At 39.3% G+C, this 58,459-nt stretch overlaps 1 protein-coding gene across 1 annotated transcript; it reads right to left on the bottom strand.

Annotated features, from left to right (window-relative positions):
* Positions 1 to 27,380: 27,380 nt before the first annotated feature.
* On the bottom strand, positions 27,381 to 55,777 carry MMP2 (matrix metallopeptidase 2). The gene is made up of 12 exons (XM_054389534.1): positions 55,611 to 55,777; positions 54,105 to 54,253; positions 51,842 to 51,970; positions 50,092 to 50,265; positions 44,861 to 45,034; positions 43,149 to 43,322; positions 41,835 to 41,990; positions 40,140 to 40,263; positions 34,423 to 34,559; positions 32,620 to 32,779; positions 29,094 to 29,203; positions 27,381 to 27,855 (listed from the first exon to the last, which is right to left on the bottom strand). Exons 1-12 carry the CDS (start codon positions 55,760 to 55,762, stop codon positions 27,752 to 27,754), a joined length of 1,743 nt encoding a protein of 580 aa, XP_054245509.1. The 5' UTR covers positions 55,763 to 55,777; the 3' UTR covers positions 27,381 to 27,751.
* Between the last annotated feature and the right edge of the window lie 2,682 nt (positions 55,778 to 58,459).

Here is a 58,459-nt window from a genome sequence, read left to right as displayed (position 1 = left end):
GCTTCAAGTTGTACCAGCAGAGGTTTAGGCTGGATATTAGGAACACTTTCTTCCTGGAAAGGGTGGTCAAGCTCTGGAACAGGCTGCCCTGGAGGGATTTAAAGCTGTGTAGATGTGGTACTGTAGGACATGGTTTAGTGGTTACCTGGTAGTGCTGGGTTAACAGTTGAACTTGACAATCTTTAAGGTCTCTTCCAACCTAAATAATTCTATGATTCTTCCCACCTGCCTGCCCCGTAAAGAGAGGCCAAGAGCTGCCCTTGCAGGGACAGCTATTACCCCAGAGCTGCTGCAGGCCAGGCACTGGGCAGTTCAGGCTGAGGAGTACTGCACACCATTCCGCTCCATTTGCTGCTGGTCTTTTGCATTTAAATGCTTCTAGTTTCAACCCAAAAGGAAATTTCAGTCTGGCCTTGAACCTTGCATTAGGTTCTCATGGAAACCCACTACAACAGTGGGTGTGAGCCTCCAGTCTCTGCACAGAGAGCACTGGTCTAATGCTACTGGCTCCTGGCCTCTGACATGACATTGGTTCACATGCTTTGTTTTATGTCACATAGTTCAGTTCCCAGTTTGATGTGACTGCTTCCACAAAGGTATCATCAGAATTAATAAAACTTAATTGTTATAAAATTATTATTTGTAGTTTGCAGCCACAGGTGCTTAAGGAGTAACCATAATGATATAGTTGGTCTAAGTGAAGTCTGTGTATAATGGAAGCTTGAGCAGTATACGATTTGCCTTGTCTGGTTTCCAGGCTCTCCCTATGATTGCCAGTTCTTGCAAACAGCACTGAGAGCTGTGTACAAATCAGATGAGCACAACTCCCACAGAAAATAAGGCTGGGGAAAAAAAAAGAGGAGAAAGATTAATTCTATCTCCATCACTGTAAAGGGATACTTCAACATATTTTCTTACCACAATGTTTTTCATAAAGCTGTAGTACTTTCAAAGTATTTCCAGTATGTTTCTATTCTCTAAAATGTGGAGTAGGCAAAAGCATGTACTGCAGAATATCGAATACTCCAAACTTTAAAAAAAAATCTTCTGTCAGAAATTCCCAGCTGAACCAGAAGCTAAAAACCCGTTGCCCTTTTTAGCATTTCCCTATTTAATTCTTCCGACTAGGGCTGTTTGTCTTACTTTTATAAACTACACTCACAAAGGCATTTTTTGATAGAGAAATTGAAAACCTGCTTTGTGTTTGACTTGCTCCCTGCTTGCATTTGCTATAAGTCCGCCATCTGGTGGCCACAGCCGGGTAGTGCTACTGCCTGGGAAGGTTCAGGAAACATTTGGTAACCGAGAAACCCAGAAGCGATTCCTTAAAGACTAACCGCAAAACTTCTCCATGCAAATACTATCCTAATTTTCCGCTTTTCGTCTGTGATATTAGATGTGAACTACTTGTGTGAAATGGGTGTGAGACTAGAAATAGATTCTTAATGTATTCCCATTGTCAGTTTAACTCTTTTTCATTTCTTTCTTTCTCCAGGTATGAACTGGTCTGTTGTGCAGACTATGTCAGCTCCAGCAGCATGCAAAGGAGGAATTAGAGTGGCCCTGTGCTGTTTCAAGATCTCTACCGATAAAGGACAAATTAAATGGCTGACCTTGGTAAAAAACCCCATCTGGTTCTAGAAGGTAACTGAAGCAAGCATTGCTTAAAAGTCTTTAGAACTAATATCTTTCTAGCATTGAATAAAAGTGACATCCATATGAATGTTCAGTGGTCTAGATAACACATTGTGTAAGTCATTAGGGCTCCAGCAATCAATTTAGTTCTGCTGAGAATCTAGATCTGCACATCCCTCTGTAGAATTTATCATTTAAGCATGACTTCAAACAATAAAAGCAGTTCTGGACTGTTCGTTTCACAGTGCTGAGGTACTTGTGGCCTGGAGGATGTGCTAGGTGGCATGGACATATCCATCTGAGCAGGCACACATGTCTGCATGCACACACACACAAATCCAGGCACACTTTCTCTTTGATTCTAAGACTTGCAGAGAGAGGTATATCCTCGATTTTTTGTTTGGTGTTAAATACAACTGAAACACCCCAAAGCTGATCTTGCTCTTGGATATTCCTAGATGTTTCCTCTTACAGAAATTACTTTCTCTGCCTCTTTCCCTTTCCCCCTAAATGTTAGATGTTCTGTGCTAGTGTTACATCCCTTATACTGGTGCGTATAAGGTTCACACACTGCTTGATTGGTAAGTTTCCAAATGATTCACTCCACTTGAGAGTTGTTTCTAGATGTTTTTATGAGAGGGAGGTTGCTGTCCCCAGTCTCCCTATTAGAATCCAACCTGTAGGAATATGTCCTAGGATGCTGCACCAGAGAGAGGAACCACAAGGTAAGAGTTCCCTGGAGCTGCTTCTGATGAATTCCTTTCTTGTTGCACTACTTAATGGACAGAAGGCAAGCAAAATCAGAAGGAAGAGCCTAGTCGCTTCAGTTGGCAAGTCCCACCTGATTTGACCTCCACAAAGTAAGACACTTCTGTAGATGCTTAGTTTGCCTGTTGTTAGTCCCAGAGGAGTAAGTAGGACTTGTGTTAGATTTTGGTACTAGGCAGGCAGATAGATTGCTGAGCTAGCTCTTTAACAAATTGGGGGAAAAATAGCATTGGTCTTGCTGATGCTGAGTGAAAATAAAGGTAGTGTTATCTCAGGGAATCCACTGGGTATGTCCCCTTGGAGAATCCTCCTGTTAAAGTTCCTCACCTGAGCTGGCTGTGGAACGGGACAACTTGACAAGAATTTCTTTTCTGTTTCTCTGGGTAAGGAAGGCTCTAGACTGATGATAGGGGATCTCCAGCTCCCAGTGGTCTCAAACTGGCACCCTTCCTGATTATTGAATTCACTTGAAAACAAACAAAAAAGTAGATTTACAAGAAAAAGAGAGGCTCCAGTGAATTGTGTGAGAATGAGATATAAAATTAACTGTTTTCTTTTTCCTTTGAACTGAACCCAGGAGCCTCAGCAAAGTTTACCCTATTTAAAGCATTAATTAGGGAGCTGACTGTACATAAAGATAAAACAGAACTCTTAAAGAAGTCTCAAGGGACTCAAAAAAACCCAGTTTTGTCTACATGAGGCAAAAGAATTTTAATTAGAAGCAAGTGAATTGAAGTGAACTGATATGAGCAACAGAAAGAGAATTTATCCCACAATGTATTCAGGGAACATAATTGAATGTTCATTAGCTAAGAGTTATATACTGACTGTTAATGAGCAGAAATGAATATGTATTATTTCTTATTAGGCTGGAAATATATGGAACTAATTGCATTTAAATATAGTAGCTATAAAGCTGTGTTTATTAAGTACCACTACTAAGAACAGGAAAGACATAGGTGAATTTGTATTCTTTACTGCAGTATTGTTTAAATGTTTATTATGCTAAGTGGTATTAATACATTTCTTTTCCTGGAATGGTTATTATGTTGTGTTAGTAGAACTTGGTGATGCTTTCATTTGAATGAGATTTATGCTTTATTTATTATAAATTAGGGAAGGGAGCATAACCAAGACAGAAACTCTTGGATTACTGTAAGGCAGTGTTTTCATGCTTCTCTTAATGAGAATCCTCTGTTATTCATGATCAAATGGCACTTGGCTTCTTGATACTATGCCTTGATAATCCCAGGAGAGTGTTCTGCTAAAGTTTCTTTGTTGGAGAGGTACAGGAGAAAGCCATTTTGTTATTAGATGTGGTGCTAGAAGAACAAAATGAACACAATATTAACATGGTGGATGTGCTGTGTATCGATCCAGGAGGGACCTGTGCCTGCCTGGGAAGCCCTACAGTTACGTGATGGTCAGAGCTTTGGTACAGCAAAGGGATACAAAGATGATTAGGGAACTAGAACATCTGTCTTATGAAGAAAGGCTGAGGGACTAGGGTTTTTTTAGCCTAGAGAAGACTGAAGGGGATCTTACCAATGCTTACCAATACTTAAAGGGTGGGTGTCTGGAGAATGGTGCCAGCCTTTTTTTCCAGAGGTGCCTAGCAATAGGACAAGACACAATGGGCACAAATTTGAACATAGGAAGTTCCAGCTAAACATGAGGAGGAACTTCACTAGTATGAAAGCGATGGAGTGCTGGTACAGACTGCCCAGAAAGGTGGTAGTGTCTCCATCTCTGGAGTAATTCAGAGTTTGCCTGGACACTGTACTGTGCAGCCCTTTTTAGATGAACCTACTCTGGCTCGGGGCAGGGGTGGATTGGACTAGATCTGATCTTCAGAGGTCCCTTCCAACCCTGTAAGTCTCTGATTCTGTAATTCTAAGAGGAAGATGGTAGTGGATAGTGGACACTTCATCCTGAAGGGCCATAGAGAAGCATGTGGGAGTAAGAAATCACAGAACTGTTTAGACGGGAAAGGTTCTTTTAAGACAATTTATCCCAGCGCCCTGCCAAGTTAGTAAGGGCTGCATGAAGATGGGCAGAGCAGAGAGAAGGGATGATGTAGCTGGATGGAGGCTTGGGGCAAGGTGTGAAATGGTGTCCAACAGCTGGTGCTGACCTTTACTTTCATCTTTGGAGTTTTGTGAGATAAGGGATGCTGTCTTTGAACATTTTATAGCTTTTGCCATGATTTCAGTGTTCTCTTGAGAAAGGAGAGGTACAGCAGAGGAAGAGGAAAAAGGAGCAAAGCCATGATACTCTAAGCAGGAAAGAAAAGTGCCAAGGAGGAAGATCCTTATAAATAGCTCAGTAGAGGTCTGATGGCTTCCCAGTGCTGAGTTAACCTGTTGTCTTGTAGAGCAGCTGTGGAGTGCCAGACCAAGGCACACCTAGTCTGGACTCTGGAAACTTCACTGGGGTCTGCAAACAAAGCTGGACTTAGACTCATGAGTATTCATTACAGCTGAAAGGGCATGTCTTCTCCTGTATGGCAAAAATAGATGTTTTCAGCCTTGTGCTTCCTTTAAAGTAGAAGGATGTTTTAGGACTGCAGACAGGGAGAGTTAGCACACTTTGGAGCTGATCTCTGCCATTTGACCTTAGTGTTGTAGGCAGGGGTTGTGGGAAGGTAGATCGTTGCTTTCTTGATTAAATGGAAAAGAATTTCTTGTTTGGTCTGATTTGCATTTGTATTATTTTAATTATTTTCATTTCATAATTTAGTTTTTTCTGATTAAATTCTTATAGATTATTACAGTAACCAGTGGTTATGCCTTTAGTAATCCAAAATTATGTTTATTAATTGCACAGATATGTTTTTACTACAGGATTATGCAGTAGCAGGAGCAAGTTCTCCACTTTTCTGAAAGATTGCAACTTTTTTTCGTGTTCACAAGAGGGCGATAAATCCCCAGTCATCTCTATCCAGTTTCTATTAAGTCATTAGTATGTTACTGAAAAATACCATCAAAAGCAGCTTACTGTCAGATAACTCATATATATATATATATATATATATACACACACACAGAGGTCTGTACAAAATATTGAGATTAATTCTATTTTATGGGAAGTGTAGGCTAGGCTTTGTTCATCTCATGCCACTGTAGGTCCTATTGTCAGTAGAAACTAAATGTGGAAAAGTTATAGTATTTTCCCCACTACAAGTGCAAGTGTTTTCTCCACGGTAGACTTCTAAGTATTAAATTTAGGTGAATGTCAAGTGTTTCAAATAATGCAATTTTCAGCACAATTTCAGGAGAATTTTGCATAGGCTAAGGATTGTTGTTGGTGTTAATTTCTTCCTCATAGTGTTTCTTTCGTAATCAGAATTTTCTATTTCTTAACTTTAATCCTTTGCTTTAATTAAAGTATCTCTTGAACGTCCCCTTTAAATGAAATGCTATTGTATCTAAACACAAGCACCACAACTTTAAGCCCTTTTGTGGTGATAATGTCAGTATGGCAAGCTGCCAGTGGCACTGTGATTCTTCTATTTGCGTAGATGATTTTATAACTACACTATTGCATTTAAAAATATTTATGTTTATTCACTTTCACATCCATTGTCTTTCTTAAGTAGTTTCTGTTTTATGTAGTGTAGTAAGAATAATTTCAGGAGTCTGACATAGAATAAGGTATACGGGAAAGAAGAAACAACTGGTTCAGTATACTAAATTGTTTTATGTCTCTGTTGATGTTACCTGAGTTCATTCCAGCTTCTGTGTTTGAAGGTGCTGGATTCTTTCTAGCTCTGAAGTTCCATGACCCAGCCCATGCAATTTTTAAGCTGTCAGTGCTAGAACAAATTCTTAATAATTTAGGGTATAGCATGGCCTCTGAGGAATGTTTTCAGTCTGTGTCTTAATATGAAAAATAAATAAATGCCCAGAGTCTTTAGCAACACACTGAGGCATTTGTTCAAGGGGTTAGTACAGTGTCCAACTGAGTTTAAGAGCCTCAAATGATGTGACTTCAAATATATCTCTTAAATAATAAGACAAGTCCATGACCCTTAAGGCTCTTTCTACAATCTGAATGGAGTTCTGGGGCTGTCTCAAATAGCTGAGGGAAAATCACCTTTATATTGTCTTTCCAGAACTTCATCAGTCTTTGGCTGCAGACACTCAGTCTTGCATGGCCCCTTGCCCAGCCTTCGATTACCCCAGGCCAATGGTAGGAGAGAGCTGCCAGAAAGCAGGGCTACCCTTGCCTTCTTTATTTTGATATGATCTTGCCTTTAACAACCTTCACAATTCACCTCCACCTCTCCTCACCAGTGTTTTCTGCAGGGGCTGCACCAGTGCCAGGGCAGATTTTTTCCTAAGAGTAGCACCGATTCTCCTGTGCTACTGTTAACTCTAATATGAACAGGAGCATGACTGGGCAACAGGCAGAGCAGGGGGGCAGATGCAGATTGGAGGTTTTTGAAGAAAAGCTTTACCTTGCTTACTGTGCTGAAGTGAAATTGATTCTGCCCTATTCCCTTCCTAGTCACCAGACAAGGTCTATGGCCTTTTAACTTTTTTCTCAATCCTAAAGCTGAATGGTTTTAATGGGTGTCTTGCCACAGTCAGTAATTCCAGGGTTAGTAGCTCTACTTTAAATACAAGCTTCTTTACAGAGATTCTCTTGGTACAGTCAGACATTTGGCTATTTTAAGACCAAAATTATATAACAAAAACATGTGACTCTGTCTGGTTTGCCATCAGCTTTACTCTGGACAGCAGCAGAGTTCTGTGTGCTTCACTAAGGTCTCCTAACTTATTTGGCAAATGCAGCTCCAGTTCTGCGCTGCATCCAAGGGTATGAAAGTCTTAATTGGGCAAATTTAATTGTAAATGTAATAGGTCTCATGGTAGTTTATAACTCATGTGTTTCCAGCTAAGGCAAACAAACCCTTCTTACCACAAATATGTACCCTCCAAAACTCCATCCATATGTCAGAAAGATATTTGAGTCATAGTTTTGTCATATTATTTAACGTTTTGAGTACACCGCAATGGTAGGAGAGCAAGTATGCAGACAGGCCAGTTCTTTTTATATGTTGAGAGCAAAAACACAAGAGCAAGTGAGGCTCTTCCAACCAACTCGATGTGATGTACCTTATGTGTCTCAGGAAAGACGCTGGTAACTATAATTAAGGGAGAAAGGAATGCATGCAGTAAACCCTTTTTATCTAGCAGCCGTCGGAAGATGTCCTCTAACTTTGAGTAATTTTTGTGAAATCTACATCCTGCAGTGGTTAGGATGAGAATCAAGACCTTGCTTATAGCAGTGGAAAGCTGAAGTGGTTACACTCACTGAACAAAAATAGTGTGAAGGCAAAGACACAGTATGGGTTGTGTAAAAACAACAAAGTCCATTTTGCCTTGTGTGTCGATGTAAGTCTGGCCACACCTTGAGTGCTGTGTGCAGTTTTGGGGCCCTTACCACAAGAAGGACACTGAGATTGCTTGGAGCATGTCTAGCAAAGTGCAGTGAAGCTGGTGAAGGGTCTGGAGAACAGGTCTTCCAAGGAGTGAATGAGGGAACTGAGGTTGTTTAGTCTGGAGAAAAGGAGGCTAAGGGGAGACTTTCTCACTCTCTACAACTACCTGAAAGGAAGTTGCAGCGAGGTGGATGTTGGTCTCTTCTCCCTAGTAACAAGTGATATGATGAGAGGAAATGGCTGCAAGTTGCACCAGGGGAAGTTTAGATTGGACATTAAAAGAATCTTCTTCACTGAAAAGGTTCTCAAACAATGCAATAAGTTCCCCAGGGAGGTGATTGAATCTCCAGCCTTGGAGGTGTTTAAAAGACAGACACAGGGTGCTGAGGGACATGGTCTAACACTAGATTTGGTAGAGTTAAATAATGGTTGGATTGTGATTCTGTTCTATGATTCTGTGACCAGAGATTGCCTATTCTATAGTGTTAAGAGTTAACTGCTTTGCTCAAACAAATTTCTGGATGCCTCTTTCACTGCTAACACTGAAGCCATCCTAATGCCATTAATAAGACAGGTGTGGCTGCAAGATCTTAAAGAGAGCAGCAAGATTCAGGTGTGTGAACTCAATTAACACTAATGGAATACACCCTTAACTACATCTTCTTTTCAAATGCTGCAGATTTGTTGCTGATGGTGACAAAACTGCCTAATTTAAAGCAAGCCCAAGTGCTCGTGCTGTTTGGCAGTCAGGATCCAGTCAGTGTCTCTTCTATACAGCTATGTACATGTAAGGTTAATATGACATAGGAACCAGCTTAGAATTTGTTGGGAAGCACATAGCAGGTGAGTGTTGGATTACAGGTTAAAAGAAATATTTTTAAGACAAAAAGGGCAGAAAGAGTGGAAAGAATGACAATCTTGCAAACAAGAAGTGACTGCTAAAGAAAATGCTTCACATAACATGGTTTTCAGGGACCTGCTGCTTGTTGTGCATTAAGAATAAATATTCTGCTTTTTTCTGCTGACTGTAACCAAAATTGGTAGAAGGCAGGGGAGACTCTGAGGAAAAAGCATGCATGTAATAGGGAAATTTCAGATGTGATTAAGGTGCTCTGCACAACTCCTCCTTTTGAAGAAGGTTTGAGTCTGGAAATGCTCTGTAGGATTAGAAACACTGCCTATATTCTACCCAGAAGGCTTGGAGAAGTGTTTGGATACTGGTATGTGAAGGAGGGTCCACAGGCTAGGATTGGGCCCTGAACAGTAAACCAGTGACTTCTTTTCCTTTGTGGAATCAGATCACAGATGTGGATGTTAAAAAAGGATTATGAAGCTGTAGCTCAGCTCTCATGAAGAGCAATGGTGATTAGTTACAGAGACTTGTGAGCTTACTTCTTCCCAGAAGCAGAGGGGCATGGACCCGCAGGGGCTGGGTGTTGGAATTTCACCCATGCTTCGCTGGGCATATGACAGCAACTCTGTGCTGGTTTTCCAGTCTGTAGTGCGATGTGGTTATGTTACTGAAAGGATTGGAAGGCATAATCAATTGTAAAATGCACTGAAACAGAAAGTGCTATCTCAGTGCAAAGTGGTTTTATCTACTGCTGCACACCCAAAGGATTTAATTTTGAGGTGGGGACACATTTCTTATTGCCTGTGATTTGTACTGAAACAATTGGAAATAATAAAGCTCTGGTTTAGTGGTGTTGGAACCTTGTTCTTATTGAGGTCAATGGCAATTCTGTCACTGATTTCAGCAAGAAGGGATCAGGAAGCGTGTGGTAAATACAAAAGCTTCCAAAACCAAGGATCTGGGATTTTTGAAAGGCTAAATTATGTGCTGCCAGTTCTCACCCCAGTATCCAATGGTTCAGTATAGCCACTTTATGTCAACTAATTACTGAGGGATTTATTAACTTGAAATTTTAAGGAAGCTTCTAGCTTCATTGCTGTCTACAAACATGTGGAATGAAGGACATTTGATACTGGCAGAAAGTAAACATGAGATCAAGTATGTTAATTGAATAAAAGAAGGTAATTTGAAAAGATGTGTGCCATTAAAATGGATCCTATGATCCATGAAGGAAGTTACAAATAAATACAGTGTACCGCTCATGTGGAAATGGAAAAGTGATGTATATGGGGAGAAACCAGTAAAAAGAAAGAAGGATTGAAAAAAGTCCACAGAAGCAAACCAAAACAGACCTTGTGGAGATTTACTCCAACATAAATCTGGTTTAAAATATATTGATATTTGGGAGATACCTCTGACAGTTGTGAAGTCCAGCAAGAAACATGGCTTTTGCTCTGATTTCAGAGTGTATAGATCTGCTAACGATTTATATATCAAAGCAGTCACCAAATGGGCTGGAGAGGCAGAGCAACTAATCATTTCCAGAAACTGCCATTATCAGGATGCGAAAGTAACATTAATCTTAGTGTTGCTACAAAATTGCATATTAATGTCTGTAATTTAAATAAAATCTGATTTCGATTTTGGTATGAGGGCTTAGAACTCCTTGGAATTGGTCTTGGAAATCTGTGCTCTAGTCATGTCAACTGGAAGCTTTTGACATAACACATGACAGAAGTCTGGAAAGTTTTCTAAACTCCATGTGCTGTCTTGTTAAATCACAGTGCAGTGTTTCATCTGACCATTGAAAACTCCTATAGTAAGTAGAGCTAACAGATAGGTGCACAGGTGACTTTCTTATTAAAAATTGGGATATCCCTAGTTTATTTCTGATGTTTTTCTAAAGGATTTGTGCTTCCAGATGATTTTATGCCTTTGCATTCATTTCTTGTTTTGGAAAGGAAGTTCTTTTAATAATGTTTAGCATCAACCTCTCCCACCCCTGCAATTTGCTGCTCTGGTAAAAGTGCTGTTCCTCTGCAAAAGCTCATAACACGCTATATGAAATGTCAAGAATGATAAAGCAAAACAAAGAACCTCTGAAAGAAAATGTGCTGCCATGAATATGTGAAATCTACTGAACCACTGCTTTATTATACTTAAATTTCAATAAACACTTTTCTTGAGAGCTTGTGTTTCAGTAGTCAGGGAAATGTGTTTTTTATGTAAATAGCAGTGTTTGCCTTTTCTTCAAAAAGTATATTCTCACCATAGTGCTAAATCCTACAAGCAAACAAAACCACACTTTAGGCCACGAGATGTGGAATAAAAATCTCTGAAACCTCCCTCAGTGCTTGTTGGATTGCCATTTGTGGCCATAGAACAAGAATGCCTTGGAGAACTGATGTTCACAGTGTTTATATATATATGTTCAAGTTTCAAAACTGAGAATCAAACCCCTTAAAAGGGTGCTAATAAGCTCATTTTGCCTCTTCCTTGTTTTATGTCTTGCTCCAGATTTTATAGCTTCAGTTTTAACAGTTATGGTATGACACAAGATTTATTTCTCAGTGCTTATCATATTGTAGTAAAAAGCATTTAAGTTTTTCCATGAGAATGCTTTCTATTCACCTCTTCCTTGATAGCATTTTTATCCACTTACTTTACCCTGAAGTATCACTTAGAACACTGCTCAGAGGTTGGCAAGGGTAAGTGTAACCATTAACGCATTAAAGTTGAATGCTGGAGGGAGGTGTTAATGCTTTGCTACCAGTTGTGTTTCAGTGCTAGCTCTCTCTGGTGTCAAAGGACTTCCTTGCCCAAATGCAAGGCCGGTGTTGTCCTTGTCTGAAGCTTTCCTCAGCAGCTCTATGAACTCTTCCAGTCACCACTTTTAGTTTCCTGAGAAATGGGGCTTAAAGCCTTGGTTGTTTGACAATGTATCTGTAATTGTTTTTACAAACATTTGCAAATATAACTGGTTTGGTGGCAATTTCAGCATTTCTTTTGCATCTCTTGAGGGGCAATTTATGAACCAAGTGAAAAGGGTAGAGTGTACCAGACCCAGTTTGTGACTCCATCCTTTGTAGATGTATCACGTGAATAATACTTTCAGAGTGTCAGGCAGAGCCTCCAATTGAGTTTTATATTCCACTATGCTTTTGTACTGCTCTCCTCCAAGTAACATCTGAGAGCTATTCTGTAGTTTCTCAGGTGAGACGACCATTACCTGTCACTCAGAGCTTTCTGGTTTTCTCCTCTTTTCCAAAAAGGAACACTGTAAGGGAGTGGTATAATAATAATATTGCTCCCTATATTGAGTGCTGTGGTGATTGCTTAGTTTTGCATGGAGTAGAAGATGGCCAAAGCTGTAGTGTTCTTCAGTCTGCTGATAGTTTATTCAGTGAGGCTGGATCAGTTTCCAGGCTGGTTTAGGAGATCTGTTCCACTCTGGCTGTTAATCACAATGCTTATCCACAAGAGCCAAGTTCCTTGCTTTTGTACCGATCTTAGGTACAATATCTCTTTGGAGATAATGTCCTAAAAGAAAGTAGTTTAATGAAGGAAGAATGGGAACATGGGGGATTCTTTGGGGCTGTTTTGACATTTCTTCCTCTTCACTATCTCAAACATTCTGGTTCTGCATGAATAAGCTGAATTGTATGTCAATTCATCTGAATATGCTTGGATAGCTTAAAAGGAAGAGTCTGTGTCACAGCATGGTTGAGCACTGAGTTTGTGGCTGAGCTTCAATGCTTCTGAGAGGAGAATAAATGTATTTAAGGAACTTTGAGATAAAAGGGTGCAGAGCTTAGCACGCACAGTTGCGCGACAGCATTCCAGCTTGTGCTTCATTAAAGAGAAAAAAACAATATACAGACTTGCTGGTGTCCTGTGACATAGTGGTCTAATCAAATGCCACTGAGCAGATCCTTTGTACAGCATCAGTTGGAGTAGGTTGGAGATACAGAGAAAGCTAATTGCTGTTTTGGGCTGCAGCGTTGCATGCTGGTTAATTGCTTTATCCATTTGGGAATGTCTCATGTAATAACCTAGAACATGCTGCCACAGGTGTAGAATTTCCTATCATGTTTTCTAGAGAGAAGTCAAATAAATTCTTGGGTAATTTCTGTCAGTATCTCTGAATGCTGAGTACTGTAACCACATCTTTCTGAAAGGGAGATTGTATTCTGCACATGTTGCAGAGGCAGTCATGACACCAGCTAGGTTCTTCAGTGCTGCTGGATTGGAAAGCTGCTGACTTTTGGGCCAACACTCACAGTCTACCATTAGCTGCCCATAAGTGCAGCAAAATTAAGAAGCCCCCTAATTATGGGGAGCACAGTCATGCTTTCTTCTACCCTGCCTTGCCTGTTGCTTGCTATACAGATTTTCAAGGGGAAGGGATTAGCACATGTTTATGATTGTTCTACAGTGCTTCAGAGCACGTGGTGCTCTGGATTTGATGTCTCATCCTGTAGCAGTTCAGACTCCCCAGCTCCACAGCAAACTCCCCAGTTCCTAGAACTCCCCAGTGAATTTATTAATTAATATTTATAATGTATTTTGATGTAGAAAGTGGTGTTGTTATTAATTAAGGCTCTTGAATAGAGATTCTTAATATACCTAATAATACTTAAGGCTCCTTGAAATAGAGGTGCAAAACAAATAGGCTTTAATTGCAAAAAAGATTTGTGCTGGGAAACATAGTCCCATTGTCTGAATTCCAGTGAGTTTTTCTTTGTTATTTTCTGTTGCCATCCAGTTGACTTCTAAGATCATGTAATTTTAAAAATGTTTTGGTTTGTTGTGTTGTTTTTTTTTTTTAATTTAGAATGGAAGTTGTCCGATGTTAAAATATTTTGATCTATTCCAATTTTGTTTTTAATTGCATACAGAGCTGCTTTGATTGAAAATATTTAGACTGAAGAAGCCTGTGCCAGTACACTGTATTTGTATTTGCGCTCAGCACAATTGTTTATCTGTTTATCTGTCTCTCTTGCTTGGCTTTCGAATGGCTGGTAATGAAAACAGCTTTTTGTTGTTGCTGTTTTAGAGTAAATCTGGTGTAGAGACTTTGGAAAGAAAATGCTGCTGACTTCCCAAATAATTGTAAGGGGGGAAAAAAAAGTGTAAATCAAGGTGTATGTAAAGTGTATTATTTCTCATTCAACTGTATTTGTGTCAGAAGCCTTGGGAAGGTTTAGAAGTAAGCTTTGCTGTGGGCAAATGATGTAACTGATAAGATGAACCTGGGTCATTGACAGCTCATCTGTTTAAAGGTTATTTATGCCACTACCTGTTGATCATGTGCAATACTGCAGGCTGATGAGAGAAAGAAAGCTTCCTTTTACTTCTTCTACTAATGAGGAATCATTTGATTCTGAGTTTCACTGGAAGTTGACAAGTCCAGACCTCACACATACCTTTGCCTGAAAAGATGGGCACTATAGTATACTGGAAAACCTTATTTAAAAGAAAATGCTAATAGTTGCATTATTTAATGTATTCTAATTAAAGTTTGAAAATGTGGAGTTAGCCTTCTTGAATGCTTTGCTAGGAAGAGCAAATAGTTCTAGCTTCTGCTTAGGGCACCAGGGTTAGCCTGAGTTAGTGAATATTATAAGCAAAGTTGCCATCAGGGAAGTAACCTGAAGCACATTTTAAGAAACACATCTGCAGTCAATAATCTTGAAGGGTTAAGAGCTTTATGGGTAAATTCGTTGAAAGCATATTCTATATTGGATATGAAATTTTTGTGCACATGTATAAACAGGGTGATTCTTGGGCTCTGGAGGCCTGATACAGGGCTTTGGATAGCCTGTCAGCTACCAGGGTTTGTGTGTTTGCACATAGTTCATAAACAGCATGATTTGGAACCCAGTCATGTCCTGTGGTTTCCTCATATCCTTCATGTTGGATGAAAAATAAGCTGTCATTCATGGCATTGTGGAAACAGAACTACTTAAAAAGACAGCCATTGAATGTGGCAGATTTTCTGTGGTTTATAGCCTTTAAATCAAGGGTTGTTAACTATCTAAATGTGACTGTGATAGTTGTAGTTACTGGTGGCTGAAATTTTAGGGGACATTTAAGGAGGTCAGGCTAAGTTATCACAATGTTCTTTCAAGAATAAAAGCTACAAAAGAAATACTGAGCAGATGTTCAAAATGTTACATATTACATATATGTTGAAATGGGTGTCTATCATTCTATACAGGACTTGAGGGAGGAGGAGGAAGAGGCCTTCATTTTAACCTACCCTTCCACAGAGCCAGCACTAAGACTGAGCTATTTTCAAGTGCTGTGCAAATAAGAAGTAAGAAAAGAACTTCCTTCCTTTATCCATCAGGCAATGCTGTTGTGTTGAATTCTAGGTCAGTGTTTTTTTTCCCTGTAATAAACATAAGAATCTTGCATTTTGATAAACTAAAAGCGTGTTCGTGAAAAGCCACCAGCACTGTGATACAGATAAAGCTGTTCATGTTAATAGTATACACCCATCCCATCAGAGGAATGGAGAGGTCTTGCTGGTAGAGATTAGATAGTGGTAGATACAAGACAGTAAGGGAGAATAGATTAATCTATATAAATGTGAAGTATTTAGTGGTATTCTTCAGCACCAGATAATGAAATGACTTTTGAGGAGGCAGTTAAATTTCTGCTGCAGTAAAGAGCCTGCCCAGGAGCATGGTCTATGTTTTGAGTTAATTTTATATCCTGGTAACACCCGATATTTGTGTGAAACATGCCCAAGTGCTGGAATGGAATTCAGTGCTTCTGCTTATAGTAATAATTTATCTGTTACCTTGTACATGATTATTACTCTTTCCATGATTTCCTCTTCCACATCATAACAGAAGGAAGACCTCTGCTTTGTGTCTCTAATGACAGCCCTCAGAGATTGGAGCTGTTTGAGTATTTACTTTATACCATCAATACTTTGTTAATACTTCCAAGATGATTGAAGCTTTGGGATCTGCCTCAGTGTAGTAGCAGCTGTGAAAGCTTTCTGGTGAAGAAGAAGAATTTGTTGACTAAAATCATAGCTTTGTTTTGCTCTTAAGGCTCTGGCAGTGAGTCCTGAGTGATGTAAAGGGTGGCATGACACAGGGGAGACAAGGCTGGCTTCCTAAGGGTGAAATGGAGCCATGATCTCTATGATTATCCATGTGGCTGCTTATCTCAGATATTAATTTACTCTGCCACTTCACTTGCTTGTCCTCATTTCTGGCCTCTGTACCTTTTGGTTAATCTTGTGAAGTTATTGGCTGGTAGCTTGTTACTTTCATTGTTAATTCGAGACCAGATTGCACTCTCCTTCCTCCTCCCTCATTCTCCAAAGATGGAGAAAGCAGTATTTCTCACTGTCTGTTCTATGCTCATGCACACAAAGACATTCAGGCTGTGTTTTCACTGCTGTGCCATAGTTGTTCCATACCTTTTATCCACATAAGCAAGACTTGCCTAATTTCCTGTTCTTGAGGCTGGGAAGTTGGCATGCAGGTCAGATGCCAAAATCTTACAGAAAAGAAGGGAGGGGGAAAAAAGGCCTTTCACAGGGAATTCTAGAGTTAAATAAACAGCTTCATGTGTTGAATTATAGTAGCGAATTGCACTGAAGTGACCAGTTAAAATTTCATTCAGGTGGTATTAGTTTAAAGAACAAAGAATTTAGCAATGTGCATGTCTAGAAAATAACCAACAGATAATGGGTTGGAATATAAGTAGTGCATGGCTGAGGTGCTGCTGAGATGTGGGCTGGAGCAGAGCTTTACTGCCAGTACTCTGTGATGCTATAAAGACGATCTTTGCTCTTCAGACGGGCAGGAATTGCTGTGGGGCACTTGCCTCCTACAACGAGGAAATGCCTTGAATGCGGCTCAGTCACTCCCCACCCTCTCCTGGCTGAAGGCTGTGCGGCTTTGGATGACTTTCCTTCTTTGGCTTGAAGGGACGGTCATTAAAATGCAGAGCCTGAGGGACACGGGGAGGAGGGAGGGAGAAACTTTAAGGGAAAAGATTCCTCTACGTAAATAGAGAGTATGTGTAGCAGAGTATATATGAGACTCATGAAACAGTCCTTCTGTTTAAAGGATTGCCTTTGTAAATGCATTTTCACACTTCCTCTCTACAAAATATCCTTCCTTTTGATGTTTTAAGTACCTTTCATCTTTCTGAATAGCTTGGTATTACCACAAAATAACTGACACAAAGAGAATAAAATCCTGCAAGCCTCCTGCTTGGCACCTTCTTGCTCTGCATCGAGGACGGAAAGGGACACAGCTATTTTCTGTGCTGCCTTCGGTACAGGAGCTTGTTCTGGGGCTGTGATTTGGGTTTGGCGAAGGCGCTTTTGTTAAGCTCTCACTGGTGGAGCTGTTGCAGTGATTAATTTTAGCCTGCAGGTGGCATTGTTTGTCTGGTTACTGGACTCGATCGTCTATATCTGAGCACCTTAACCTGAAAGAAAAGATTTCAGGATTGCTCTTCTTTTTCAGATGTTTGTCTGTGACACCCTGCTTACTGACTGGGAATAAAATCAAACCAGATGCAATGCCGTGTCAACTGCAATACTTCTCTCTCAGTCTGCTCTAAACCCATCAATTTGCAAAGCCTCTTCATGGCACTGTAGAGGTTCTTCTCTCAAACTTCAGGAACACTTCTAGTTGACATTCACGCCTTGTAAATGCCTTTCTGAATAAGCTGCCTACCTTGGGGTTCTATGCAGGGGTCTAGTGAGGGTGCAGCATATTTCCAGATTTATGAGAAAGCAGGACTGTGTAGGTCTCATGAGCTTTATTTGTCTCCACGGTAGTTTGCAGAAACTCCTTTGGCCTTTTCGTAGTGTGCCATGTAGTGTCTACAGCAGCTCAGTTCATGCCACAGTTATTCAGGTCATATTCCCTTATTTAAGTATGGTTCTTCAGAATTTTAGCATTGACAAGCAAGGAAGCTACAACTTCTATGAAGATACAAGTATTAAAACTGTCTGTGTTTTTGGGAGATACTTCTTTACCTGCTGTAGTTAATTTTACCATATCTCTCCTCAACAAGAAAATGGAATAAAAATTTGAATAGTTTGCTCATCTTGACATTCCTGAGGCAGCTGAAAACAGTGCATTTCCCATTGGTCCATTCGAGGTGATTTTTCACTTTTAAAAAACAAGAATGTATTCCCACAAAGAGTGTGAAAGCCAGAAGGGCCTCTTCTCTCACAAAATTTTGATTAGGAAATGTGGGAAGGTGGTTCTCCTTCAGGGCTGTATTGTGCTGAGGAAGGCAGATGGACCTGGCAGTCTGGATTCTCTTCTGGCTTGAAGAGATCTTTGTACTTACATAGCAAAGTATTTAGTTAGAATACTACACTTATATTGTGTGAATCATCATGTTTGTTCTGTAAGTAAAGAAAAAAGGATGAGTTCAAAATAAGAAAAAAGCTAAAGGTAATTTCAAACTGAGCATCTAAATAGGTGTTGTAACATCCATTTGTTGTTCTCAAGCTCTTCAGGTTCCATATATAGCATAGCCTTTTCCAGTAGTGATTAAAATACTAATGAAGAAGAATGAGATATTCCAAAGACATGAGGAAGGTGACTTAAGCTTGGTGCTTATCTGTAAAGTTTAAAAAGGTGAGAAGGAAAGTGTTCCATTGACTCTAGACCACTTGAGCTTCATAAAAGTAAAATTCCCCATGAATTCAGGACTGCACTGCCAGTGTGTAACAACCGTTGAACAGGCACACTTTACTCAGCACTAAATGCTGCCAATGTGCCCTAGAAACATTATATTTTAACAATTTTTGTTATGATATTAGTTTTAATTTTCAGAGACCACATCCAGTTTTGTATGGCTAGATTTTATGAAGCAGGGCGTTTCAAGGACTGGAATTATTTAAAAAGAAGTATTTCCATTTTTTGTGCACAGAGGCCCTGTGAGGTTTCGGAATTCACACAGCTTTTCATTTCAGAATATTCTTTCCTTTGTTTTCAGGAACTTTTCAGATTCTGAATCTGGTTATGGGACTTTCCCCCTAATTGAATCCAGGCTGAAATGCTGGAGTTGTGTATTCTGTCAGTCAGTGCAAATAAGTTCTCCGAACTCATTTACTGGGTGCAAATAGTTTTTATTTAGCACTGCACATAGCACTGTGTCTCCAGTGTATTTTCACACTCATGCAAAGGATGTTAGGATGTTCATGTTTTGAAGCTTTCCAAGAAGGGCACAGGAGAAGAGCTATCCACTGGGAAAGTTAATTGTGCAGTACCGGTCAGCAGTCATGCTCAGCTGCTGTTCAGGATGCTTTCATGAGGGTGGTTGAGCAGCAGAATAAGATACACAGCTTTATTTTCTTGAGATTCCCATTGTGTGGTTCCTTCTAGTCACTGTAGTGCTGGCAGAGGCAGTTTTGGATATTAGATGTACCACAGTTCTGAGCCAAGCCTGTGTGAATTGGAAGGATGGTGGCACAGAGCCAGCAGTCACTTAGGAAGAGTTTGGGAGGGTTTTCAGTGAAGGAGGGGAAGAAAAAAAAAGTTTCTTTTATGTTGTGGGAGGTGAGTACTACACAACTGAATTAAATGTACCCAGAACTTCTCTTAATGGCTGCCTTAATTAAAGGGTTTCATAAGGAGCCAGCAGGTGGAAAAATAATGTTATAGTTAAGACCACAAAATGTGGTCAGACTGGCCAGGCAGGCAGGAACATTTTGTTTGGATGAGTTTACCTGTACTATTTCCTCCGCCCTGACTAGTTGTGTTGCTTTGTGACCACTGATGGAGTGTTTTTGCATGGTTTGATTGTTAGCTCTTGTGTGGCAAAAGTCTGTTACAGGTTAAAATCCACTGCAGTGCCTGTTTCGTGGTAGACCAAAGATCTCATAGCATTAGAAGCAATTTGTCTTTAATAGGTTTCTGGATTTATTGTTGAGTGTGGCATTCAGTAATTTAATGTGAAGAATTGCTAACAGTGGAAAAAACACTTGTATTTCTTGTGTTGAAGATAACATGGTAAGAATACCATCTGCAAGCATCTTTTTGGATTGGGTTGGGGTACAAATGCACAGTTATGTCTGTCTGTGGAGAGATACCAGTTAAGGGGCCTATGATGAAATGTTAATATTGCTTTAAAGGTGAGATTTTATTCTTCATTCCCCTGCTAAAATCTACAGGTGCCTGCTGTTGTCATCTTTGTTTGGAAGTGTGCACACCTCATTCCAATACACTGGGAATGGTGAATCAGCTCTTTGTTACATTCTTACCCACGAAGTCAGCAGGGATTCCTGCGTTGAGAAGAAATAGATTCATCCTGAGGAGATAGTGTGAAGTTCTGGAGTTGTCACTTCTTTAACTAGTTCCTTTGATTTCAGTTTTCATGTGAGGACTTTGTAAATGTTTAGGGTTAAAATTCGGTAATTTCTAAAAATTAAGTGCTTGGTTATCTTTCCAAAAAGCATGTTTGCCACATTGCAAGATGGGCTGTGTTTATAGCAGACAAAGTGATGAGTACATATTGAGGGCGTGACCCTATGGTGATAAGCCTCACGTTACCCTGAGAAATAAGTAGTTTTAAAAAGGATCTAAAATAACCCTGTTTTGAAGTCTTCAGAATAATGCAACCTCAGCGTATGTGATTATGTATTAAACTTGCCAAAAGCAACATGGCCAAATGATGTGGATAGGCACCTGCTGGGCCTTCCTAAAAATGCTCCATGGGCTTAGGCAGGAGGGGTTTACCTCGGTCTAGTTTAGGCACATCTGCAGTTTTTTTGGCTCCTAAATACTTCAGAAAATATGCCCTGAATCTTAATGTACTGTTGATTTCCTATGCCCCTAATGCATTTTCTGTGAGAGCTAGATAGACTTAAATTCCTTGCCCTATTCTCCTAATTCCTCCATTTTCTGCCACGCTTTTTGTCTTATTTTAGGCATTAGGACCTTTGACACAGGGACAGGTCTTGCTGTCAGTATGTCATACATTGCATACCAAGTATCCAGTCCTAACTATGAACTTCTGCTTAATGGAAGTATACAGTATTTTATGCAAATATAAATATACATGGATATCTATGCATATTTATTAGAGAAATATATAACACAATACTTGGCGTTAAAATTCTTTTGTGGCCTTTCTGTCTTGAATACATATAAATGAAACTGCCTTATTGTGAACTTGAAATCAAAAGTAGAAATTAAGAATCTGTGTAGCAGATGTATTAACAGCCAAGGAAGTGCTGATGTTTAAATGGAAAAGCTCTATTTGAACTTATGGTTTCACTGAAAAGTATAGTAATTCATGCAGAGAATCTGCTTGCAGCTTCTGCACTAATATTTCCTGATTTTTTTTCTGTCTGTAGTAGAGAATTTGATGGTGAAGTGGTCTTGTTTCATAGAGTAGGTTTGAACTGGTCATTTACAGGTGATGGATAACACCTTCTTGCCTACATCGCCTTTTTTTTTTGTCCCAGTGTCTAGTTGTTTAGGTAAGAAACAAAGCTGAAAGAACAAAAGAGTAAAGAGGTGATAAAAGTGCAGTGAAACCAGAACAAAATCTGTAAAGGCCATGAGTGCTTTGATATATTATGCATTTCCTCAAAGGACTTGCTTGAAGCAAAAGCCAAAGCAAAACCTGAAAGCTGATGATCTGTTAGGCAGGTGCTCTGCCTTTTGGGTTGGAAATTTATTCCCTTTTAGCTTCAGGATATTTCGAGATACAAAAATATGACATGAAAGTGAGAGGAATCAGAATTTACCTGTTTGAGCATAGAAGCAAGCTGTAATTGCACACACAGAATCAGTGATACAAGAGACCGAGGACAGAATCGGTGTTACACAGTGCTAGATAGGAAGCCATCTAAATGTAAGAATGGATGTAAGGTGTTATTCAGGAAAAAAAGATTCCTACAAATGGGATTTTAAAAGGGCATAACTAGAACTCTCTTTGGCCACATGGGAAACAACATAAAAAGGATTTTCAGGTTAAGTCCTCCTACTTCATACTTTTTAGCTGTTGAACAAGAGAATTGTTGTTGGCCTCGAAAAGTACGTGTTTCCTAGTGGTACAGGAAAGCAAGAATGCAAATGCAAGAATTTAATGAGCCTTGCCAAGTCTTCAAATAGTGAGAAATCATTCTTTAGAGGAGTGAGTTCAACAGTCAGTGCATTGACAACAGAGAAAGCAAGCTGATTGTCTTCCTTTAAATGCAGGACTTCCTCTTGCCTTGCTTGGTATGATAGTCAGCTGCTGCCCTGCTGCAGTGAACTCTCTGTGGTGTGATTCTGCCTGAATGCCATTAAGGGACTTGAAAAGGAGAGCAGTGGAGGGAGGCAGTGGCCAAATTTGTCCATTATAAGTGCAACCACAGAAGAAATGTCTCTGTGGTTTAGTTAACTATATGATGTGATGCTAAGTGGGAGACCTGTGGCTGAATTTCACAATTCCTTGGCTAGTGGTGGTTAGGAATCTCCTGCAGTGAAGGTGCTAGGTCTTCATCATTGCCTGACATCTAACTGAAGAATGTGAAGCTGTTTTCTAGATTCATCCTTTCTGGCAGCAGCATTATGGCTGCTGTAATAAGCATAGGAAAGGCAGAATCAAGCTATGAAGCACTCCAAGGTTAAACCAGTGGTTAGGGACACAGAAATAAGCCCACTTGGATATTTTAATATAGTGAATTCCTGTCTTTTAGGAAGGGGAGACCACCTCCAAATAACTCCAGGGGCAGACTGCCAAGCTCCAGGCTAATCTAAATTAAAACAATTATCCTCTTACAATTTCAAGATTGTTTTGGCAATGCTAGCAAATTCTTAACAGCAAAGTCAGTTAGTCACTCAGGAGAAGTTCAGAGAAGTCCCAGAGGGAAGCACTGGGCAGTAACAGACAGCTGAAAGCTCAACAATTTTGTGTTTTGTCACCCTCTGGCTCATTGTGCAGAGAGTCTGCAGCAGGGTTAGCAGAGGAAATACAGACCTGTAGTGACGTGAGGTCCTTTAATCTTATCTCCCTTTTTTCACAGAGTCTAGTTGCTTGTTTGGAAGAGTTCGACGATACATGTGGTGAAGCTGGCTGAAGCTAAAGTTTAGGAGTATAGTAGGAGTTGGGGGATTTGCAAAAAGAGATGAAATAATGAGACAGATTTTATCTGCAAGCAGTGTGAATCCAGCCCTCCCAGTGCTGGTTAGACTGGGCAGCCTAGTAGTGTTGGTTGAAGCTGATACGACCTTCTGAGTGTTCACTCATTCAACTATTTCAGCTATGGAGAAATTATTGTTTGAGCAATAAAACCAATAAACTGTGAATTCTTTTGAATTTTTTGATTATCATCTCCACTGTTGATACCAAGAAAGAAAAGCTGTGCAGACTGGACTTCTATCTCACAGTCCTCCTACCTCACTGCATTGTGCTTTTCTCAGAATGTGGTATATTGTATGAAGAAGGGAAAAACTGGCACAATGTGCTATGCAGGTGATGGTCAGTTAGCATTCAGGCAGTTGGACTAGACGATCCTTGTAGGTCCCTTCCAAATAAAATACTCTATTCTTACATTCATTTAAAATTCTTAATATATATGTTAATGTAGCTGTGGGCTGTTTGTGTATGTGTGCACACATTCAGGCATATATTTAATACATAAATTTCAAAAGTTTTTGTATATAATTCTTAGAATTATATGCATTAATTTTATAACCTAAGGGAGTCCAAGGCTAGAAGAGGGCATTGCTTTACTTAATCCAGTCCCTGTTTGGTCCAGGCCAGGATTGTTGTCCCAAATATGCTGTATTATCACCAGAAATAGTATGTCTGAGTGAAGGATGTTCTCCAAAAAGGCAGGGAGCCTTCATCTCAAGACATAAAAAACCTTAAACAAACAAAACCTTGAAAAAAACAACCTCTCACTTCTTTTGGTAGCCTGGTTTATTGTTTTACCACCAATTTTCTAGGCAATGGTTCGTGGCATATCTTTCTCCATTAAATGAATGAGTTCTAAGGTAATAATAAGGTTTCTTTATATCTGTCTCAATTAAGAAAAGACTAATTGGAAATCTTATTAAAAACATTTTGATGTAATGATGAGACTGAATCAGTGTTGTTTATTTTGAACATTATATATCTGGAAGATTTGAGTCTATTTATTTCTGCATGTAAAGACTTGCTGTTGCATCTGGGATGGGTGGAAGCCACGTACCCAGCTATCTGTCTATGAGTCCATGGCTGTTTGCGTGCGAGTGTAAATCTCAGTTTATTCTCAGATGCCATTTTGCTCCCACGTCTGTTTTAAATGGCAGTGTCGGAGGGAAATGTATTTCAAGTGATAGTATGTGACTCTGACAGGCTCAGCAGGCAGAAACCTTGGCAGCTTTTGAGACTCCTCCAGTTTGGCCTCACTTTGCTATTTCTCAGACAGAGTCTCACAGTTTGGTTTTTTGTTTTGTTTTTCTGCTTTTATGATTTTGTACTTACTACAGTTTCCTACATTGAAATACCTTTGTACTTATGAGCATTTTACATAAGCAGTCTGAAACAAGTCTGTTTCCCCTTGCAGATATAAATCTCTGCCATTTGCAGTGATCCCATAGGGCCCAGTGTCTGCTTATTTGTTGGCTTCATCTCTTCCAAAAGACTCTTCATTCACCTAGTCTCTGCTGCTATAAACCTGAATGTCTGAGTTCGTAAATAGAGGTAATTTGTCCAGAACGGGCCCAAAGGACCTTCTTCCTCCTGATTTAAAGAACAGCACAGTTACACTCAATTGCTTAAGTTTATGTGTAACTGCTACTTTGTAAAATCATGACAGAATAGCAAGAGGAAAACGTTTTTGTAACGAATACGGAGTGTTAGTGAGGCACAAACTCTTAAACATGATTCACAGTTCAGCTGCTGTTGGCATTTCATTACAGCCTTTGCTGCCTCTTCTGTATTGTGACAGTGGTTACTAAAGCACTGCCCCTTTCCTCCATTGGATCAGTACTGCACTTCTGGGTGCAAACAGCCTGTCCTTCTCACAACTGAGGGAAAATTGCCTTCAGCTCAAGGAGCAAGACTGTGTTGCAACAAGCCCCTGTGCAGCCTGTGTGCAACTCTAGCCGGACACCAAAAACTCCTAAGTGACCCTCACTTCGACTTAATAAAACTATTGAACAAGTTAGGTAAAGGCTTTGAGATAAATACTTATGCTTTTGGCCTTTGTTTCCTCCTCTATAAAGAAAGAAGGTAAAAACCTTAACTCTGTTTGGAAAATGTCTTAGAAGAATATATTGAGGGCAATAAAGGCAAAGGTAGTGGCAAGGGCACAGTCTTGCTATGCCCAAGACAGGTGAAAAGAGCAGGACTGGGGAGGGTAATTTGGTTCAGCCAAGAGTCCAGAGCTGACCAGAAAAGTCCGGAGTCAAACAGGGAAGCAAATCAGTGGGACAGATCAGCATAAGATGTGGCCAGGTACAGGCAGAGCTGCAATCCTGCTCAGGCAATAACTTTCTATCTCATGGTTACCTCAATACTATCAGGAAGTACAAAAGTACTGAGGAAATGTACAATTTCTTGAATTTTGGCCATATGGAAAAGAACAGCATCCCTAGATGAAGAAAATACATCAAAGTAACTGTGAAGTTTCTTCTCCGTTATCATGAATAGGTGATATCCTAGGTAAAGTAGATTGTTTCTGGGTTGCAGCAGTTTTCAAACCAGCTGCCAGCAAGAGGAATTAGACTAAAAGACCTTTTCAGGACACATTTTGTGACTTTTGGCATTTCATAGGTCAAATGAGAAAGGTTAATAAGAAAGGTCAGTATACTATACTTGGCAAACGTTCCAGTTCATGAACAGAAACAGATGTGCGTACAAATGACCTGTGATAAGCTTAAGGTTGCCAGTCTGAAACTGAACCCAAAGAAGTGTGAGTTGGTTTGAGGATAGAAAGTTTATTTCTGGTTTTCTGCCAATGATGTAGTCATTGGAGAATGGATTTTCACAGACAAGAACAAAACAAGAAGCTGAGCAGAACGCCATGAACCTACCAGATGTGCAGGCTTTTGTAGGATTGTGGTATTATTACAGAAGGTAAAGTGGTAGATTAGCCAATGTTGCAAAACATATACGCAAGCTGTAGACGAGAAGGAAACTGTTTCAGTCATCAGTGGAAATCTGATTTAGCAAGTCCAGAGCTGAAAAGGCCCTTTGAAAGTGTTCCTGTAGTATATCTATATTTCAGAACACTCCCATATTAAATACAGATGGCAGAGCATGCAGTTTGGGGCAGCACTGACACAAGAACATAAAAATTTTGATGGGATGGTTATTGAGGATGTTTAAAACAGAGCTTAAATTCTCTAGGGAGAAATTATTGCATCACTCCAAGGAACTCCTGGCAGTCATTAAAGCTAAAGAATATTTTCAACACTAGTAGAGGAAGATGTTTATGGTTAGGACAGATCATACATCCCTGCAGTGGCTCTAGAGACCCTGCTCTCCTGAGAAGGTTTGTTTTGGGCCTTATTTTATTGACTCTGATGCAGGACTAATTGGGAGGGCAATTAATGATTTCTAGAGATAAGAGTAATGCTCAGAGGAACATAAGCCATCTTTTATTTTGGCTTCAATGGTTTATCCAATAGTAATTAACAAACTGTCCCAGATCTGGACAGAGTGTGATGGAAAGATGATTTGGCAAATGCAGCTGTTTTAGAAGTGGTGTCGTTTCAGAATAAAATAGTAAAAAAACTCTGCTTAGAAGAGGAATGCACTGAATGTAGATATGAAGTTGTAGAGCACATGAGAAGAAACTGGCCAGTTACTAGCTACTACTATTAATCATGGATTCAGTGTGAGAGATGTGTTGAGAAGGATCTGGGTTGACCACTTGTGTGATGCGGTCCCTAGTCTCACAAAGTGTTTCACGTGTGGAGCTAGGTAAGATCCATGGCCAAATGGCATCTGATCTCATGGGCAGAACTCAGGTTTTACATCTCTATTTCTCAAGCATACATTCACTATAGGTGATATACACTGTTGTATCTATACTCTTCCTGTCAGGGTTTTGGTGAGGTAGCTTGCTAGGTATTTCACTATAACCTGCTACTGAATTTCTAATTGCAGATGATACAGTGAAGCCTGGCCATGAAACGTGTTGACAGTGTAATTTGATTTTATTTGTATCATTTGCACTTCATGTGGGACATTCTTTTCTGGTTTATTATTTTTTAAAATGAGAAACATTCCGTCAGATTCTGAAAAGAACATTTTTTGTTGCTCAATGTGTAAGCAAAAAACCTAACCAAAAAATTCCTCAATATTATAAAGAACAGAAAAATAAAACAAGTTAAACAATAATACTTGATTTTTATGTATAACGCACTGACTTAAAAAATCTGAGTCATTTCATCCATATAAACCAAGTTATAGAGTAATAACAAAGTGCATGAAGCAAATTGCTAAATTTAACTAAGGTATTAAAATAAAACGTACTTTAAAACAATACTTTAACACAGTTTCTTGCCATGATTCCATCATGCATCGACACAAATCAAATCCTGAGGCAACCTGTGCCCTTGACAGTCTTTCTGGCTTACTATGTAAATAAATGGAAGCAATGATCAAACTCGCAAGAGGGTGGAAAACATCAAGACAAATCATCTATTTATAACAGAGTTGTATTTAAAAAAAAACAACAAAACAACAAACAAAAATCAAAGTGCACTGCTGGTACATCTGGTTGGAGCCTATTTGGGGAGTGTGTAACATGGGTGTATCCAGTCTCCAATGCTTTCAGTGCTTTGATTAAGCACCAAGGGAATCAAGAATGATGGATGTTCTGTTACTAGCATTACTATGACTAGCATGAAAACTGAAAAACTGTACCAGAATATATATGTAAACATCTTTTGTATACTGAGGAGGCAAACGCTCTTAAATTATCTGATGTGTACAGTACTGGTACTTAATGTTTTGGTGCCAGTACCAGACTGGTCCAGTAATTAGCATTCAGATCTATTTCTAATTACAGATAAGGCATATAACGAAAAAGTAAATATTTGGTTATTAATATCTCATACAGTTCAGCAACCCAACCAGTCAGAAGTTATCTTGCCAATTTTAACAATCTTCAAACTCTTGTCTTCCATTTGTAGGTAGTACTGATCTTTGAAGAAGTAGGTGTATCCTGTGAAGGTAGGGAAAAAAGCATACTCAGTTTATGGAGCATGTAATTCTTTTTGTAAAACTTTTTTGTCTGACTCCATGAAGCTTAGTGAGCTAGAAGACTTACTTCCTGAAAAATGTAGGCACAACAGAAAATATTTACTTTAAAAATACATAAAAATTCCCATCCTGGAGAAGAGGTCTTCTTAAAAGGAGCCTGAAGTCAGATTACTGTTTTGTGAGCCAGAAATTTCTGGGAAGAAATGTTTGCTGGCAAAATAGGTGTTGAAAATGTGATTGAGTCCGAGACTCATGTGAAAGCTTCCAGATATTTATGTGTTGTCTGTGCAAAATAAGGCCACTCAAAACCATGGGCCAGGCTTTCAGCTGCAAAATAGAACCCATTTGTGCCTGTGATCAAGTTCTGTCCTTGAGTTATAGCTGTGGAGGAGCATGGTGGTGCTGAAATTGTGCTGTGACTTCATGTTGATACTGAGGAAGCTATGGAGCTGTTGAGAGGTTTGGCAATTTCCAAGCCATAGGGATGGGCCTGGCCATTCTTTCTGGTGTTAGGACATCCTGTGCGTCAGGCATTAGGTAGCAGGAATTGCTTTAGTCTCTGTCTCAAACTATGCTAGAAAGGGAATTTTCCACACAGCTAATTTTGCCCATGCTCCTGAGCTTTGGGGACATCTTAACACAAGATGTGTGTGTTCTGTCTGACATCTGTTTTTCTAGACCTCCGCAATGTAGCAGTGAAAAGCAATAAGATGCTTCAAGACACTTAAACAAGGTAGTACATAGGTTTGGGGTTTTTTTCATTAAAACAAAACCAGCAACATAGGAAAGGGAAAAGATGCTGATAAAAACTGTTTCTTGCCTTGTTAAGCTTTGCAAAGTCTTCATCAAGGAAGTAAATGATATAGAGTAGTAGCAGATTGAAAGTAAATGACCTTCATGAAAAGGGAAATTCACAGAACTCATTATTTGTTGGGTAAAAATGATCAGGTGAAGTTGTGTTTTCTAAATGTTTAAAATGTGATTAGTATAACATGTTTATCAACTGATATTTAATGAGAAAATAAAGAGAGAAGAATTTTGTTTGAACCAGTAGATCGCAATGCTCAGTGGTAACAATTTAGTAGCATTGCCACACTTTGGCTCCTATTCCTGGACCACAATAAATTAAAATCTCCAATACATTTCACAGCAAACAAATAAGAAAGCTTGTTAGTGACTTAAATCAGAATGACAGCTTACCACTGTCACCAAGACCCAAGACAGCATCGAGGTTATCTGGAACACCGTTCCAAGAGTCAGCAATGAATTTAGGGGATGCCAGCTCCATTTTCTTCTTCTCTTCATTGTACCTGAAGTAAATGATATCTCTGCATTACAAATCTGTGTGTAATGTTAAAATTTAACATAATTTTTCAGGGACACCTCAGCAAATGTGACTATAAAACAGTCAAACAGAAATTTAATAACTGAGATTGTAATATTGATTCTCTTTCATTATAATTATTCCCAACTCCTTTAAACCCTGTGAGATTTTACATCTTTCCTTCTGGAAATGCAGTTCTGGTTCAACTGAAAATACACTTTCTAGGCAAAACCCTTTTAGGATATGTAGCTCTAAAATTCCAAATATAATTCTAGGAAGAGTAACTTTTTCTTTTCAGGAGGCATCCAACCTCTGAAGATAGCAGATTTTCATGTGAAATGGCTATCTTTTAAAAATCTTATTTGCAGTAAGCTTGTCGTTCATGTAACTAATGGATTGCTATTAAATTACGAACACATTTCCCTAACATTTCATTAAAAACTCCTATTATATTCACAAGGTCTCTCTCTCACTGATAATGAACAGATAAATGCCAAGCGAATAATGCATGATTATCTTTCATGGGGGGTGGAGTGGAAACTCCAAACCAACAATTGCTTTCACAGTCTGTGCTTTAAATTTAGAGTTTAAGCTCAGCTGATGTAAATCCACCCAACGCCGTGGAAGTTGGATTTAGTTTGCAACTTCCTTCAGAAGTGAGTGGATCTGTCTGTATCCGCATCTGCAGGTGGTCAGTTGTTTCATTTTACTCTGTGTGCTCTCCACTGTAGAAAGCAAAGAAAGGTTTGTGCAAAGCCTCTTTTGCACTCCCACAAACAAGTAATCCAGGGTCTCCCATTTCAATAAACGTCTAGGGCGTGCAAGTTCCTTGAGAGTGAAGATGGAAGGAGCAGGACTGTGGCCTGGTTTCTTTTTTACTGTTTCGTAGATTAGAGTTAGTGCTGATCAGAAGGAGTGAAGATGTCCTAAGGAGCAGTGACGTGGAATATAGTTTGAATCAGACTTCCCATGTATATGACACCTCAGTCACCCTGGCAGCACTTCGTCCAGGAGCAGTGCACTTCAGAGAGGACATCTTTGACTAGTACTGGAGGGAGGGAAGCATTTATTTCCTGATTTCTAGTTTTACATAACTGTATGTATCTCAGGTTACCTTTCCCTCATTGCTCTTTGGAACTACCTGGATTATATCCAGACTTACACTAGTACAAGTGAGCAGTAGGTTGGTGCAAATCAATTGAAATGATTAATTAAAATTGCTTACTGTTTTCTTTTTTCTTGAATAGTTACAGAAAAACTAGTGCCTTGTTGGGTAGCTTTAAACTTCAGCTGTAGAATTTGAGCCAGCTCCTCTTTGTCTCCTTCACAGAACTTTGCTTTGATTAGCAATCTTGTCGTAATAACACTAAAATAGCTTGGGGCTGGAAGCAGGGAGAGGAGAAGGCTTCAAAAAAATCCATTTAAAATAAGTGTGATAAAAGGAAGGACTATGGTGTGTAGCTGTTTTGCTTCTATGTGGTCAGGTCCGTGTATAAAATAAAACAGCCACATACTTAAGGGTTATAATATCTGGTTTTTTTCCCCCTGAAATAATTGTGAGCCACTTGCTTTCTTCTTCATGCAGTCTCTCAAGCTTATTTGGATTCCTTAATAATAAATCATACATTCGGCAGTGATTGCAGTTGATAAGAAACTTTGTTAGAAATACTGTCTGTGGTTAGAGTGATGAATTACTTGGAGGCTCTGGGGTACAGTTAATCAGAACAAAAGTTGGTACAAAGGAGAGCAGCAGCTTTGCTGTAAGATTTGGTAGGAATCTAAAGTATTGCAAATTGCAAAGTATTGCAAATTGCAAAGTATTGCAAGCAGAACTACTTGCAAATGTTTAAGATGGTCTCTAAAATAATATGTGAAAAAAATAGCAATCTTGAGCTTTTAGGTTGTTTGGTTTCTTTTCTTTAGATAATGGAGAAGAGTACTGCCCTCAAAGTAACTGAAAGGTATGATCAAGTGGCAATTATCACCCAAGTGATAGGGTGTTTTATTTACTTACAGGAATTCACAGCCATTAAGGTATAATGAAGGCATTTAGCCAGTTTGATCATAACAAGAAATTAATGTTCACATAAAATGGACTCAATTATAGTGAGACTTCCTTTGATATTTCATATAGAGCATCTGTCAGAAGGAACCCTTATATCTTGGAGAATCTTTTAGATTTCTGTTTGGTGTTCCTGATGTTTAACTTTCCTCTACATTGTCAGTGTTCAACTTTCAGCCTGTTACGCAACATCTGCATGCCTGAAGTCCTGTTCCTGGAAGAAACATCTGATGGTGAAAGCACGATTTAGTGCTTTGTTTTCTTCTTGTGCCATTCTGATTAACAGCACAGAGGTAACTCACTCAGTTCCTCAAAGCGCTGAAGTGCCTCTGTGTCTTATTGTGATCTTTTGTGCTAGATCTTCCTTCCTGCCAGTTATGGAAATGAAATTCTATTAAATACAATTAGTTGACTCTTCACCATGTGTAATGTAGAATATCTATTTCTACCACGGTAATAGCCTTGAGTCATTTTAAGGGCATTCCTCCTTAATCTAGGAGTCCAGGATCTTTCTTGGATAGAGCATGGTAGCAGGTCACCTGAGTTTGATTGCAGCATATTTTGCTTCTCATACAGTCTTGGAACAGGAACCTTAGTGCAAATACAGTTACAGGTGTTTGTGGAGCACCACATCTGTGGTGTCCTTTGCAACAGAAACTTCTCTGAGCATGTACTGGAAACACGAAAAGAGTTGTAGAGACTGTCAGAATGAATTGAAGCTAAGATTTTTCCCAAAGTACTAACAGACATCCTTCTTGTGGTTTGTTCAGATCTCTTCAGTGCCAACTCTATTATCAGAGCAAATGTGTTAGTGACTGGTACATTGGCTGCTGAAAGGATTCACAGTCATCCCCAGTGTGCTCTGCTGGCCACACTGCTGTTTCTTTAACACCAGCAGTCCAAACTTCAAGTGATTGGAGACCAGTCCATTTTTAAGGAATTTCTTTTGGCGTTTTCTCCCACCAATTGTGAGCTGACAGCAGGGACCACTTGCCCCTCTTAAGAGTCTGAGACTGAGGTGGGGCAGTTGCTGACACATAAAGGTTAGAGAATGGGTTGTTAGTTGTGAGCAGCCTGACATGCTCCCGGACAGCCTCTTACATTGCAAGCTGTTCTCTCCAATGCATGCTACTTCCCTCTGGAAGTGCTTTCCTAGCCATATTCCCTGGTTCAGCGTCCTAACTCACTGCTGCTGTCAGTGCTGTCCTGGCGGCCCCCATTTTGTGTTCCTAAAGGATGAATGTCCTGCATTTGGTTCCTGCCTCCTGAACCTGCATGCATTAAATCCTAGAGACACAGCTTGGCTAACAGCATATCACCACTGCTTCAGTGCATCTTACTTCCAGTATCTGTCTCCAGCAAAAATGTATGTCCTCTTGTTTCTGCCCCAATTGAAAGCTGCATCAACACGCTGCACATCAGGGGGTAGTCCCAGGTTGGTGAGTTTCTTTGGATAACCTCTATCCAAGTTACTGGCTGAATAAACCCAGTACTCATTTCCTAAGGAGGGGAGAAAACACAGCAAACACATGGAGTTTATTAATCAGGTACTGAGAAGTAATTATTCTGTGCTTCATAATGTCACTCTTTATTGCACTAACTGTACTACTGGTCTTTGGAGTATTTCACCATCAGTGAAGCTGTAGATTAAAGTGCAGGTGTACATCACCTCAGCATGCTCCTGCTTCCTTCCTTCTTAGCTGTCTCATCTTTGAGGGAGATACTGTCATAGGAGAGTTGGGTTATATTAAGAGTTAATATTGGTAGGATTTTTATACGATGAAGATGGTCTGAAACAAGAAGATGGTCTGTACATTCTGTCAAATGCAGTGGCTTGTGTTCAACCTCTGTTTTGTTCAGCTATTTTATTGAGCGATTAACAGGAAACTTTGGCCCAGAGTTCCCGTTTCTGGTGTCTTTTGTCATACAACTTTTTCTAATATCTCTCCAAACACATACAAGTGGAAGATGTACTAGTACATGGAATTATAATTTATTCAGTAAATACCCTCATGTAAGAGCCATGGAAAGATCTGCTCATCGAAGGATGTTTCTTGATTTTGTGCTAGTGGGAAAGGAAGTAAGTAAAGCATTAATGTGAGAAAAGTCTAAGTGTAACCTTTGAGTTCCTGAGAAGCTGCTATTTCACTACTCAGGAGCAAGGCAGGGGTCTCAGTAGTAAGTATTTTAAGATAGTTGGGTTACATGTAACTTTCAAACCAATCTTTGATAGTTTTTAATTATTTGGGTTTTTTTAAGCATGTTGATTACATTTTCTTGGAAATTATGAAGAGGGGGAGAGAGGGTTAGATGTAACAGGGCATTTAAAATGTTTTGGCTTGCCTGAAATGAAACTCTTCTAAGCTTTTGTATTTATTTTTTTTCCCCTCTCCATGTAAACTGAAGCAAATGGCCTCTGAGCCATGTGGAATAGATTATCATTACTTTTTTTGCCTCCTGTACAGAAAGTATACAGCAGCATTGGCCATATGGTTTTTACACGGTTGGAGATATTTAGTCATATTTTTAGTAGATACTGGAGTCCAGTTTTTGCTGGCTCAGTCTTTCATGTTGAAAACAGCCTCCCAGCTCCATGAATTTGGCCAGTACAGCTGAACCATGCGTGTGACTTAAAATGACAGAGGTGTGCTTCCTGTTAGCTGTCTCCATGGGAGAAGAGTATATCACAGCTGCCTGTATCCTCTGCCTGATGAGCCACCAAGGCAGATGCTTGGAAGCCAGAGTGGAAGTCAGTCTTTGGCAAAGATGACAAAACAAGGAGAAGCAGCATGCACAGAGACAAGAACTTAAATGAGAGGAAACAGAAGAAAAACAGAGCAGTAACTGATGAAACAGAGCTCCTGCTATTGTTCCTTTTTGTTTTAAATAATAACTCTTGTTTAGCCTTGCTTATTGTTGAATGTATCTTTCTAGGTGCTTATAGCTCCCCTTTGATGTAATGGAGGCTCAATGCTGTTCAGACCTCCAGATCCAGTCTTTGTTATAAAGCAATGTTTGAAATCTGTCACCCATCCCTGCTGGTGCACCTGGCTCTCAGGCAGGGTTACAACTTGGAGGACACTGAACTCAAATACAACATTTATGCAAATAGCTACTTATATTTTAAAACTTCAGAACAATACCTGAAAAAAAGACAGCCTTCTCGTCCTGAGGGGCCTCATAAACAGCATCAATTTTCTCTGGCAGATCAGGCCAGAATGTAGCAACAAGAAGAGGACCTGTGGGTTTTCCTCGTGGGTTTATAGTCCTCCACATGAATCTGAAGCAAAACAGAAAATGGTACAAGATTTATAATGAACCAATTCACCAGCACATCTGTTTTTAATCATTCCTGGCAAAAGCCACATAAGTGTGCATGCACACACAGATACACATGTGTAAGGAGTAGTGCACACTTGGAGCTGTTTTCCTACTGTGGCAGAAAAGCCAAATCATTCATTTAGAAAATTGTTGCTAAAAGAGCTGCCCAAGAAGCTGCATGTTGGACTGGAGGTGAAATTGCTTGCACTGATTGCTTTGGAGTTCTTTTTGCTTTTTGTATCAGGGCAAAATGTGTTCTGTGCTTCCAGGATACAAGTAAACTCATTTACAAGGTATTTGACTGATTAGAGCTCTCCGGGTGTTTGCAGGGAGCAACTGGATGAGGGTGTGTCAAAAGCAGAGATTTGTACTCTGTGAATTGTTCTTGCAATTACTATTGTGGTGACTAAAAGTTCAAATTTAATAACAGTACATCAAACTACTTAGAAGTGAGCTTGACTGTAAAAGAAATTGCTGGCACTAAAAATGTTCATTAGGGAAATGCAAAGGGTAATTTATTGGTTATTTTATGTATAAGGAGGGTCATAATTTGATTTAAGCTTTAAAAAGCTGTAATTATCTTTAAATGGCAGAGCTTTGTGCTGAGGGCTTTTGCTATTACAAATGGCACTGCGTTTCCTCCTCCATAGAAAGCACAACTTTTTTCCTAGCTGGACAAAAGTTTTGTCATGGTCATAAAATGAGGAATCAGTAGGCTGGTGAAGTCACTCTTGCACCATGCCAGAGCTGTTATGTTCTCAGGTCAAACAGCTTTGACCATTGCTGAAGCTCAAGGTACTACTGGCATCCCATTTTTTTGCAGAATATAAATAGTCATCACCCATCCCTACCAGGAAGAATTATACCTTTGAGAAACACAGGATCTGGACATGAATTTTGGCTTTGTCTAAAACTTGGAGGAGCAGTCCTAAATTAATTTAATAAGTTGCATTATTTTTATAAACAGAAATTTGACTGAAAACAGAACTAGCTAGGACAAATCCCAACATTTAGAAACACATTTACAAGTATGATTAGTTGTTGCATACTAAGTTATGTTAATCTATAGAGTTTGATATGAGGAAGAGCACAACTGGCAAGTGCTTTGGGTTTTTTGTCTCTTAATTAAAAATACTTACTAATTTAACCTGATACATGGTTTTCATAATTAAGATAGTATTGTGTTAACTTACTCTCATCTTGCATGCATATATATATTTTTAACATGCATAGAAATATCTCTGAGCATAACTCAGCATAATTTTAATTTAAAAAAAGCCAGGATTAAGGCATTTAGCTAATTACTCTTGCTCTTGACCATTTGAACAGTCACCTGAAGTGTTTAAACACATACGAACATTTGTGTTTAAACACAAATAACATCTGTTTCATGCCTCATCTCTTTTTAGATATAAAGCAGAACCAGTATGATATGAAATGGAAATCTATATAACACAATATTCATAAAAGTAGGTCCTTTAAAAACCCAACTTACAGAATTCTCAATCAAATTTGGCCCTGATTTATGCCTGAGTCAGCACTAATAACTTCTATCTGCATGAGCTCCAAACTTTCCAGAGCCAACAGAGAGTTAAACACCAGACTTTTATTAAAGCACACAGTTCAAGGGACTTGTTAAAATGGTGAGGTTTTCTCATGGAAAGGGAAACTCTGTCAAAGCTGAAATGTCTTTTATTTTTTTAATCTGTTAAGAGATGTTTTTATTTCTACTCATTTTATTGAGGAAATAGTGACATCTTTTGGCTTTCTAATTTCACTGTTTTAATTCATTCAGGTTAAATTTCTGTATTATCTTTGTAGACAGATTTAATACTTTGTTACATATGTGTTTTATGTTAGATTTCAACATAACACTTGCCTATTATTAGTAGTTATTATTATTGTTGATTTTGTTATTGTTATTATACTTATTATTACAGGTAGTTATGCAAAGGGATCAAATCAGTAGGTCTTTTTAAATGTGTGAGTAGACCTGAGAAATTTGAATTTTTGTTTATTTTCAGATCAAAAACATCTGTGTAAATGTTGCACTTGGGCATTCTGGTTGCTTAAAGGATTGGGTATGCAGTAGAAAAGCTCAACTATTCTCTGTGGCCAACAGCACCTCCAAAAATTCCCTTTTATTTCCTTGGTCTGATGGGGGAGGGAAAAATAGCTTTTGAAAATATTAGTCTGACTTGACCTCCTTTTTTCTCTTTCCTCTCTTTGCCTGTGTAATCTGACAGTTGGATGCCATGGTCGTTTTCATGAATCATAAAAGTCACACGGCACATGATGGATCTTTGTTTTTGTGAATTCCAAAAGTGAGTCATAATGCTGCTTGCCTGATACTTGGAGAGCTGCAAGACGGAGAGACAAAGCCACTCCAGTGCAAAACAATTAAACAGTTGTCTGGTTTTGCTGCACATTAGATAAAGCATGAGTTAGTTTGAGCAGATTGCTTTGGTATTTGCATAGTTCTTTGACCAACTGTATCTAAATGTGAAATACTTCTGTTTTGTTGGGATTATATGGAATTGCTGATTTTTAGGAATAGACTTTAAATCGTTTCTTGTTGGATGAAGCCTTGCATCATTGCCAGTGTATGAAAGCAGAAGCAAGGTCTGCCTGAAAACCAGGGCTAAAAGTGAGCAAAAGGGGATCGCAATGCTGTGAATACTGTGGAACATTTTTTTATTGCTGTGAGAATATGTTCTTCCTCAGAGGTGAATACTTGGGCTGTCTTATGACTATGCTAGCAAAAGCGGGTGCTGGTTTTGGCAGATGTGTTAGGCCAGCATGTTGGGGCCAGCTCTGTGCATCTTGTTAGTGGAAGGGTCTGGTGCTGGCTTTCTGTGAGGCTCGTTTGTTGGTATTGTGGGAAGACTTTGTGGCCAAAAAAGGGCTGATTCTTGCCATTAGGGATCACCGGATTGTAAGGAATCTTATCCTGGCACTGATGGGACCAGGAGGAATAGTACAAAAAGGTATCCCAGGTATCTCAAAAGACATGTCAAATGAACCCCTTTTGCCCTTTTGGAACTGTAATAGAATATGGGGAACACTATGCTTTTACAACTAGAAGTTTTAAATCCCATTTCTGCATTGTTAAAGCACAAAGGTTGTGATAAAGTCAGACCTCAAACCCAAAAAAACCCATTATTTTGGGTATCTCATATATGGGAACTAGAAGGAAATGCACTGAAGGAATTACAGTAAAATTACCCAACTGAGCATGATAGTTTATTAGGAAAAGCTAGTGAGTACAGTTAAACTGTACAGCCCAGTAATAAGTCCTTCATCTGGAGGAGATGTCTGGACTTTACACTACCAGGAGACACAACTAACTATTAAATTGCTGTTTTGCAAGAGGAATCTTGTTTGTTATTCCTGCTTTCTTCAAAATTTCAGCTGACCTCTGGCTGGGAACAATGAACAGGTGAGCTGTAATACATCAGTTTCAGGTGCTTGCCTGTGTTTCTGTATGATAGGAGACAATGTTTGATTTGGACACATGTAGTGAATGTGCGTGGGCCCAGATGGCTTTGGGAGACAATGTTCAGGGTAAGTGAGGAAAAATGATTTTAAATTGGGCATTGATTTATGGCAGGGAAAATGGAGCTTTAGTTTCTCTCACCATATTGCTGTCAAGTGCTGTGCTCCTTAGGAGATGCTTTTCAGTGCTGAGCAGCTGGATAATACAGGCCCTGGCAAAAGCAGTGGGAGCTGCAGCTGTGCAGCCACCTCATTTTATCAGGGATATCTCTGCTCTTGCATCAAAAACCCCTTTTGTGTCTTCTGCCTTGGAGGCCTTGTGCACATGGAACCTATCCCAGTCACGAGTGTCCTTGATGTGTCAAGCAGCCATGAGTCACATAATGCTGTTATTTAGTGAGTTGGGATTCAACCTGGATTAAAACCCTCAGGGAAAAGACTTTGCTCACAGATTCCCATGACTGTATCTTTATGAACATGGGAGAGGAACAGATCCTCCTTAGACCAGTCTGTCATAATGAAAGTTGTGTTAAAACTGAGGATTTGCTAAAAGAGTGTCTCCACAGTGGAAGAGGCATTGGAGATTATTTCCACTAGCCTCCAGAGCTCCATTCCATCGGAAGTGGTGTGATTTCCATTGCTGAATTATGGCCTTTGTAGGTTTTACTACAAAAGGCATCCAGAAATAATTTGTAGGGTATAAATCCTTTTTTGGCAGGCAACAGTTAATGCATCTCTTCCATTGCTAATTTTGTGGTTAACATTAGAGATGCATAAATCTCTAAAGATCTTGGGGGTCATATCTTGTTTTCATAAACGTTTAGAAGTTTGAATGTTTCTCCGAGCTACTTCACCGTTTTGAGCAACCTTCATGTTACTCCACAGAAATCATCAGGGCTGACACCAGAGTTTACTTTTGCTCCTTACTTGGTAATACTGGACAGAAAATATCATGAGAACAGACTTTTTTCAGTGAGGTTTGTGGCATTTCCTTGTCCTGATCTAAGTTAGAACTACAATTAGCCCATTGCATCGTCGTCATTGCATCTTGGCATGCACAATCTCAGTGTAGGGCAGAAAGCAGAAATTAAAATCCACTACAAAACTGCCTAAAATAGCGACTGAAGTTGAAAATTACAGGCTCTCGAAGTTTGAGAGTAGCTTTAAGAAAAGGTGAATTTATGGCTTCAAATCTCACGTCTCTCTAGTTAACAGACAAGGGTTTGGACATGAAGGTAGTTTGGAGTAGTCAGCATGGATTCTCAAATGGAAAGTTGTGTTTGACCAACCTGATTAGTTTCTTTGATAAATGACTGACTCGATAGATGAGGGAAGAGCAAGCAGAAAGGTTTTTGACCCTGTTTCCAATAAGATTCTTATAGAGATGCTGTTGAAGTATGGGTGAGGAAAGCAGGCAGTGAGGTGGACTGAAAATTGGCCAACTAGCCAGGTCTACAGTGTCTGAACCCTATGGGAGGCCAGTAACGGGTAGTGTGCTCCAGGCATCAGCACTGGGTAGAGGACTGCTTAATATTTTCAGCAGTGATCTGGATGTTGGGTCAGAGTGCACCCTCAGCGAGTCTGCTGATGACCCAGAACTGGGAGAGCAGCTGATACACCAGTAGCTGCCATGCAGAGGGGCTCTGACCCCTTGAGAAATGGAATGGCAGGAACCTCACACAGTTCAGCAAAGGCCAGTTTGAACTCCTGCACCTGGGGAGGAACAGCCCCAAACACCAATATATACTGGAAGCCAAAAGGCTGGAAAGCAGCTTTGTGAAAAAGGACATAGGGGTGCGGGTGGAAACTAAGTTGACCATTACCCAGCAGCATACTCTTGTGGCAAAAAGGGCTATATTATTTAACCATAAAACCAAAATTTGCCATCTGTTTCCCTCAGGGTTTAGGACACTTAGCTGTCTCTGAACACACGAAGGGGAAGGGCAGAGGTTGTGCCTGAGAGTAAATGTCTAGATTTTGATGAATAGGTCTGACAGATTTCCTCCACTTGAGGCCCCACTGGTAAACAATATATCTCACTTACCTATCTTTGAAGAAAAATATTTCTCCTCTAATTTGTGCAACTCCATCAAATACAATGTCGTGCTTGCAGAGCTCTGGAGTGACAGGTCCAAGGGTTGGACGTGGGCCTGGCCCTGGCCCTGGCCCTGGTCCGGGTTCAACATCAGTCGATACTTCTGTAATAGTGAACAGAGAGATTCTGTTAGAGTGCAATCCATTGCTGCATAGGACACACAGAGAACAGGAATTACACTAATCTCTAGAAGGGAAATAATCTGGAGGCAGTGCTTGAAGAAGAAAATGTTTTCAGGGCAAGGGTGGTTAAGTACAGCTGAAAAGCCGTTAGGTTCCAGTCCTGCCTTAATCTGCTGTTTGGCTGCTTTTAAGACACTGCACCTGTGTAAGTGTCTGCACATGCTGAGCTGCCTGTTTACCTTGGTAGAAAGATATTCTGAAGTGACTGTACTGGGTTCAAATGATAACAATACATTTTTTTATCTGCAACTTCACTGAGAGATGTCAAAGTGGATTTCTCTTCTTTCTAGAAATGCCAATATTTTGCAAGTTACAAAAATGCATTTTGAGCCTTTTGAATGATCTTTCTGCTCTCATCAATAATCAAAATATGCTCTTCAGAACATGCACTTTGCCTTCTGGTTTTATTTTATTTTGTTGTATTATTTGGCTGCTGCTGTATTGCCTTGTGAGGCATCTGCCTTTTTTTTCAGAGACATCAGGTTGATTTACTGTATGAAACTAAGTACAGTGCAACTGATTCGAGATAATTATAGTTGAAGAAAACAAAGGAGGTTCTGTTTTATACAGAAAACAGTTTGTAAAGGGTTATATCAGTTACAAAGATGCAGAAAAGATAGTTTTTTCTTGGGTTTTGAAGTGTGCCTCGAGAGAACTGGGTTAAAGTCTGAACTCTATCAGATAAAGATATGCTGTGTGAGTTTAGAAAATTCACTTAACCTTGCCCATGCCTCAATTCCCAGTCTTAATTAAAGCATCTAAGAACAAGGAAAAAATAAAGATTCAAATCAGATATTTGATAAAAAGGTGTCTCATGTGGTAATCATTTTGGTATAGTCTTATTATCATTCCTGAGGTGTTGAATACTGTAGAATATAGTCACTCACAATTAGGAAGGTATCTCAGTAGAGAAGTGAAAAGCACAGAATGAAATAGTATAGATTTTTCTTTGACTGCTTAATTGACAGTAGCGCACTTGTGATTCTACAAGGTGATTCTTCTAATGTACACATTAGAAGGAACTTTAATAATAATAATACTTATGCATTGTACTAAGACTGTCTGTGGAGAAAACAAGGTAAAGCTCACCTTTCCTCATATAAGGAGTTGCAATCTGGGAAGCTCAGGGTGTTGTAGACAGTAAATACCCAAACCCACCCATATCAGGTATTTCAAGCTAGAGGAAAGCCCAGCATTTTGTTGTCCCAGTAAAGGCTAAGCTAAAGATTTTGGTTATGGGCAGTTTTGGGGCTCCCATTCAGTAAGTTTAGTGACCCTTCATTCCTAAATTGTGATCTTTGATTGGAGTGGGGGCAGGAAGAAAGCAGGAGGAAAGGAACAGAGGGTGTTTCTGGCATTCTGGTGATATTGTGCAGTATGCAATTCACCACAAGGTCTGAGTCCCAAATTTAAACCTTTGCTGTACGCTTTTTTGACTTCTCTTGGCAAGGCAGGACTTTACCATATAGCTCCTGGATCCCTTTAATGTCATCCTGAGAAAGTCGAAAGTTCTTGGTGTAGGTGTAGATAGGGGCCATCAGAGCTCCTGGATCCTCAGAGTGCTCTAACCCCATAGCATGACCAAATTCATGAGCAGCAACCAAGAAGAGACTGTATCCTAAATAACACAGCAAGATAGTATTAGCTGCTTGCATCTCAATAGAAGTGTACCATGCAGGTTATTCATAGTCTTATAACTTAATTTTGTTAGGTTCTCATCAAAATCTCTTGATAGAAATTGGCATTTACAGCCTCCAGTGGTGAATGCCATACATATTGTCAGATAGGACTTTTCATTCTGAAGAGATTCTAAAGCCCTCTTCTGTGCCTGATGTATGCTTCTGTCTCATATACAAGTGACTTTGACCATGGTCTTAATACTTCTGTGAAAAAAGGGGAAGTTTAGCAAATAAAATCAGGTTTTTAAATTTTATGTATTTATTTTTAAGTCAGAAGAATTAAATTTTCAATTGAGACCTCAAATCTTTTCTTCATGAAATGGCATGCAAGTGATAAACAGGTCTGTATATCTGTGTGTCTGTGAACAGAGCCTGAATCAGCACTGCTGTGCCAGATACTGCCAGGTTAAAAAGTCTTTTATCATAAGCTAACGTTTTATCAGCTATGTCCATTCAGTCTCTGAAATTTGGAAGTTATTTTCCTGCTTAAAAAAATAATAAAATTTGCATCTACCATTTATTTGCAAATATATAAAAATCCTGGTGCTATACTTAATTTTACCCACGTTACAAATAAGGACAAAGATTAGCAAAATAATCTGAAACACTGCTATTCAGCATGCACACTATATACTGTTTTTCTCATTTTTTTGCATGTTTTTCATCTTTGGCCAGATCAGTTATAAATGTATTGATTTTTTTTTTACATGTGGCATTTGTTCCTAATCTGACCAACATCAGAGTATATTTGGTGAAATACTGTAGCACTTGGGGCTTTTAGCCCTGGAAGAAAAACTGTTTTATTTATTTAGAAAAACTGTTTTATTTATTTATTAAAAGTTTTTATTTTTTATACTTTGGAAAGATGCTTCACAGATGTAATTCTAGAAAACCTGAATGTTTCAGGCAGATGAGCTCTCGGTCTGACTTTTATCAAGTCACACATTTAAATGTAGGGGTTTTGCTCAAATGTTGGGGTGGGGAGAAGTACTGCAAACAAGAGTGAGAAGTAATGAGAATGAGATCATAGTAGGTATGGTGTCATTGGTGTAGTCACTGTGCAGTTACCATTGCATTGTTGTGACAGGCCATGTTACCTTGATCTGGACAGAAGCCCCACTTGCGGTCATCATCATAGCTACTGGTAGAAGCACACCACAGCTTGCCATCGTTGCGTCCTGCGCTTGTACAGGACTCGTATTTATTCCCGAGGAAGATGAAGGGGAATACACAAGGTGCTCCCTCTGAATTTCCACCAACTGTTGACATGGCTGTGGAGAATGACAGAAAAACGGTAAGAAGGGAATCCCTTTTGTGAGATTAAGCTGATGCATCTTCTTCTGAACTACTCATTAAAAGCAGGAGGCAAGCAGAAAATCTGCAATCCTCCTAAGAATGTGAGGAGTAAGTAGTATTTGAAAAGAGAATCGTCTGACACAGAAAATAAGGAAAAAGTCAAGGCATTGCCATTGCAATGACCTTGCCAATGGTTTGGGTGGGAGCAAGAATGAGCCCTGGACTTACATTCAGAGCTCTGAAAAAGCAGCAGTTAATAGTGGCTTGTGGAAGGTGATTGCATAGCAAGTATCTTTTGATGGTGTCTCCTGGTGATGTTTTAAAGTGTGTCTCACATGGATCAGAGGTAGGTTTAGTGTCAGAAAGGTTAAAGGCCTATTGAGTATCTGACTGGTTAGTAGGTGTCTCACTGAGGTATAAGCTTTGAAGTAAAAAACCAGAACCCAAAAGGTTCAGGAGTCATAGTGAATAAATTGAGGAATTGTTTTGTACTGACAGCAGGATGAAGCTTGAAAGCATACGGTTTAAAACATGTTCTAAAGAAAAAGAAATCAAATGTGGATGACTTACTCATTTTTAACAGCTATATTTTTGAAAACTTCTAAATTTTTCCCCCAAGTTTGCTCTCATCTATGCAGGATGTAGGTGGTAATATATAAGAGATAACATTTGTATATGAATGTAGAAATATTTTCTAGAGGGAAGAAGGTGCAGCTAAATTTAAAATTACAGTTAAAAGTAGGTATCATAAGCAGGATATGAAAAGAATACAAAGCTCTGGCTATATAGATTCTAGATAGATATATTGGTTCTTTTGATAGAACGACCATGTAGATTTTCCTCTTTTTACCTGTGTAGCGAGGCGTAATGGATGTGAACCCCTTGGCTCTGTTGAAAGCCTGAGATTTTAGAACTGCCATAGCCAACTTGTACAATACTATGGCTCTTGTCTCTATCCTAGAATTGAACACCTGCCAATCTATACAAGGCTATAAATTAATTTTTGTCCTTTTATGTAATAAAACTCAGGTTAAAAAGTATAAAAATTTTTGTAGAAAGCAGAAATCTATTTTCCTGGCTAAACCATTTCACTTAATTCTTCTAAGTTTCTGAAAAGATCCATTAACTCAAGCTTAACATACTAAACAGGATTTCTTTTTTTTCCAAGTATAAATGCTAAGTATTAAACTAAAATAATATTCATGCTTTCTTCTGTCACATGAGACTTCTCTTCTAAAAAGAAAATTAACAAATTCTATTCGTATTTATCCTGAAGTGTCAGACATTTAGTCCTATGATTCAGTGACATTTGTGTATCCTTGATAACCTTGATGTGCTGTGGCATGCTGTATCATTTATGTATCTTGTTCCTCTTGTAGTTACTCCCTTGGCCACCTATGCTGAAATCATGCCTCACTCATCACCACTTCTGTGGTGAAGGTGTAGAAAAGGAGGCTTGTTACTTAGAATGATGACAAATTAGACTGTTTCATGCAAGCGATATTCCTCATACCAGTTTCTGGACAGAATCCGTATTTCTTATCTCTGTCATAGTCTTCAGTGGTTCCACACCATCGGTACCCATCTGTCCTGCCTTCTGTTGTGCACTGGTCATAGGATTGGCCCTGGAATTTAAAGGGAAATTTGCATGGCTGCCCGTCACCATTGCCGCCCATCGTAAAAAGTGCTGTAGGGATAAGGAAAGAGAAAAATGTCAGTGCAGAATGCTAAATGCCACCAAGAAACCATGATGTGCCAATGGTAACGTGCAAAAGTCTTGACAGAGACTGGACAGCTGTCATGTCTGGTGCAGTTTGCACTTAAAATGTCTTCATTACACAAACCAAGAGCTGCTTTGGCAAGACAGGCAAGAGATGTTACTGTCTCACAAGTGTATAGAAAGATATGACTGATTGATCCTTATAGATAAACTGGGAACGAAGAAAATTCTACCAGGCTAGTAGAATGGGATCTGATATCCTTTATAGCCTGCCTCATAACATGGAATTAATACATCTTCGTGAAACGTTTAGAAAGGATTCAGAGAAAGTCACTCCTGTTCCTTAGTGCTCCGCTGATTCATTTACCTTACATCAAAAATGTTTGCTAGAATGGCAAACACTGTACAGAGCCACAGACAATACTTTATTTAAGGTGTGTGAGGGGACTCCTTTCTCCCTTTCCTGCTCCCAGTTTGAAGTTACAGCTAGAACCCAAACGTGTATGTGGGAAGGTTTGGCAGGTTATTTTTAAATTTACTGTTGTTTTGGTGACCAAAAGGCTGTTTTAGCCTTGGTGTCTTTGTATAGGCTTTGAGGGGATTTCCCTTTGCTTAATCTGATCCACTGATGGGAAAAGGCATTGTTTGTGAGTGTGTTTCACTTTTGACAGTAGTAGTACATGAAAACCCAAGACTTTTTCTGGCTGAAGGGTGACTGGGAAGGGTTCTAATGATGGAGTGTTGTGACATGGATGACTCATTTTGCCTTTTCCACTTAAATCAGTAGCTGGCCTCAGTACCAGGGGCATGAACCAGTGATTTACTGAAGTAAGTTCCAGTCCCACTGGGGAGAGCACTTGGAGCTCTGCAGACCTCACTCATGTGCCTGAGTTGATTGAAATTCTGATCTGGCTGAACTCTCATCTGTGTTGATCTGCATTTTGGACAGGGAAACAGCCACACAGAGGTCCTATACCTTAGGCCAAAGATAACTGCAGTGTGCACTGTGCCTTCCCAGAAGAGCAAGCTGCAAATGTTTTCATTGTCTCAGATGCTGCAATAAATTAGGAAGTATACATCAACTAGGACTGTGGCTATTTGGGTTGGAGAAGGACTTTATTTTTTCATAAAGGAAAGACAGAATTGGAAGACAAAATTAAACTGAGTTGTTTAGATGACTCATTTACCACATGAGCTGCTCCCAGCTCTAGATCTGGCAACCTCTGTAATTTAATAGCTTTTCTTCCCCCCCCCCCCCTTTTTTTTCTTTTTTTAATTGGTTTAAATGTGGCTAGGCTGCAAAAACTTTATGGAAAGTCAATCTCTTATTGCTTTGCGCAGAGTCTTTCTGAGTCACAGTCAAAATGCAATTTTTCATTTTGCTCGGGGTAACATCATGTGATGGTAACAACAATTATTGTTAAGTTTTCAAATCATTTTCATTGCCTTAACTAGAAAACTCTTTGCTTTAATGTAAATGAAAGTTAGAGACTAGGTTGGTTCCCAACAAAACAAACCAAAATGTTTATTTACTTGTAACGGGATCTTCAAGGGCCTGGCTCTTTTTCTTATCATGGTAAGTTCCTACCATTTAAAAATTAGTGAAGGTATGTTGATGTGAGAGCAGATTCAGACTGGACTGCACTATTAGCTCTTCCTAGAAAAACCAGCCAGTTGTGATGTAAGGAAACCTCAGTCTGGAAGGCTTCTTAAAATCCTGTGGCACAGATCCAAGGTGGAGGTAGCTACAGCTTCCTGAGGGCTCTGCCTGGGAGAGCAGTTGAGCATCAGCCTACAAGGACTGTGACCAGTGTTTGGGACGTGTAGGCAGAATACAGATGTCAATAATGTTGGAAATTGAGGGACCAAATTTAGGAACCTAAACTCCCTGTAGTGTCGGTGGAGTTTGGTGAATAGAGGGATTCAAGATTCCTTGATGCTGTATGGCACATGTTCAGCACACATGCCTAAGATTTGTGTAGTAGGTAAATAACTTTTTTCTTTCCTTACTTCTGCTTTGAGAAATAGTAGTTGAAGCATTTTGCAGAATTACGGTACGGATCTGGGATTTACTTTAGGAAAGCTTGGTTCAGTACTATATGTTAAAAATATTTCCAAACAGGCAGTGTGCCTCTGTGAGGAGAAGAACTGAAACGAATGTCATTGAATTAAGTGGGAGAGAAACAAACACGGAAAACTGGGAATGTTGCCCCAACATGCACTCTGTGATGTAAATCCTCCCCTATCTGAATTTATTAGTGGGATTTCAGCAAATGGTGTCTTGGAATAACGAGTGAACAGTGCTGCTCTGAGCTTAATAAGAAACATCTGTCCATAACTGCTCAAGGATCTTGCAAAATAATTGCATCAGAAACAAAAGGCTTGAAGCCCTTCTGTTCCGTTTCAGAAACCCTGACACAGGCATTTCCAGGAACATCAGCTTCCAAATCAGGTCTCCCTGAGAGTGCTATATTGATTACATTTTCCTTTTTGTATGACTTTGGGATTTTTAAAAAGTTTCAATCAGGGTATGTGGGTTTGTCTGTCCAGTTACCTGTAATCTGGGCTTCATTCCAAATATATCTGAGCATTCAGAGTGTTTTAAAGAACTAAGCCCAGTTTTGCTCTTTTCCAACTGGAAGTATTAACCTGAGGGAGAGGAGTTTTGGGGAAATGTAAGGAATGAAGGATATAATGAAGTTTTAAGAAAAAATGATTGTGTGGTTATGTGTGTTTGCACACATACAGCCTCCTGAAGTAAGTGTTAGGCTAAGAAGCTAGTTCTGAGAATAAGGTAACTAACAATAATTAATACTTTAATTAACTGAAGACTGTTTAAAGTTCACACTCTTGCTTTCTCATCCCTTATAGCTGTATAGATAATCATCACCATGGTAGATCTCAGCTCTAGATGTGATTTATAGTGGACAGTTAGGACTTTGGAAATTAATATTTTTTTTTATCATGTTAAGGCTAGAAGACTGCTATGTTCTACAGCAGACTATCTTTGTAAACCACAAGCATCCTGAATCTGATATTGAAAACTACATGATCTCACAAATGAACTTGGGAATTCCCCAAAACTAGTCAAGCAGGAATCCATTTAGTGTTTGGCTACAATAGGATACCAGAGAAGTTTAGAATACAGGCTATCAGAACTTTTCCTAGATATGCGTATCTGTGATCTTTGGAAAAACAATGTGTGTGCTTAACTGGCACATACATGTTAATGCACATGCATGTGTTTTTGCAGTATGAACTGAGGTTTATCTGGGACTTGTTGGGCTGTGCTTGTGCATTCTTGGTCTGGAAAAACCCTGAATTTGTCTTGTTTTGTTAGCTTTGCTTCTTCAGCATCACTAATCTTCTTTCAACTATCTGCATTCGCTTTCCTTGTACTGACTGCATGTCACCATAATATTATAAATAATTTAGTACTGTTGTTCCAAGCAGGATTAACATGAGTCCAACAAAAGCCCCATTGTTTTCTGTTTCATTCTCTTTCATAACTCTCTTCTTATTTGTTATGACACAGCAGTAGCAGGGCAGGAGTTTTGTGACCCTGCAGATCTGTTGCTCAGGATGCAAGGGAACAGGAGGGATGGAACACTCCCTGCTGCCAAAAGCTTATTGCAGTTGGTTAGGTACAAAGGGAAAATAGCAAAGGTGGGAAACTGCAGTATGGGGAATGTCTTTGAACAGAGGTGCAAACTCTGGAGCTGGCAAGCAGGAGATGGAACAAGTAGCTAAAAGCCCCTTACTTTCTCTACTCAGTGCTGATCAATCAGCACAGTAGGCTACAGCCCATTATACTTAATTGCTTCTCTAAAGGTTTCCTGCTATGTGACATACAGAAGATCAAATCAACACTCATATAGTAATAAATTGCTCAAAATCTTCTATCCAATAGGCACATCAAGATTTTCAGGCATATAAATCCATGTTTCCAATGTTTAAGAGGGGGATATAGTGTCATAACTTCATTTGAAGGATAACAGGCATATTGTGTATATTTTTTAAATGTCCATGGCTACATGAAAGCATTTCAGGTATTGTCTAAGCTATAAATGGGTATTTCCAAATATGAAATAAGTTGCTTGTGAAACAGGATTCTGTTCATACTCCAAAATGTTATAAATCAAGTATGATCTTAGCTTTCCTAGATCTTCTAACAGTTTTGTACAGATAGTGATACAGAGTTCTGAATTCTGAGTTATGAATGCAGAGTTATGTCATGGCTGTAGCTAAAGTGTGCTGTTGGCACTACATGAGCAAGAGTCCTAAGAGCCGTGTTAAAAATAAAAACTTAAATTCTGAAAATGTAAGTATTCTCCTGGACAGCAATTTGCAATCTACCAACATACAGATAACTTTGTGCCAGCATAGATACTTGCATGAAATGCAATAATTTATATTTCGCAAAGCAATATGAGGTCATTTAAAATGTGATTTGTGACAATAATACTGTCACATTACACTAAAGGGTTCCTAGACTCAGAGGACCTAGGCCACCGATGGGTAAAACTGGTATGCAAAGTTGTGGAGGTTTGACTTAGTGGGATCCATTCCTAACTGCTAGTTTTTGTAAATCTTTGGTCTTGAAGGAGATGCGGTGTCAACTGTTTGTGCAACGGCCTGCAGGTTAGGGAGAGATTTCTGTCATTTAGTGTGCTCCAGCCCCAATTTGGCATTATCCTTATTCTAAAAGGTGATTGCTGTTCTGGGACTTTGAAACACAACCTGTAAGGTCTTTGGTGTATATATGGGGCTGACATTGTTTCAGACATAACTTCAATATCTCCTTGTTTTTAGAGAAAGGCCTAAGCATGAGTTGCCATCATTTTCAAGCTCTCCTACACCAAGGAAGCCTTTAGAGAATTTTGTCTGCTTAGATACTGAGGAGGTATTAAAGAGCAGTAAATCTAAATCTGTCAGTAAGGAAGTAAAAAGAGTACAAGTGGGTGAGCAAATAAGTAGGGAGCAATTTACCAGGAAGAGAACCATAGAAACAGTGTTCTACTTACACTCATGGGGACAAAAGCCGTATTTGCCATCTGCATCAAAATCTTTGGTTGTGGAACACCAAAGGAATCCATCATTGCGTCCTGCGTCTGTGCAGCTATTGTATTCCTTGCCATTAAACCAGAAGGGAAATTTGCAGTATTCACCATCTGCATTTCCATACTTCACTCTAACCACTATAAAGAGAACAAATGCAGTGGTGAAATTAGCTACCAACTGATTAAAAAAAAAAATGCAGTGTTGGACATCATCTTTTCCTGGAGGATACTGGTATAGAAAGGCAGTCTGAATTTCCAGTTTGAAATTCAATCTCCCTCTGGTCTCTCTATTGGCAAATGTGATCATAGCTGAAATAGTAACTGGTAATTTTGAAAGAATTACATGGATATTACTTCATGGTGAAGTATTAGAATGACCAGTCCTTAAAATCAGCCCAGAAAAATATATATGCTGTTGTTGCTATGGCAAGGAAAACCTATAAACATACTTTTAATACATTTAACAATTTAGTCTCTTTGGTAGTATGGTCTAAAATCTTCAGTATTGCTTGAAAGGTTCCAGGCAGCAGTTGAGCATGAGCTGAAGATGCCTTTTGTATTTCTAGTTTGACTTGACTGAGATCTGCTGTGGCACTAGGGGATAGGGTGGTAAAGCAGACACACCCAGGTCATGGGCTTTATGTCAGTTTGTCACATGTAGTTTAAGACTGCAATCCTGGGGTTGTACTGTATGTTAATGTATAGATAATTCATTTATCTGTAGCATTTATTTTAATGGCAGTAACCAGCTGTGTGCTTATGCAGTGTTTTCACTAATGGAAAACAGTTTCCTCCTGTTCATTGTTAGCCTGACTCTAGTTAGTGCAATGCTTCTGCTAAAGTTAAAAGAAAGCCAATAGCAGGAATTCGACTAGTTTGGTATTAAAGATCTTTTTTTTTTTTTTGCAATTGGAGTACAGATGAGAAAACTACAATTTGAAATGGAAGGCAAACATGAGTTTGCATTCTTATTCAATGTTTTCCAAATATTTTATAGTATAAGAATTGTAATTAGTACTATATGAATGTGGCAAAGTGCAAGCTGAACAAAGAGGTTCCAAACTATTCATACTTGGTCTTATCTAGTTCAGGTGATATTATCTGGATCTCAGTTGTTGGGTCCTAAATTTGTTTGTGTGGCGAGCTGCCTGTCCATGTCTCTTGGATGTGTTCCTAATCCATGGGTTTATGTCAAATTTTGTTTCAGTCATCAGCATGAGGGATTTATATTCTCTTTCTGACAGATATCATGGGTGTGAGAAAACTTACTCAGGTGGATGGTTCCAACTTAACAACTGGAGCTGCAACTTAAGTCATCTTAAAATTGTATGACAGCAGAAAAGCACTGGCCAGTCTGCCTCTTACAAATTAACTTAAAAGATGTTGTAGTTTGAGTCCCTGAGAATCGAAGCATTCAACATCCTAGTTGTGGCTTTGTGCTTTCACTCAGTTCATGAAGGTTGTGCAGCCTCAGGCCCATTATTAATTCAGTTTTGCAGGGGGAAGCAGTAGAAGAGCAGAAAGGGAAATATTAGGAAACATTTATGTAGGAATTACTTAAACATTTTGTAGAGAACAATTTTAGCTGTATATTAATATTCACCCCCTAACATGTATTGACATGTCAAGGAAAACATTCAATTCAGTACCTGAAACAGCATTAAAACACAGAAGCCAGCAAGCCATGTGTTCTGAAACACTAAAAATCTGATACCTTGTCCTTCTCCAAGAGTCCACAGCTCATCATCATCAAAATGGGAGTCTCCTCCAATTCCTGGCCCTGGTGCAAAGGCATGAGCCAGAAGACCATCTTTGCCATCAAATGGATAGCCATCACCATGCTCTGCAGGAGGAAGCAGACAAAAAAGAGCAGTTTTCTAATGACCTCAGCTCTGTCACAGCCTATACATGAATGATGATTCCACGTGTACTTTCCATGTGCAGTAGAATACTCTAGTGACTGAGTTTATTGGTATGGGGTGTCCTGGCAAGATTGAACCAGAACAAATGAAGCCAGTTCTTGGAAAGACCATTAAGCATCAGTATCGCAGTTGTGACAGCATGTTATTTTATAACTTGTAAGTATTGTAGAAAGGAATCAAAGACAGCGAAGAACAGTGAAATATTGGAAACTGGATGTATGACTGCATACACACTGTACTTTCTCAATGCAGACCGGAAGAGAGCTGTGAAGTAAAGACTATAGGTGAGGGGGAATTTAAGATAATTCATGTTTCCAACACAGAGACAAGAAAGCAAAGGCAGGTCTTTTTTTGCAAGCAATTTTTATTTTTTTTGCTGTACCCCAAACTACTGTGCTCTTTTCTTTGTGCAGGATGCTAACTACTTTAAGCAGCAAAGCAAATCAACTGAGTGCTTCAGTAGTCATTATCTGGAAAGCTAGCTCTTACTCATTGCTCTGAGCTTGGTGAATAAGCCTCTTCCTCCTCCACAACAACTTCTCTGAGACACAGGCAGCTCACAGGGCAGCTCGCAGGTTAAGTAGCTCTCCTGTTATTACACTGTAGGCTTTTCTTGGAAGTACACCACATGTGGGTAAGGCAGGCTGGCAAGGGCATAACCCTGGTATTCATAGCTTTCCCACCATGCTGACCTGTGCATCAAAGCTGGCTGCCAGCATCTCCAGTTGCATCATTTCAGGTCTTTTGGTCTGATGTTTTGCCATTTAACAGAAGCTGTAAGTACACAGGTCTGTTTCTCTACCCTCTTACATTGATTTTATCCTTGTATCATTCTTAATACTAGTTCAATTCATTTCAAGTAGCCTAATGGGTCATCTGTCAGGAAGAAGATTTTGACATACTTTAGATCTCTTACTCCCATTTATTTCCAAGTAGATCTGTTGCTTGAGAGGAAGACGGAAAATGAAAAACCTTGTGAATATCTCAGCTCTTGTGAGTCTGACATGCACTGAAGCGATAAGAATGAATGAATGTGGGAGAAGCTCTTCTCCCATTGTTTCTGTGCTGGCTATATCCAGCAAGCATTAAAACCGATAGAAACACTTCTGCTTTTGTAAGACTTGTTTTTTTGTGAACCAAGCCAGTCTGGATGAGGATCTGAAGTTTTGACTTCTGTACAGGACCTCTGAAGCTTTTGAGGTCAACTCCTCTGTAGCTAAAGCAAGCAAACCAGCTTGAAATGGAGGCTTTTACAAAGAGGTCTGTTATTCTTTGAACTGTTCACGTCCAAAGTCTGCCACCTCCCAAGTGATTGGCTGCACAAGTATCTTCATGAATATTAAAATTTTTGTGACTCTCTGGAAGAAGTTAAAATGCCCCAGGTTTACATTGAAAAGCTTTAAACATTCTTTCAGGGGAAACCGAAGTTAATTGAGAAGGCATGTACAACAAAAATTGATAATCAAGTTCACCTATGATCAACTGGACTGAACCATAACTAATCTTAGGATCCATATTTTTAAATTCTCCAAGACCAAAGAAAGCAGTGGAAGCCTGCATTCTGCTGTGCTGAAGAACAGAGGCCAGCTCTGGATTTACAACTGAGAGACATAAATCCATTTTTAAGTTTCAGTATGTTAGGACCTCTACTCTATCACTGCAGAACAGAATATGGAGCTATAAATAAAAAGTGTGATGGCATTCCATTCTCTTCTGTGGCAGGAAGCCAGCTCACATCATCTGAAGATTTGTACCAATATTTCCCAGTTCTATTTTTTATTTATAAAGGTTAAAATAAAAGACTGCCTCTAGCAATTCTCTTTTGGAAAGATAAATATAGTATAAGGATATTGTATACATAGTTCTCTGACTCTCTCATGCATAAGAAAGGAAAAAAAAAATCCTGGTGAAATGAGATCTTAGGCTGTATAAAGCCAAGTGCAAAGCTTGCCAGAAAGGCTTACGGGTACTACTTACTTAGGGGAGATCGTTCCAACACTAAGGATTAATGAAAGGAACAAATCCAAAAACATATGTAAAAATAAAGAAATATACCCCATCGGCCAAAATTTATCATGATGTCTGCTTCTCCATCCTTTATTCGGTTAAATCTCAGTGGTGTGACATCACTCCAGACTTGAAAGGCTCGAGCAAAGGCATCATCTACTGTCTCAGGATCCAAATCCGGGGTATAGCCTATAATCCTTGGAAGTAAAAGGAAGAGTTAAATACCACATAACCCTCCTCCCTGTATTTGTTTTTTACTGATCAAAATACTGAGTAGACTTGGTAGCAAAATCAGTTAACATTGCTGCATGTGAGACCTAACCACCTTCCTTTGATTCAGAGACTTGATTAGATGTGGTCCTCACTGTTTCTTTTCTCTTGGAATTGTTGCAGTAATACAAAAAAAAAAAAAAAGGACACAGCCAGGGTGCACAGAGCCTGCATGGCAGTAGGCCTTGCACAAAGCACTCAGGCTTTTGCATTGGTGATGAGCTTCTAGCAAACCAGTGTTGCTTGAGACATGCCATACAAGCATATTTGGTATGTAAGATTTATTTGTCAGAGAACGACCTCAATAACGTTCTGAAAGTATCAGGTGTAGATTGTTTGGCCCTTTCATAATGACAACAGTAAACCAGCCCTTCTCCCTCACCTTTGTGGTGAGCTGCAGATTGTTTCATCCCAGTTGAATGCAAATCCTTAGTGTGTCGGTTACACGGGCAATGGGGTACATGTGGAAATGGGAGGTGAGAGCATGTGAGAGAGCTGTAGGCCTTTTGTGGCGAAGGGACAAACTCTGAAATGCCTTGCTGTCTTCATATATTTTAATTGGATGTTCAGTGCAAGCTAATTTGATGTAAAGACAAGTTTCCAACTATGCTGTGCATAGTGAGGGAAACTGCTTTGTGCCTAAGGACAATGAGGAAACATCAAAGGAAGCACATCAGCAGGCAGGGGCTGTGAGAGGTATTTGCAGTGTTTATTAGCTACTGGTAGCACGGGATGCATTGAGTCATAACTTGTGAGGAAGCAGCAGATCAAGTCAAGCACCTAAGAAAAATCTGCTGTTTGTTCTCTTTGATGCTAAAAGTTTGTTCCTGAACAACCTAAGGGTATTGAGATGGTTTTTATTACTGACATCAGTGGGAGCTCTATTGATCCCTGAGTGTTTCAGAATAAGACTAAGAAATTAAAGCATATCAAACCTCTTGTGATAGGCTTGCTTTAAGTCATATCTGCATATATCCAAAATGTGATTGTTTTATTTTAAAATTTACTTGATGATCTCCATTTGTATGACTACTAAATGCAGAGGAGTTTGTTCTCCTACATAGACTCTGTCATAGGTGAGTATTGTGGTCCCTGCATAGTGCATGGATAGATGAGATGATGCTTCTCTAGTTCCTCTTAGGATGCTTGCCACACAAAATGATGTGGATTGAAGAAGTCCTGTCTAGCCCTCTGAGCAGTTACTCCATGTCTAAGTGTCTTGTTTGGTTGGTTCTTATGTGCTGTGGTTATATGTGAGCAAAACCCAATGTCAGTAGTCAGTACCTGTATGTTATGTGATTCTTCTCCCATTTTGGCTTTCTTGGAAAGAAGTTGTAATTGGCTACATCTGGGTTACCACAGCGGGGTTTCTTCATTGTCTCAATAGTATTTTGATCCAAATCTCCTGTTTCAGGCAGCCCAAAAAATTTCTGCATTTTCTTCAAAGTATCTTTCAGGACAAATAAATTGCAATTGTCTTTGGGGCACCCATAGTATTTGTTCAGGTATTGCTTGAAAAAAGAGCACAGAACAAAGATTTTAAAATTCAGAAAAGAAATAATTAATCATTACAAACAAATACTGTGACTCCATGGCAGTTTTCCATCTGTAATTTGCAAGTTTTTTTTTTTAAACAACTATTATTAGTAATGGAGAGACCAGCAGAATCTAATTGACACAAGTCATCCTTGATCACACAAAATTGCTAATTAACCTATCATTTCCACTATTAGCTATCACCTTTATTTAATGAATTGCTTTATTAGTAAGTAGAGCATACAGCTTTAATATAGAACTACAAAGTAAAAATGGGTTTATCCTTTTTGATTTCTCTGTGATGTATTAATCTGCTTACAGTTTTAGATTTTATGTATTTGTTTTCTCGGAAGGCTCTGTGGATTATAGAGAAACTTGTTAAGGTATCAAAGCAACGACACAAATGAGACCACCTTAATTGTGAAAGAAAAAAAACATTTTTTATTCAAACCACAGAGCTGTGTTGTGTGTGTTTGGGTTTGAGTCAGACTGAGAAGATCTGAGGAAGAAGGTCTTTGGTAACATCTCAGTTGCCTGGACACTGCAGCCAATTAGTATCTGCATAGTCAAAACTGCATTGAATGCTCCATCTGATTATGGCCAGGCTGATCTCTCTGATACAGCCATGGTGGCACATCACAGTTGCCACCTGTAGAGGGAGGCCCTTAGAAAGCAGTGGTCATAAGGGATCAAAAAGGCAGCACAAACCCTTCTATTCTCATCTCTTATCTAAAACAATGTCCACTTGAGTCTTCTCCTTTTCCATTCTGATCCCTATGGCCTATTTAGCAGGTGAGGTGCAGTTAAAGACAAAAATAAGTTCGGTGTTGAATGACAGAATAACTGTGAGCTTCTTGGGGTGGAGGCCAATCCTAAGAGAATGCCTGGCACATGGTGAAATCTGCCATAAAGCATAGTCATTCAAATAAAAGAGTGGCAAGAAATTACATCTTCAGCAAACTGCCTAAAAGCCTTTATCCACTCTGTTCCTGACTGGCGACTAGCAAACATAGCCTGCTGGCTAGCTGGAGGTTTTGGATTCAGTGTTTTGGATCCAGACTTAACTTGGACTGTTGCACAGGTAGCCTCAGTTGTGCTGTTTAGATTATGCACAGCTTTCAATTGTTGAATTTATATCCTCTTTGAGGAGAAGGTAAATAATGATGAAGATGTTAGTTTGGGTACTTCTATAATGACATTAACTTATAATTAGCTAATTATCTTCACTCACAGGTTCTAATCAGCTTGATTCAATTATCTTGAGTTGTAGGCTTTATCCAGTAAAGTAAATTTTATGGTTCTCTTGCACAGATATTTCAGGAGCTCCATACTGCGGTCTGAGCCTGTGGTATTTTATCCCTAGTTCTAAAAGAAAAGCTACAGCCCTGTCAGAAGTCCCCAGATTGATGGGTAGGCCCCCCAAACTGGTGCTTAGCATGGCACAGAACTGAGAGGTGCCTTGTCCAATGTCGCTGTTAGACAGGGGGCTGCAAGGTATGGATCTTTACAGCAGAATTGCCTGCAGCAGAGGGAGAAGCATCCTTCAGGTCTCATATCTGAAATATTAACTACAAATCCAAGATAGTGGAATTGTCTGTAGCAGAGGCAGAAGCATCCCTCAGGTCTCATATCTAAAATATTAACTACAAATATAAGGTAGGAAAACACCCTGAATAAAGGTAAAGTTATATTTGCCAAAAATGTCAGAAATATCAGAGAGATTTATTTCTGAATGAGGATTAGAAGAAGCCTGACAAAATGACTGCACATTTAAGTTCTTGTGCTAGGAAGTGTTCCTGAAGGAAATCTTATTTTATGTCTCTAATTAACTGATTGAAGTTCAGGAGACTGGAGATAAGACAATTATATCAGCAAAATACAGCAAAGGATGTCTGATGGCTGCAGTTGGTCACTGGATTTCACCATCTCCTCATTAAGTCCAGGCATACTTCATCTACCCTGCATAGGAAATGGTTCAGAGCTTACTCAGAAAAATGATTTAATCAAGATACTACGTGTTCTGCAGAAGGTCCTCCGTCCACTTACTGATTAAGCATAGGCTATGTCTAGTTTTAGTGGTTTTTAACCTCTGATGTGGTATTTCTCCAGTGGAGTCTCTGGCAGTGGTAATAATGGACACAGAAATACTTACTCTTTGCTACTACTACACTTCTGTCTACTTTTAGTTAATGGGGCCTGTGGAAATTGTGTGAAATGTATTAAGAGCATGATCAAAGAGGCTGATTTGGAGGATCTGTTCTTACCCCAATTTTCATTTTATTGGAGTTTGCATCTCCCAGTGACGTACCATGATACTGACTACACATCAGACCTGAAGTTTACTCAGAAGCAGGATGTTGCTCTTGCCATTTTAGGTTTGGAAATAGGAGGCACAGCCAAAAATATAACATGAGGCATGGTAAAGAATTTTCCTTGGTAAGATTCTAAATAAAAAGTTAACTCTGCTCAGTTTTTCCTAAAACGGAGATTTTACTGAATATGAGAAATGAACACCACCAGCTGTTCTGCAAGAAGAGAATCCTGAAGAAAATGTAGTGTCTCTGTAAACCACATCTTGGCCTAGGCTGCGAAATTCA

This window comes from Indicator indicator, chromosome 19 (genome assembly GCF_027791375.1).
Source record: "Indicator indicator isolate 239-I01 chromosome 19, UM_Iind_1.1, whole genome shotgun sequence".
Taxonomy (NCBI): Eukaryota; Metazoa; Chordata; class Aves; order Piciformes; family Indicatoridae; genus Indicator; species Indicator indicator.
This window is presented reverse-complemented; position numbering and strand designations above follow the sequence as displayed.

Bases quoted from the DNA above. Each gene is read 5' to 3' on its own strand.
- MMP2 (XM_054389534.1), bottom strand. From the start codon at position 55,762: ATGCAGAAATTTTTTGGGCTGCCTGAAACAGGAGATTTGGATCAAAAT. The intron at 43,323-44,860 runs GTATGAGGAATA...CATTCTCCACAG, and splicing joins CGGATTCTGTCCAGAAACTG to CCATGTCAACAGTTGGTGGA. The intron at 27,856-29,093 runs GTAAGCTGTCAT...CTACCTTCACAG, and splicing joins CTTGGGTCTTGGTGACAGTG to GATACACCTACTTCTTCAAA.